The 50,650-nt window shown below is 45.7% G+C and overlaps 2 protein-coding genes across 6 annotated transcripts; one reads left to right on the forward strand and one right to left on the reverse strand.

Annotated features, from left to right (window-relative positions):
- Positions 1-5,783: 5,783 nt before the first annotated feature.
- Positions 5,784-13,800, forward strand: Pars2 (prolyl-tRNA synthetase 2, mitochondrial). 3 transcript variants are annotated; one of them, XM_074080028.1, is made up of 2 exons: positions 5,784-5,884; positions 11,577-13,800. In XM_074080028.1, exons 1-2 carry the CDS (start codon positions 5,863-5,865, stop codon positions 13,031-13,033), a joined length of 1,479 nt encoding a protein of 492 aa, XP_073936129.1. In that variant the 5' UTR covers positions 5,784-5,862; the 3' UTR covers positions 13,034-13,800. The 3 variants fall into 3 exon arrangements, with proteins under 3 accessions (XP_073936129.1, XP_073936130.1, XP_020030967.1); XM_074080029.1 differs by lacking the exon at positions 5,784-5,884 and adding an exon at positions 5,907-6,057; XM_020175378.2 differs by lacking the exon at positions 5,784-5,884 and adding an exon at positions 6,067-6,126.
- A 10,002-nt stretch (positions 13,801-23,802) lies between these two features.
- On the reverse strand, positions 23,803-49,488 carry Ttc4 (tetratricopeptide repeat domain 4). 3 transcript variants are annotated; one of them, XM_020175369.2, is made up of 10 exons: positions 49,261-49,486; positions 48,636-48,753; positions 46,851-47,012; positions 42,130-42,207; positions 39,897-40,021; positions 35,611-35,697; positions 35,103-35,320; positions 34,118-34,199; positions 30,433-30,515; positions 23,803-28,128 (listed from the first exon to the last, which is right to left on the reverse strand). In XM_020175369.2, the coding sequence occupies exons 1-10, from the start codon at positions 49,369-49,371 to the stop codon at positions 28,032-28,034; spliced, it is 1,161 nt and encodes a 386-aa protein (XP_020030958.1). In that variant the 5' UTR covers positions 49,372-49,486; the 3' UTR covers positions 23,803-28,031. The 3 variants fall into 3 exon arrangements, with proteins under 3 accessions (XP_020030958.1, XP_073936133.1, XP_073936131.1); XM_074080032.1 differs by having other exon boundaries at positions 48,636-48,776; positions 49,261-49,387; XM_074080030.1 differs by lacking the exon at positions 30,433-30,515 and having other exon boundaries at positions 49,261-49,488.
- Between the last annotated feature and the right edge of the window lie 1,162 nt (positions 49,489-50,650).

The raw sequence follows: 50,650 nt of genomic DNA on the forward strand, positions 1-50,650 counted from the left end.
TCAGCAGTAAAATGAGCAGATGGAAACAGATCCCAGCGTTGCCGGCATACTTTCAGGGAGAAGGCCTTCCCAGCTCCATGGGGTCTTGCTGATGGGAATAGAGACAAGGTGTTCCCTAAGTTCCTCCCCACCCCCAGTCATCCTAGGCTTGGCACCAGCTCTACACCAGTCCTCCCTCCCCCACTACCAGCTCCTTGCTTCTGCTCCTGCCATCCCGCTACCTAGAGGTACTGTCCTCTTCCCAGGTATGGCCAGAACGCAACCTCTCTATTTGTTAGAAGAGGAGGTGCTCTGTTAAGAGAGTGGCCAGCAGACTCCTGTGGAGCTGTGGGAAAGCTCCAGGTGGCCATGGAGGGACAATTAAGACTGAACAGGAAAGGTCCCCACAGGGAAGACATAGAAAAATAATTGTTTATCATCACCATCAAAATGATTTACTGAACACCTGCCATGGCCAGTCACTGCGTATGGTGCACACGCCCAACCCTATGTAATGCTCACAAGCCCATAAGCTATGCATCAGCATTGCTCCCATTTTTACAGATGAGGCAACTGAGGCCCAGAAAAGTTATGTAGCTTTCCTGAAGTTCCTTCATGCCACACTGAATGGCAGGACGGCTAACCAGCCCTAATGAATGGCTTTTTAACTGTTTGGGTTTAGATTACTTTCTCTTCCATCGCATATGTTGCTCTATAAACTGAACACATAAAATTCGGACGGATTTTTCATGTTTATATTTCGTAGCCAGTCAATAGCTCCGTGGTGGGGCTTGTTCTATTTGGCATGATTATAGTTGCATTAAACTGCAGCTCTTCTTTGGATTTTATTTGCCATCCACAGAATAAAAGAAACAAGCACAGCAACTCCTACTGATCCTAAAGATGCATGGTTTCATCTGCCCCACACTCCTCCCTGATGGGAATAGCATACCACTTTGGAGGTGGGCTTCTGATTGCTCCTCCCCTTACTATAAGTGGTGGGGTGTCAATCATAATGCCCCGCCCCCTGACAACAGACACAGGCATGTGACCCAAGTTCAACCAATCGGAGTTCTTCCCAGAATTTTCTAGCTTGGCAGAAGAGAAGATTGCTCCCTGCCTTCTGGTGGCACAGCTATTAGTGGTGGTCCCAGTTAGAATTAGGCTGAGCTTGAGCATCAGAGACCTGAAAAGCAGTATTTTAAACAAGGTAGTGGTTTATCAGGCAAGACTGCTCCATATTACCTTGGTGCCAGCCTACATTCTCTCTGCCCTCATCCACCAGGCACATCCCCTGGTCATCCTGGGCAAACACTGCCAGTATCTACAGAAGCCTCAAGCTCAGCCAAGCATGTGGCAATCTACAAGCACCGATGGTGATGCCACCAGGAGCAGCCTTTGACCAATGACGAATGAAATCTGGAGGGTGGCACCTCAGCTGCCTGAGCCCTGGGAAGAGAACAATTCTGAGACATGTTCCACACTGTCTCCAGACGTCCTCAGGAAGACTGAGGCTCAGTGGCCCACAGCAACAAACCACTCATTGTCACCTCCTGAACTCATTTTCCTCCCTTCTGGTCTCACTTGCCCTGTCCCCTACTGTGCTTCCTGGGATCATTTCCCAAAAGAACTGCTTCCTTCGCTGGGTGCCAATGGCTCACGCCTGTAATTCTAACTACTCAGAAGGCAGAGATCAGGAGGATCGTGGCTTGAGGCTAGATCAGGCAAATAGTTCAGGAGACCCTATCTCAAAAAAACCCATCATAAAAAAGGGGGTTGGGCTGGTGGAGTTATTCAAGGTGTAGGCCCTGAGTTCAAGCCCCAGTACTGGAGGTGGGGGGAACTGCTTGCTTCAAACCTGGTCAGGATCTGTTTCTTGGGGAAGCACCTTAACACCCTGTGATAGTTAATTTATGCGTCAACTTGGCTGCACCACTGCTATAGTTTGAATGTGTGTGTCCCTTCAAAACTCCTATGATGCAGTAAACCTCAAAGGGGAAGGCATTGAGATATGGGGCCTCACCTGAATGAATTAGTGTCCTTATGAAAGAGGCTTCAGGGCTTTCTGCCCTTACACCTCTTGCCACGTGAGGACACAGTGTCCATCCCTTTTTGCCCCCTTGCACCATGTAAGGATGCGCCAAGAAGGTGCCGTTTTGAGAGTAGAGAGTAGCTCTCCCCATGATCAAATTCTGGTGTCTTGATGCTGGACCTCCCAACTTCCAGAACTGTAAGACATACATTTCTATTCTTTAAAAATTATCCAGCCCAGAGTTCTGCAGAGCCAACCCCAAGCAGGTGCTCAAAAAGTTGTTACTGCTCAACTAACTACTGCTTGCTTTTGCTTTGTTGCATTAGTAGCAAGCCCTTCTTATGACCTGATGGAATTGTGTAGAAATACATTAATTCAGTCAATATATATTGAGATTCAAAACTTGGCACCTAGTAGAAATGAAGACAGGAACTCCACTATCTCATTACCCAACATTTTATAATACCAATATAGACTTTCCATGGCCATTGTAAGGAAAATGCGTCTCTCTGCACACAAGCGTCCCCTGATGCCTACCCCTCTACTCACTTCACACCATGTTGCATGGTGCAAGGGTGCACAGCTTCTCACAATAAGGCACTATGCTCTCCGCTTTGAGAGGCAGCCTCTCCAGGGAGCCCTGGACTTCACAGCCAACTTTAATCATGAACTCCACCCACACACTCCAAGTCCCTGTTGGTGCCGGGCCATGAGTTCTGGATGAAGGGATGACTTGTGAGTCCTCAGAGGAGCAGGCCACCTGAGGGGAAGCCAACCATCCATCTATCCATCCATTGATTGGTATATTAAATCGTAAGCAAACACACAAAGCACCACCGTTTGCTGAGCCCCAGCGCAGGTCTGAGGAAACAGAAAAGAGTAAAACCAGGACTTCCCTCCAGGAGATCCCAGTGTGGCCAGGGACCACCACTAAGTGCATGGTGTGTCCCCAGGATGCTTGGGCACCAAGGCAGCTATGAGGCTCTTTTCTCTCATTTTTCTTTTGGATAACTAATAAATAAGTGATTTTTTTTCTGTGTGTGTGTGTGTGTGTGTGTGTGTGTTTTAACCACGAATAAGCTCTGTAAATTAAGTATCTAATAAATTACCCGTCCATTGAGTGATTGAAATGTCACACAGGAAGTTGCTAGCATCAACAGGGCCAGTTGCTAGGTCTCCACCACCTTGGACTGGCTAGGCAAGGAACAAATCTTCTCCTGACTTTGGCTGCCTGAGCCGACTCTGGGCTCCAGGCTGCAGACTCCTGTGAACTCACAGTACAATGCAGCATGCTTGGCCTGCCTCCCAAGGGGGTCGTGAGCATTAATTAGTTACCATTAGTAAGTGCTCTGAAGATGTCGGGGTGTATAAACACGGCAAGTCATTAGGCCTCTCCATACCACTATGCTCTACTCTACGGCCTGGGAACCGCTAATTGAGAAATAATTAACCCCCTCAGGGTGCAGAGGACTGCTGCCTGGCTTTTCCAGGATAGGAGGGGATGTAATTATGTACATGAGAACAGGGAAAATAAAAAGACTCATTTGGATACGTGGATCCTGAGAAATTCTGAAGATGGCATGTCTCTGCCCCGCCAAGAGTGGGGAATATTGCCCAAAGAAAACCCTGGGACTGCACTTCCTGGGGAAAGTCCCTCCCACAGTGCTGGTTCCCAGAGGTCCAGAGTGGTTTGTAGAGACAGAGCTCAGGTGCACCCAGCTCTGCCCGGCCTCCTCAAGGGTGGGCAGATGCTAGTCACGTGCTCCACCTGACCAGTATTTGTCTCAACGGTAAGACTGGGATGCTTCTGTGCATCTTTAGTGTCTTTTCTATAGAGCAGTTCATCTAACTCAGGCTGCACATTAGAATAGCTCTGGAGGAGACTGAAATAGCCACACAGGCTCACCCCAGATCAGCACCTCATGCGTGGCGGGGCACATGCTGATTCCAGTGAGGTCAAGGTAGGCCACTGCTCTGCCCTTCGTGTCAAGCACTGTGTCAGGAGCTGTGAGAATAAAGATGTAAACTCCACCACACCAGCTGCTACCTCAACATATCTGTACCTTTGAGTGGCCTGCTCCCTCTGCCAGACATTCCATCACCCCCACCATCATTCTTGTCCTGGCAAACCCCATTCATCTCTAAAGTGGGCTCAAAGTCTACCTCCTCAGTGAGCTCTCCTTTCCCACGTTCCCACAGGGAACGTCCCTGTGGATATGGTGACCACAGGGTGCACGTAGCATTATTCCTGGTAGCTCCTGGAAAACTGAGAGGTGCTTGAAGGGCTGGGAGTGTGGCTCAAGTAGTAGAATGCCTGCCTGCAAGCTTGAAGCCCTGAGTTCAAACCCCAGTACTGCCAAAAGAAAAAAAAAAGTAAAATTACTGCTTCCGCCCATATGACAGTCACCAGTGTTAGGCATTGGGCCTGGTACATTTTAGACACTCTATAAAACTGTAGTTGTTATTAAACAAAATATATGACATGCAGTCCCACTCAGGATATTTGCCCTCTGTTGTTCCCTGTGTCTAGAACATTCTTTCTCCAGATATCTGCAAGACTGTCTCTTACCTCCTTCAGGTCTTTGTTGAAATGTCACCTTCTCAACAAAGCAGTCCATGATCATCCAGTTTTTAAGATGCAGCTAGCCAAGGGGAGGTGGCATAAACAATGTATTCACATGTAAGTAAATGTAAAAACGATAAAATAAAAGGAGAAAAAAAAATGAAGCTAGCTGCCCCTACTCCATTCTAATTCCTTAGTTATCTTAATTCTAGAACATGTAACAGCCTCTGACAGATAGTACCTTTATCCAAAATTCTGTTTTGTTCGGTGTGCAATTTTGTTTTGTAATTTTGTTTTTTAAAACTTGTTTAAAAAAAGTAGTTGTATTGCCAGTAGTTGTAATACTGGTGTATTACATACACCAGTAATCCCAGCACGTGGAAGGTTGAGGCAGGAGGAGCTCAAGGCCAGCCTGGGATACAAGTGAGACTTTATCTTAAAAAATAAATAAATAAAAATGGTAAGGGGAGAAGGAGGGGGGGCGGGGGACATGGGGAAGAGATGGGCCAAACAATGTATGCACATATGAATAAATGAATAAATAAACCAAAAAAAAAATGGGGGGAAGTGGTGATTTATACCCGTGATCCCAGCCACAAGGGAGGCGAATGGTAGGTAGGAGGATCAAGGTCTGAGGTCTGCCTAGGGCAAAAACAGGAGACTCTACCTGAAGAATAACTAAAGCATAAAAGGCTTTAGAGCATCTGCCTAGAGAGGGCGGGGCCCTGAGTTCAAATTCCATAGCACAAAAAAAAGTATCGAAATCCAATTTGTCATAATTACTGAGTTCTGTGGTGCCCGCTTCCCTGCCCCGCTTAAATTCATATTGGTTTATTGACAGTCTTCTCTCTCTAGAATGTAAACTAACTGAATGCTGCGATTCCTGGTGTCTGCAACAGTGGCTTGTACAAGACTGCTCAAAAAATATTTTGTGCATGAAAATGTGAATTCATATCTTAAGGACTGGGCACTGGAATAAAGGTGCCTTTCTCCAACTCTTTCACAATTTTAAAGTTATTTAAATTGGGAGCATGAACAATCAGAGGACGGATTAGAAACGACAAGGGTTCTCATTTTTCCTGGTTACCCGGTAGCCAGCGGTCCTGCCATTCCAAGCGAGGGGCGGGGTCTGGCAGTGGGCGGGAACACCAGGCTCAAATCCTCGGAAGTTGTTATAGACCATAGAGTTACACCTCCCTAATTCCTAGAGAGCACTTCCGGAACGGGGATCGGGCTCTTTGCTGCTTATGCTAATCTATGATCATGGAGAAGAGCCGAATAAGGGGGAATGCTGGAGAGGGTGAATTCAAGTATGGTATATTTGATCTATTGTAAGAACTTTTGTAAATGTCACAATGTACGCGCATTCTGCTCTCCCTGCAAACCTCTCTGGCGCTTCGGGAGTGAAACGGGGCCAGGGCGCCGGTTGGACGCTTTGAGTGTGGCTTGGCGATTGGCTAGAGGGATAGGAGGCGGGCTGAAGGTGAGTTGGCGCAGGCGCGCTAGCCCCGTGTGGCGAACGAGCGGGTGTAGCTGGTCCCGACTGCCTTTGGTGAGCATGGAAGACCGGAGCACGTGAAGGGCAGATCGGGATGGCTCAGTATAGTGAGGGCCGGGTTCTGGGCGCCAGGGCGCAAGGAGCTATGTGTCCGTTTTCCCATGTGCATCCTGTCCTTGAGTTGGGGCACGGTTACCATCTCAGAGTCTTGGGTAGTGCTGGTCAGCTGATCTCAGGCTTCTGTGCTATAAACGTGAGGGCAGCACTTCCTCCCTTGTCGGCCTCGGGTGGTCTTTGAGAATTACCATATTCCTAGAAGGGCCAGCCTCGGAAGGGCGTCGGGGATCACCGGGTGGCTGAAACTAAACTACCTTCTCATTTTATGAATGGGAAAACAGGACAGGGAAGTAGAGTGGCTGGACCAGGGTCACCCCCGAGCCAGTTCTTAAGAGCCGGGCGTGGAGTCCCATTGCTGTTACGTGTCGCCCGTCCCCTGATGGAAACGTCGTGGGATTTGGAATTGGGTTTCTTGCCTTCCAGGGGAGATCCTGTCCCATTGCTCTAGCCTGACACGATTGACTTCACATTTCAGAGCCTATGAGTTGTGCACAATAATCATAGTAAACACTTTATGACACTTCTGGTACCAAGCACTGCTGTAAAAGCTTTGAGTACAGTTTTTCTGCTTGGATTTCGGGGCAGCTGTGGGTCCAAGCACCTTAGAAAAGGCCTTGGGAGAGCTGACTGCCTCACAGAGTAGGTACTCTGTAAGATGTTTTGGATGAGTGAATGACTCAGAGGCACTTTGCCCGAGTCTGAAGCACTGGACACGTTAGTTACTATATTAAAGGATAAACTTTAAAAATTAAGAATCCTAATTATTCTCCTGTTTGGCACATATCTAATAGAGGGAGAGTGCTTAAAGCTTTTAAGTTATCCAGCTAATTTTATCATTGCACCACTTTCGTCTTCGTTTATTAACATCTGATTAAGAAATATCAATAATAGCCTAAGTATTAGGCATTGTTTATACTAGACCCTGAAATGCAATAATGTGGAAAACTTCATGAACTTATAGTTTTTGTGTGTGGTACCCCCCCTCACCCTCCGCAGTACTGGGATTTGAACTCAGGGCCTACACCTGAGCCATTCCACCAGCCCTTTTTTGTGATGGGTTTTTTTCAAGATAGGGTCTCACAAACTATTTTCCCAGGATGGTTTCACACCGCAATCCTCCTGATCTGTGCCTCCTGAGTAGCTAGGATTACAGGTGTGAGCCACCAGTGTCTGGAATGAACTCATAGTTTAATGGAGGAATAGGACATGAAAGATCATTCACGCCAATGCCTGACACACATGTCTGGAAACATTTTTGGAAGTGATTCCAGTACAGTTTACTATAAGGAGGTGTGGGCAGATAGGGCACAGAGAAGGAAGTGACTTTCTGTTTGAAGGGGTAGGAGAAGCTGCTTGAAGGAAGTAAACCTGAATGATGACTTGGAGTTGCCAGGAGATGCGCAAGGTTGGCCTGTTCTGGTAATGGATGAATAATTTGGGGCATGTTAGAGAAAAGGTAGGATAACCCGAAGAGGTGTGTTCAGAGCAAAATATGAAAAGCTTTGATGGCATCCTGAGGAATCTATGATGGGGAGCCGTTAATGGATTATACAGTGGAGTGACTGAATCGGCCATCCTTTTAGCAGTAATATGACTCATTAATTTCATTGGTAGAACATTTATTGAATGTCCACTGTGTCCAGCACTATGATGGATGCTGCAGATAACACTTGGAATAAAATAGACATAATTATTGCCCTTAGGGGATTTATGGTGTAAATCAGCACAGGGGCACAGCAAGGCCCTTGCAGTGGCTCTCCCACTGTGACCCCTGGACTAGTAGCATCAGCAGCACCTGGGAATTGGTTAAAAATAAAGTTCTCTGCCCACACCTCAGATCTGCCAAATCAGAAACTCTGGGGAAGGGCCTAAAGGAGTGGTGTTTTGTTTATTTTGCAGTACCGGGGTTTGAACTCAGGGCCTTGCTAGGCAGGTTCTCTATCACTTGAGCCACGCCTCCCCACATTGGCGCTTTAACAAGCCCACGGTGATTCTGATGCTCGGTTAAGTTTCAGGCTCACTGGATTACTGTAATGTCGCAAGTGGTATTGAGAGGTTAACCTAAGGTTGAAGCAGTAAGTGGGCAAACTTGAGAAGAATCCATAGAGACATTCATTTGCTTTAGCAGAGTCAAGGGTGAAGGAGTTTTTGACTTGACCACTGGCAAAATGTCAGATTTCAAATAAGTGATGGAGCCAGGTGTGACTCCTCATGTGCCTTTCCTGGGCCACACTTCCATGAGAAAGCTCTGTGGTCGTGCCTCTCCCCACACCCCCGTCCCCACTTTAATATTTTTAGAGTGAACAGAGGAAATGGATGGGGCTGCTTGAGGGGACCATCTAGTGGAAATGAACCTGCTGAAGGTAACCACCAGGGGTTGCAGCCCCAGAGCTGAGAGACATCGGTAACCTGTTCTCAGCGTGCTGCCGGGGCTTTGCTCCATGGACTGCTAAAAAGTAGAGGTACTTACTAACTTTGACAATATAAATCAAGACACTTAAGAGTCAAGAAACTTTGACTCATTAATTCCATCGCGAAATGTTCCCCAAATATATAACAAAAAGAAAAAAGGCACCTGCTCGTTGAAGATTATGTACAACAGAAAACCAGCAGCTCTGGTGGCAGAAGAATCATTTTTTATACAGTCCGTCAGTGGAAGGTTTTACTTCCATTTGAAATGTGTGACTATCTTATAAAATCAGAGAGGAAAATACGTATTCATTGGCCAATGTCTAGGAAGCCCCTGCCCCACTCTAGGATACAGTGGTGATAGTTTATACGGGGCCTTGCCTGCACAGAGCTGAGGGTGTGGAGGGAATCAGGCAGCCATTGAACAGTCACCCTAGCCAGTGATTAGTGTTTGATAGGGGACCAGTGGGCTGTGCAGGAGAAGCCAGTCTTTTGAAATGTGGGGAGTGAAACAAGGAAGGCTTCCCAGAGGACAGGATGGCGATCCTGCAGCCTAGAGAAAAGGTAGATAATTGCTCTGAAAAAGGGGAAAGGGTGCTCTTTCTCACAGAGGGCATATGTGTTTAAGAGTGTGGTGCAGCTGGAACTGGGAGAGAGCAGTAGAGAGACAAGGCCGGAGAGGGCCAGCTCCTGGGGTTACGGTTGGTGGCCTGTACACACTCTGAAGGTTAGAAGCTTAGACCTTATTCTCTGGGCAGCAGGAAGCCATTCCAAGCAAGAAAATACATATTGCCCATCTGTGTATGGGAAGCCTCCCCCATGGCTGCAGCAAGGAGAATGGGTGGAAGGAGGCAGGAATGCAAGCCGGGAGACCAATGAGGAGGCTGCTGCCGCAGTGGGGGCGAGTAACGACAGTGGCCTAGACCAGGATGCAGCTGTGGAGAGAGGCAGCAGAGGGCTGGTGAATGTAGCCGAGCAAGGGGCAGGGTAGATGAACCCAGGTTTCTGGTTTGGTAGAGGGAGGCTTGTGGTGCCATGCAGAGTAATGGCAGCTCTGGGGGAGAATGGGTTTGGCAGGAGATGCTGGATTCATTTTGCAACTTGGAGTGTCAAATCGCTGTGCACTGTTCTCCAAGGGTCAGGTGGATAGTAGGTCTGAAGCCACACGGAGAGAGGAGATGAGGACTGAGCAGGGATTGTGTGCGGGGAGGAGAGCAGAGGCAGGTGGTACTGATACTTAAGTGGGAGGTAGGGAGACAGAGTTTGTAAAAGAGCCAAGGGATTGCAACAAAATGTCAGCAGCAGTCAGGGGAGGGATTATAGTTGACTTAATTGTTTCAGTTTCTTTCCCCAATTTCCTAAAATTATAACAAAAATAGCAAATATCTACCAAGCTATTAGTATGTGCCAGAAACTGTCCTAAGAGCTTTTCCTAACTCCCTAAATTCCCAAAGTAAACCTACACAGAATGTCCAGTTGTCATTACCACTTTACAGATGAACAAACTGACCACAGAGGGGCTAAGCCACATGTCCTAGGCTACATAGAGAGCAGCTGGGGGAAGCCTGTCTGGAGTCCAGGCTCCCGGGTTCCAAAGCCCTGCACACTCTACTCAGTGGTGTCTGCACAGTAGGTTGTTACGTCTTCATAATGAGGAAAATACTGATTAAAAAAAAACAAGTGGAAATGCTAAGAGAAGTAGTACTTTGATGTACAGGAATATGAGAAATGGGAGAATTTGCATCTGCACAGTCAATACCTGTTTTAGGAGCTTGCTAGAGCCCAGACCTGTTACTAGAATCTGTGGTGTTCCAGGGAAGTCTCCGAAAGGGAGGAGGCCTCCACCTGGCCCTTGGGTGCTGAGTTCATGATGTTGCAAACAAGAAATTTAGGATACCTCAACCAAGAAAGTTTGTTAGTAAAGCAAATATAGAAAGGTAGTATGGCAATGCTGGGTGCCGGTGGCTCACGCCTGGCTACCAGGAGGCAGAGATCAAGAGGACCTCAATTCGAAGCCAGCCTGGGAAAACAGTTTTTGAGACCCTATCTTGAAAATATTCAACACAAGAAAAGGGGTGGTGGAGTGGCTCAACTGGTAAAGCACCTGCCTGGCGAGCTTGAGGCCCTGTGTTCAAACTCCAATGCCGCCAGGAAAAAGAAAGATAGTGCATAACCCAGACATGGGTGTGGGCACATGTGATAACAGGGGCAATGAGTACTCTAATGTCAGGAGTATTTATGGTGAAAAAGTAGATTGGGGATTTGACTGAAATTCACCTTAGGATAACTGCTCACCTTTGTTCTGACACCTGGTATATTTAATCATTCTTGTTATTACACTGTCTTACCAATTGGCCCAAAGATTTTAAGATTGTATTGTTAATTAAATTTGGGTCATTATGACATAAATGTTTGAGCGTTCTTGTAAGCAGAGGCTGGGTCCTGCCAGATGCCCCCTTCATGACAGACGTCCATCCTTGTCATATTTTCCTTTGTAAACATTTTTTGTGACCAGAGGAGTCATTTTCCCCAGTGTTTTTTTTCTAGGATAAATGCTTTTCTTTACAATATTTTTGCTTAGTTTCCAGAGCACACTAATTATTTGGGCGAACTGGAAAGGTTAGAGGGAGAGGATTGTTGTTTTTTTTCCCCCTTCCTTTTTACTAAGTGTTGCAGCGTATTGAGGGAGTTAAGGCTTAAAGACAACAATGCCTGTGTGCTTTTATTTATTTATTTATTTTCATTTTTCTTTTATTATTCATATGTGCACACAAGGCTTGGTTCATTTCTCCCCCCTGCCCCCACCCCCTTGCCTGTGTGCTTTTAATGAAGCTGTTCATTAATAGTGTTTGTCTCTGAATGCCTGGCTGCTGTTTCCCATGTCTCATCCATCCTGTCTATCCTGCCTCAGCCTGAATGGCCACTCTTGGTGCCAGAATGCAGTCAACGCTCATCCCACACAACTCGTTTTTCTCCAGGTTTTTCTTCCCTGTACTGGAGTGTCATGGAAGGCCTGCTGACAAGATGCAGAGCATTGTCTGCCCTGGCCACCTGCAGCCGCCAGCTGTCTGAATATGTTCCCCACAGGTTTCACCCCTGTGGCCCAGGGAAAGGGCAGCGCTTGGTTCTGTCCCGCATGTTCCAGCCGCAGAACTTGAGGGAAGACCAGGTGCTGTCCTTGGATGGAAAATCTGACAGCTTGACCTGTAAGAGCCAGCGGCTGATGCTGCAGGTGGGCCTGGTCCTCCCAGCAAGTCCTGGCTGTTACCACCTCCTGCCCTATACTGTTCGTGCCATGGAGAAGCTCGTGCAGGTGATAGACCAGGAGATGCAGGCCATTGGGGGACAGAAAGTCAATATGCCCACCCTTGGCCCGGCAGAGCTCTGGCGAGCTTCCAGCCGCTGGGACCTGATGGGTAAGGAGCTTCTAAGACTTAGAGACAGGCATGGCAAGGAATACTGCTTAGGACCAACTCATGAAGAAGTCATTACAGCCCTGGTTGCGTCCCAGAAGAAACTGTCCTACAAGCAGCTTCCGTTCCTGTTGTACCAGGTGACAAGGAAGTTTCGGGATGAGCCCAGGCCCCGCTTTGGTCTTCTCCGTGGCCGGGAGTTTTACATGAAAGATATGTACACGTTCGACTCTTCCCCAGAGACTGCCCAGCAGACCTACTGCCTAGTGTGCGATGCCTACTGCCGCCTGTTTGACAGACTGGGGCTGAGATTTATCAAGGCCCAGGCAGATGTGGGCAGCATCGGGGGCAACATGTCTCACGAGTTCCAGCTACCAGTGGATATTGGAGAGGACCGGCTCGCAATCTGTCCCAGTTGCAACTTCTCAGCCAACATGGAGATACTAGACTTGTCACAAACAAACTGCCCTGCTTGTCAGGGACCGCTGACGGAAACCAAAGGCATTGAGGTGGGACACACGTTCTACCTGGGTACCAAGTACTCCTCCATTTTCAATGCTCAGTTTACCAATGCCCATGGCAAACCATCCCTGGCTGAAATGGGATGTTATGGCTTGGGGGTAACACGGATCTTGGCTGCTGCCATTGAAGTTCTCTCTACAGAAGACTGTGTCCGCTGGCCAAGCCTCCTGGCCCCTTACCAAGTCTGCCTCATCCCACCTAAGAAGGGTAGTAAGGAGGCAGAAACTTCAGAGCTCTCTGGGCACCTCTATGATCACATCACAGAGGCGGTGCCTCACCTCCATGGGGAGGTCGTGTTGGATGACAGGACCCATCTGAGTATTGGAAACAGATTGAAAGATGCCAACAAGCTTGGCTACCCCTTCGTGATAATTGTTGGCAAGAGGGCCCTGGAGGACCCTGCACACTTTGAGGTTTGGTGCCAGAACACTGGTGAGGTGGTCTTCCTCACCAAAGAAGGAGTCTTAGAATTACTGAGGACCCAAGTGCAGGTTGTCTGAATGCCACAATCCTGCTCCCACCTCAAAGCCTTTATGTCCACTCTAACTGCAGTTACCTCCATTCTCCCAGGTGCTCTCTCCAGAAACAGGGCAGTTCACAGAAGGTGACACCATTTAGGAAAACCAGTATTTACCCAGTCATTTTTTGGATCATTTGTATTCAAGGTCATTAACCTTATCCTCTTCTCTGAGCTGGCCATGCCACCATATGCCATTCCTTTTATAGTCCATTGTGGAAGCTTCTGTTAGGAGGCTAAGAGGCAAGAAGGAGACATAGTCTAATCTTGGCCCTTGGGTGAGTCACTTCCCTTCTCAGCTGACTTTCCCATACAGAGGATCGGAATGGCTGAAAGCTGAAGGTTGCCCTCCTCTCACCTCATTCCAAAGTCTGACCATGGGCCTCATGCTTCTTTTATTTCAGAGAGCAGGCCCACGAGACTCCACTAAGAAGGTAAGCTGAAAGTGGAGAGAAAGAATTCAGAGACCTGAACTTGACACATCCGTTTTCCTGCCAGGGCCTTGGTTTCCCCATCTGTAACATGACAAAACAGAGCTAGATCTGTAAGGTCCTTATAGCTGTCACTGTGTGGTACCATGAGAGGTTCATGATTGACAGATCTGGTTCCTCTGATCCTCATAGTCTAAAAACTTCTAGTAAAGCTGACATAATTGGCTGATGACCCAAAAACTACCTCCAGGGCTCTTGCCATAATGAGGTGACATAAGTCTGAAATCATTATTAAATAAAGTCAAACTATTAGAATGAACTTGTTTGTATTAATTTGACATGAAAATAACAGCTTCCATTTTAACAGCGCACCCAATAGTTTACTATGTCTTTTCATTTCCTGTTTCCACTAAAAAAAGAAAGGGATGGGGATGGTTGGCAAAATGTGTTTTAAGCCATTTCCACCCCCAGGTGTCAGGGGCCGGCTTCAGCCCCAATGGTGACCTTGTCTTGTGTGCAAAGTTGGATAGCAGAGCTATAACAGGTGACTGTGAAGAGCTGGTCTTTGCCTGGGTTTTGTGGGAAGCTGAGGGTGGCCCTGAGGCTACCACAGCCATGCTAGGTGAGGAACGTAACCAGGTTTCCATCCTTAGCCCCCAGCGCCTCCACATTTCTGAGTCCAACAAGGACCTGTCAAGGCTGAGCTCAAAGCCACCACTTCTGAAAACCTGCCCGAGAGCTCCTGGAGTGGTTCTCCTCTCTGCCTCCTGTGGAACCAATGACATTCATGACATTCCTTGTTTTGCACATACACACTTCACTGGACAGTGGTCCAGGTGGTCTCATCACTGATAGTGAGCTTCCTGACACCAGGCACCTAAGCTGGTGCACTGCAGTCCTTTTCTCGGTTAGTTGCCCTATCTCTTAACACAGTGGTCTGACAGCTTGTTACATCCACTGTCATTACTGTTAGCAACAACCCGATCAACACGCAGACACTAGCAGGTTTCCCAGCATGTGTGTCTGCCAGGCCCCAGGGACACAAGTGTCCCTTTGGGCTACTTTAGGTTTTCAGGCCAGCAGACTAGGATTCTGAGAGCAGACCTAGAAAGGATAGACTGGGGCTGGTGGAGTGGCTGAAGCATTAAGAGCACGTGCCTAGCAAGCCTGAGGCCCTGAGTTCAAACCACGCTGCTGCCAAAAGAAGAAGAAGGAAAAAAAAAAAAAAAAGGCCAGAGTGGCCTTGCAGGATTTTAACTTGCAGTACATTGGCATTGCCTGTGTTACCTGCAGAGGTTCTTGTTCCAGTCCAGAGGTTCCAGACCTGCATGCTTAGTTTCCCAGATGTTTCTAGTGTGTGATCAGAGGTAATGGAGAGCCGCTGGTGTTAGAGCCAACTCCTTGGGCCCACTTTGTAGGCGGGCATTTCTTGGAGTAATTTCAGTGGGGCATTACTAAATGATGATCTCTGTGCTTTTGATAGTCTAGTTTATCGGCCTGCCTTGTCCCACTGGCACTTTTACGTACTGTTTCCAGACCTTAAAACTGCACACTCAGAGCCATCAATCTCATTTTACAGATGAGGAAACCTGAGGCTCCACATAAGCAGCAGGTTCAGGTTGCATGGCTTAAGGGTCAGAGCTGGAATCCAGATTCTGGCTCCAAGCTATGTTTTTCCCACTATGCTGTTTGGCCTCTGCCTAGGCAAAGTGATTTTAATAACTAAAACTGAATTTGTGTCTGTCTAATCGAGTTAGCCTTAACTATGTAAGAAGTGGGTGTCTTCATTTTTTATTTTTTTCTTGCAGTGCTTGGGATCAAACTCAGGGCTTTGCACATGCTGGGTAAGCACTCTCCCACTGAGCTACAGCCTCAGCTTTTTTTTTTTTTGCGGTACTGGGGTTAGAACTCAGGGCCTCACACTTGAGCCACTCTGCCAGTCCTGTTTTGTGTTGGATATTTTTGAGATTGGGTACTTAAACTATTTGCCGGGACTGCTTCAAACCATGATCTCTGCCTCCTGAGTAGCTTGGATTACAGGCGCCCAACCCATTTTTGTTATTGTTTTTTTTAAGACGGTCTCTCACTATGTAGACCCAGCTGGCCCTCAAACTTGCAACCTTCCTATTTCGGCCTCCATAGTGCTGGGACTACAGGCATGCATCGCCATGCCTGACTTTTAAATAATCTTTTTAAATTTCAAATGTGTATTCCATAAGCTTGCTTTTTTTTTTTTTTTTTTTTTTTGGACTGGAGAACCATTTGAGCCACTGTGCCAGCTCTTTTTGCTTTTGTTATTTTTGAGATAGGATCTTGCTTTATTCCTGGGCTGGGATGGATTGCAATCCTCCTATTTGTACCTCCTCACATAGCCGGGACGACAGGCTTGCACCATGATATCCAGCCATGTGTCTCTTGAACTTTTTTTTTTTTGACCTGGGCCAGCCTTGGAACGTTGGTCCTTCTGATCTCCACCTTCTGAGTAGCAAGGATTACAGGTCTGAGCCACTGCGTGCAGCCTAAAATTGCTTATTTATGGAAGGCTAACCTAATGGCACTTTAAAACAGATTCTAGGAATAGAGAGCCAGTTAATTTTAAACTCCATAAATGTGCATGTCCTAGAGTAATCTGACGAAAATGTAGAATCCTGCAAGTTGAGAATGGAGAACTTCTCCAGCTCCCAGTGCACAGATGGGAAGCAGCCTGGAGCTGGAAGAAACTGATGCATGCCATCTAACTGCCAGGCCAGGCACCACTGCCCCTGTAGTCAGTCCTGTTGGGATAAGCAAAGTCAGGCTGAGTCAGCCTTTGAGCGGCCAAAGCCTCATAGGCTGCTGAAACAGGTACCATCTTCTATTACAACAGGAAGACAAGGAGCACAGTGATTAAAGTCAGGCTGAATGAAATCTGAGCCGTCCTAATCACTAAGTCAGGGTCTCTTCTGGTAACCGGAGGCAGTGTGATTTAGTGGAAAGATCAGAATCTTCAGAGACACAGTTCTAGACTCACCACGTACTAAGGATGCGACCTGAGACAGATTGCTTGCCCTTTGCACATACAATTCTTTATCAGTAAGATGCCCATGCTAATGGTACCCGCCTTGTGTAGTCTGGGGTGATCTGGGGCTGACAGATCACTCTTGTGAAATGCTTAACCCTTAGTCTGCACTTGAGAAACTCTTCCCTTACACCTGAGGATTTCCAAGGACTTAGGAACCCCCTCTACCCCTCCCCCCACCACCCCCAGGAGCTCAGGCTCTGTTGTTATCTCAAGACCTGGATCTTCTCTTGACACTGTGCTTTATAGCCTTCTGGGGAAAGCCAGGAGGAAAAACTGAGTAACACCTGCAGAATGATTTCATCTCAGAAATATTCAAATGGTGTACCTTACTCTCACTGCTGTACTTGCCAATTTTACCTCTTGCCATAAATTGATGAAATGGGGATGCTGGCAAAATAACAGGTCCAGGCTGTATTATCATTGCTCATTCCTCAGGAAATCTAGAGGCAACTGGCTGGGAAACAGTAGAATTAATACTTGGGGACAAAGACTGGTGCATAACAAACCCATTGTGTAAATCAAGCTTAGAACGTAAATCAAGGGCCCATTAATATTCTGTGTTTTATTGGAAGAAACACCTGCTGGGCCATCAATAAAGGAATTTTGCAGAAATCTGTTGAAATTGCCACCTCCTTAACTGCTTGAGTACCAAGCCTCTTCAGAGTTCCTGCAGTCTGTTTCTGTATTAAGATGTCAGGATGCTTTTTAGAATAGATTGTTGGCATCCAAGGGCATGTACGGCTTTTATTAGGAAAATGGGAAAATAATTTTATGATGTTATTGTAGACCTAAGTAACATTTGAAGAAAATCAAAGTACTCCACTTTTTTTTTTCAATCCCAAAGTACTTGGGATTGAACCCAGAGCCTCATGCATGCTAGGCAAACACTCAACCACTGAGCTACATCCCCAGCCCCACTTAATTTATCATAGTAAGACTCCAGACTGGAGACTGGAATAAGACTGCCTGGGCCACCTAACTGCTATATGCCTGTGAAAAACACTTCCCCAGAGTCTCTGCACCTCATCTTCCTTATCCATAAAATGGGAACAGTGGTGCCTGGCTCCTAGCAGGTTCATGGTAAGTGGCGGCCACCCTTATATTAAGTGAATTAATTACATAGTAGGTGCATTATGGGCCAACTGAAAGGGATCACATCCTGGTGCAGGGACAGTGTCTACTGATGTCAAGCTAATGAGCTCCTGTGGTTGAGCTTAACTGCCTTTGGTTTAATGAAAACCATAGAGCCAGGAGAGTGAGGAGGAGGCACCTGGTAACAACTGAGGAAGCCTAGCTTTTAAGGGTAGAGGCTTCTGCTGAGGCTCACCTAGAAGCCAGTGGGCTGCTGGGAGCCCCACTGATGGGAGTCTAGGTACCACTGGGATTTGCTGTTTTCTGTGGGGGAATGCAAACAGCAGATTCTTCTAGGTAGGCAAACAGGTTGGGGACATTGCATGACACTGTGAATGCCAAGACTTTACCATAAACTTGTAGTGAGGGAGGCAAGGGCAGCTGGGTCTACTGCAAACTCATAGGAAGCAGGGCCCAGTCTTGGTAATCTTGGTATCTCTGAAGGCTTAGGAGGGCCCCGCATTCAAGTTCTACCGTACTCTTCATTAGCTAGCTGACTTTGGCAGGTTACTTAACCAGTAACTATCTGCTTCTTAGAGTGTGGGGAGCATTAGGCAAGCCAATGCTTATAAAGCACCAGGAATGCCACCCAGCCTAGCACCCCTGTGGGGAGTCCCAGGCCTGGGCATGGTGCCAGGGATGCACCAGACAAGGGTGAGACCCACATCTGCAGCAGCTGCTGTTGCTGCTGAGCCAGGCCAGCCTACTGCTGCCCCTGGCATATGTCTTTCATGGCTTCTCACCTTTGCTTGAAGGCCCCAATAATTCCTTCTTTGACTTCATGGCCCAAGTCCCCCAGTCACATGTGATGACTTCTGCCTCTGATCTGTTCAGCTAGTAATTGCTGTGTGCCTGCAAGGTGCTGAGCAGGTGCAGTGTTAGGCCCTGGCAGTATAAAAGTACAGGCCAGGGTCATCGACTCAGTTTACAGAGAAGTAGGGAAAGCCATCAAGTAAACAGTTACAGTGCAGTATGCAAAGAGTAGTGAAGGGGCAGATCCATGGGACACATGGGTATGGAACCAAAGGAGGGTTTCCTGAAGGAGGCAATGGGACCTGATTAGAGGCTGGGTATTAAATAGTGATGGGAGGGACAGCTGGAAGTTGACAATAGGGAGCAAGTAGGAGGAAGAGTGTTCTGGGCATAGGGAACAGGGTGTACAGAGGCCCAAAGCCAAGACCACCACCACGTTAGGGAGTAAATAACACTCACAGATTAGATGCCTGCTGTGGAGAATGCTCTGTTCCACATGCTTCATGTGGATTAACTCATTTAATCCTCACAGTACCTTCATGAGGGAGGTGCTCCCATCTTGCCGTGTTGCAGATGAGAAAATGAGGCTCAGAGAGCCTAAGCAAAGTGTCCAAGGCTGCAGCTAGGGAGTGTGGGGCTGGAACTGGAATCCAGAGCCAAGAACCTTGGCTGCTGTACCTGTGAACATCAGAGAGGATGCTGCAGCAGTGGCAAGGGCCCAGGTCCTGGAGGACCTGGAATGTCACACCAAGAGCACTGATGAGGGAGGGCAGCCACTAAGAGCTCAGACTAGGAACCAGGACAGGCTTGCTTGTGCTGTATTTCTTTTCCTTGGAGCAGTTCTCAGCCTAGGGTCAGATTTATTGTGTCTGTTGAACACTATGAGCTTGAAGGCAGAAGCTAAGTGGTGTACTTCGGCCTTGATGTGCTGCACATGCAAGTGCAGGAAAAATCTTTGTGAACAAAGGAAATGGGGGAACACAGGAGAGGAGGAAGGCAGGCCTGGAGGGAGGCTCTGATACTCCAGTGCCTGGTGGTATGACTGTCTCTGTCTCTGTGTTTATATGATGGGATCACAGGCTGAAGAGGGCAGTGTTAGGATTAAATAAGAGAATCCAGTTCAGTGGTCATCAGTGCCATAACTCAAGTCTTCACAGTGGCCTCCCTCACCAGCCTTTGTGCACCTACTAGAAGAGTTTCAGGGAGCTTCATTCCCCATCTCAGTTTCCCAGCTGCCACCTCACATCCACAAAGGTTGCCAGACAGAAGTTGTGTGCGTGTGTTGGGGGGGTGAGGGGTCCTACCTCCATCACTGACTCATGGCTCTGGGAAGGGCCCCTCTCCCAAGGTTGGGGTGGGGGAGGCTCTGCCCTTAAGTCAGGTATGCAGATGCCAGTGCACGTGCCTTGACCTCATCCCTTCTCCTCCCTAGTCCTCCATTTTCCCATCTTAAAAAGGGGCAGAGGAGGTCTGAGTCTTTGTGGGGGCCCTGCTGGAGGGCCCAGGATGGGCATGGTGGCCAGGAAGCACCACATGAGGGTGAGATCCACATCTCTAGCAGGAAGCATCTGCTTCACAGGCTGTCCTCCACTTGCTTGCAAAGAGAGGAGCTCAAGTGAATACCAAGTGTACCCACACCACCTGGAGTCCACTCCACTATCCTGGTGACCAAATGGGATAGCAGAGGTTGGAAGGAAGCAAGGAGCCTTTCTGGAGGTGAAGGTGGCCAGGTTGGGCTCGAGCCTGAGAATTCCAGTACCAATGCTTGTGCGTGAAAGTGGGAGTCTGGGAACAGATGCTAATTTATCTTATTCCTTCATGCATTTGTTTCTTCATTTATCCATGTGCGCAATCAGGGTAGCCATCAGCACACTCAGACTCACAGAGCTCGCCGTCAGGCACAGGGCACTCAGGCGAATTCCTGTCTGGCCCCTGCAAGTGAGTTCAACTGCTGGGAGGGGCGGTGGACACTCAGACACAGGGGCACTGCAGTGTTACAGGGGCTGGGACCGATGTCAGAGGGTGAGGATGCGGTACATGCTCTAAGTGCATCAGGGACGGGCAGCTCTACCAGCAGGCAGGGAACACTTCCGTGAAGGCATCCTTCGAACTTCTAAGATATGTAGGTTTTTGGCAGGTGGACCAGACAAGGAAAAGACAGTCCAAGTCAAGGGAACTGGAGCAAAGGTGTGTGAGGGGAATGTTAATCAGTTGGCGTGGGCCCTGGAGAGGACAGGCCATTTTGAGCCAGGCCAGGGTGTGTGGATGGATGCTTCAGGAGGCGGAGGAAGGCCCACTCCCATCGGGTAAGGAGTCTGCTCTGGACTTTGCGCTGTGCCCTTGAAGCAGCAGGAGGTGGCAGCACCATGCCCAAACAGAGAGAGCCCTTAAACCTGTCAAGACCCTACATCAAGTCTCCTTGCACCTTCTGGGGCTTGCACATCTGGGTGACATTTTATTTCAGGTGGGCTCAGGGACGGGACTTGTCCAGCCCATGACTTCTGCTGGTTCCTAGAGTTGTGAGCACCTACTCCTCACATGCTGGGCACCAAGCTACCACACCCAGCGTACCACAGCTCATGGAGGCGTCACAGCAGCCACGTATATGGGAGTATTTTGGCCCTAATTTACAGGTTATCAAATCGAGGCTCAGAGTGGCTAAATAACTGGCACAGCGCTATAGTAAACCCAGACTCCAAGTTCTCTCCTAGGTAAGTACCTATGCTACGTACTGTTCAGAAATAGGCCATAGGTTGGCAGTATGGCTCAAGTGGTGGAGGACGTGAAGGCCTGAGTTCAAAGCCCAGTACTGTCCAAAAAAAAAAAAATACAAAAGACTAAGCCTGTAGAGGGATGCAGTAGTTTCCAGTGTACTGTCCTCACTTTTTGGAGGGAAAATCCATGGCTCAGAGAGGGCAGAGACTCACTAGGATTAGGCAGTCCCTGGCATTAGCCCTACTGGCAGACCTTAGGCATCCTGGTTTCTATCCAGACTAAACCAGCAGGACCCTTCTCAATCTGGTTATACTTCTGGGACTCAAGGATCTCAGGACCGGAGGGATGAGTCCACTCATGCAAAGACCAAAGAGCCATGGCAGCCCCTCATCTGGGGGTCAAGTCAGAGGCCAATCAAAGGGCTGTCCTATAAAATGCCAGGTGGTAGCCACTCAATCCTACAAACAATCATCTGAGCAAACAGTATTATTAAGCCTCCTTCTAATACGCAAACTGCGGCTCAGTTAACTTGGCAGAGACACACGACTATTAAGTGCCAGTCCTGTTGGCAATAATGGCGCTGATAGGTTTCAGTTCTTACTGCACTCTTAAGCTCCTGTTTTCCTGGGTCACAGTCCTAACTCCCAGGATCACAGTCCAGCCTCAAGTCTAGCTTGAATCCTCCTTCTGCCCCAACCTCCAATCAGCATCTCTCTCTCTCTCTCTCTCTCTGCGCGCGCTCTCTCTCTGCTCTCTCTCTCTCTCTCTCTCTCTCTCTCTCTCTCTCTCTCTCTCTCTCTCTCTCTCTCTCGGCTCTCTCCCTCTCTCTCGGCTCTCTCCCTCTCCCACCAGGCAATAAGGAATCTCGGCCAGATCACTTCTCTCTCCACATGGTCATTTTGGGCCCACATTTCCTTACAGAACTGGGCTTTGATCCCTGGCACTCTGGCCTGAGAGTCTGTGCTCTTAACCATTCTGACTGCCTTGGAGTGTTAGCATCTAGACTTTGGATGCAGATGAGTCCTGCAGACACTCGGGGCCCAGCAGCCACTGCTAACACTGATGCTGCACCAGCCTGTCCCACAGGTTTCTGGAGGGCAGCAGTTTGCCTGGCAAATACATTCCCCACCACCACCACTTCCATCTCAGCTCTGCCTGAACCTTCTACCACACAAGACTTTTTGTCATGTACCACACAAGGAAGCACCTCAGAAGGAGGAGGCTGCCCTGATCCAGGCTACCATCCAGCATTGGGAAATCCTCTTTGCAAACCACTCCCAGCTCCAGTACAGCCAAAGTTGTTCTGGGTGAGCAGATGTAAGTCCCAACAGCTGGGCCCAATGGCCAAGGAAGGCTACTCACCCCCCACTATGGTCCCATTTTCTTTTCTCCAGCATTATCACACTCACTAGTTCTGACACGTGACAGGCACCACATTCTCTGAGCACGTCCTCTGCCCAGCTCTGCAGGACACTGGGTGTATAGGCACCACAGGGCTGGCCTGCAGGGAGCTCAGTCCAGTGAGGAAAAGCGGTAGTAAGTCCTGCAAGCAGGTGATGTGAAGCACAAGGATGAGGATGTGAGGAAGCACACCTCCATGGGGATCAGGAAAGGCCCCCATGCCTCTGTATGTGCTGGGAATGCTGAACTTGGACCTCTCCATCTCTTAAGACCTAGTTCACAAGCCATCTCTGGGAAGCTTTCCTAAGCTTCCCCTTGTCCTGCTTCATCAGGACTAATTGCTTCTACCTCTGTTCAGCCAGATCCATGCTGCTTGGGCTTTGGCATCCTCATTTCATCCTGGTTGGTTTCCACATCCTATCCTTGGCCTCCGGAGAGCAAGAACAGAGCCCAGGGAAGGGCCTGGGCATAAACCAGCCTCAGTGAAGATTGTGGTTGGAAACAGAAACAAACAGGTCTTGCCACAATCTTCCAAGCAACCTCTGCTAACACAGTGCAAATGGATGGGCTTTTAGCTCCAGAACACCCTCGGGACCCTACGGCCTGGGGGAGGGTCAGTGTCCTGGGTTCCATGCTAGGAATCCATCTCATAGGACCGGGCCCCGCAGACCTCACTGCCTAGGCTCTGAAAAAGCTTTCTTTTAATTTCTAATTTGTGGCTTTTAATGAATTAGCACACATTATTATTTGTGACAAATCCATTATATATACATACATATACATTATATATATATATATATATACACACACACACACACACACACAGTATACCTTGCACAAGTTCCCCTACTTTCTCCTCCTCACCTTTTCAAAGTGTTTGGTGGGTTCCGTTACGCTGTCTTCATATGTATATATGTGGCATACTTCCATCCTCTTCACCCCTCAGTATCCTAGCCTTCCCCCCTCCCCCTTATTCTCCCCTCTAGACAATCCCATCATCATTGTCATCTTAGGTCCAAGTTCCACAATGAGTGAGAACATGTGATATTTAGCCTTTTGAGCTTGGCTTAGCTCACTAGGCATGACCTCCGATTCCACCCATTTTCCTACAAATGACATATCTTCATCTTCCTTCATGGTGAGCAATATTCCATGGTATGATATGTGTGTATATAGATGTATTTTCTCTTTACCCATTCTTTGGTTGTTGGACACCTCACAGTTTGGCTATTGTGCAGAGTTGCAATAAACATGGGTATGTAGGGATCTCTTGTATATTTATTTACATCTTTCAGATATTATGCCCACATTTTTTTTTTTTAATGATAGAGTCTCACTATGTAGCCCAAGCTGGCCTTGACTGGCAATCCTCCTGCCTCAACCTCCTGAATGCTGGGACTATAGGCATGAGCCACCATGCCTGGCTTGGCAAAACCCTTTCACATGAAATGTCTTGAGGTGATGCTCTAACTACATTCCATCACTTAATGAGTTACTAATAGATGACTCTGAGGTTCCGAGAGGTAAAGGAACTTGCCCAAAGTGCCACAGACAGTAGAGTATAAACTTGAATCAGAATCCATCTCCATCTGAGCTCTCCAGCCACTGCTACAACCTGTAATGGTGGGAGAGGGCAGCAGAAGAGCTATGTCCTGACCTCCTCTCCCATTCTGCTTTAGCTGGTCATCTTGAACATCCAGTGTTTCATCCATCAGACAGCATGGGTGAAATGCTCCTCACTGAATATAGCCATGGCATGGGCTACCACATCAGCCTCCTCTCCAGGAAGTCCCATACTCACCTGCAGCCCACCAACCTCTGCTACCAAGCCCTCTGCAGCCACTCATCCCTGCCACCTGGACTGTGTGGCCCAAGCCTGCACTACCTGGCCATGCACCTCTTTAAACTCTAGCCTCCATTGACAAGGAGGTGTCACGTGGCTAAGAGCCCCCAAAATCCATATTCAGTGTTTCTAAATCTGGAATGTAGAACTACAAGAGGCCTTAAGGATCTTCTCTCCAACCTTCTCAAATAACTCAGGATAGAGGGCCATCATGGGATGGGGATTGTCCTATATCATAGAACTGGTATATCACAGAACTAGTCTGATCCTATTTAAGGCCAGTGAGGAGACTGACACTATCTTGTCCATTGATGGGTGCTTTTCTAGCCACAAAGGCTTCTCTCTGGTTGCAAACACCATAGGACCTGCATGTCCACCACACAGCAGGTCTCCAGGCCTCATTTGGAGCCCTGGCCTTTCTGCAAGGCTGCCCACTGAATCTTGACTGGAAGCGGCCAAGTTCTGCTTCCCCTGTCAGGGAGGGTATGAAAGTACTGCAGAACAGAGAACATGGCAAATGTCCATTCCTTCACTTCCGTTTCATCTGACAGTTCAGGAGTATCATGTGACCCACAGTGGGGCAGCACTGGATCCGTTTCCCATGTCCACAGTACTTGAACACAGGAGCCTGTCTCAGCAGGATCAGAGCCCTTCTTTGTCCATCTCTCAAGTGTTTTGTGACTTAAGGGCCTAATGATTAGGCCAATGAACATGGCTCCTCTATGCACCCCCTGCCATCTCACCTGGGAGAGGCTGAGAAAGTACTTTCTACAATTGTTACTGTAAAAAGGTTTCAACCTACATAGGCTGAAAAGCTCTTATTTTACCAGGCATGGTGGCACATGCCTGTATTCCCAGCACTCAAAAGGCTGAGGCATAAGGATCCTGAGAGTAAGGCCAACCTGAGCTACATAAAGAGACTGTATTTAAAAAAGAAAAGAAAAGACAAAGGGGCTGGCCACTGATGGCTCATTCCTATAATCCTAACTACTTGGGAGGATGAGATCAGGAGCACCACAGTTCGAGGCCAGCCCAGACAAATAGTTCTGGAGACCCCATCTCCAAAGTAAGCAGAGCAAAGTGGACTGGAGGTGTGGTTCAAGTGGTAGGATGTATGGTTTGCAAGTGTGAAGCTCCTGAGTTCAAACTGCAACTCCACCAAAAAAAAAAAAGAAAAAAAAAGCTGGATATGGTAGTGCATGCCTGTAATCTTAGCCATGAGAAGCAGAAATTGGGAGGACTGCAGTTCAAGGTCAGCCTGAGCAAAAAGAGAGACCCCACCTCAAAAAAAAAAAAAAAAACAAAAAAAACCTGACAGGCATAGGTAGAAGGATTACAATCTGAGGCCTGACCCACGTAAAAACATGAGACCTTATCTGAAAAATAACTAAAGCACAAGGTGTCAGGAAGTGTGGCTCAAGTGGTAAAACACCTGTTGAGTTCAAACCCCAGTACCATCAAAAAAAGTTTTGTTTTTTTTTTTAAAGAGCCTTATTTTATCTTTTTGGTTTAGTGCAGCATCTCCCCCTTCAGCACTGACAATTTAGGGTAGATAACTCCTTACTGTGGGGGGCCAACCCATGCACTGCAGGATATCTAGAGGCATCCTTGGCCTTAACCCACTTGATACCAGTGGCACCTACCAAGCTGTGATGTCTACCAAGGGCAAAACTAGCCCTGGTTGTGAATCACTAGCCCAAGGATACAGTCTGTATAGATCACCCCTTATCACAGTGTGCTTAAGTGAAAAGCTGTGCAGTAAGTCCATGCCAGGCATGGCTGGGTACCTGTGCACAGAAGTGCATGGATCAGCAGGTGTCAGCATCATTTCACAGACCAAGTAGGTTTCAAGCAGCAGTCCACAATCCTCAGGCTGCAAAGCAGCAGACACCAGGATCTCACCTCAGGTCTAACAGCTGTCATTCTAAGCTCTTTCTCCTCCCCCACCCCAGCCCTTGCCCTGCCCATCCAGTTGACAGTAGGGGCTGGGACTGGAAAGCAGAATAGAAGCTGGCTAACAACCCACCTGCCTTAGGAAAAGGGCTGGGTATGAGGATGAAGGTCACAGAAGAACCCTTGTCAGGTGCTTGTCAGTGTTCAACCTGCTCGTATCCAGTGCTTCATCTCCGTGTCATAGTGCCTGAGAGGGAGTCCTCCCTAACTAGAGATAAGTGGGAAGGCACAGGGGAGCCTGCTTTGTCCCGTGACAGGAAGATGGCTAGTAATGGCTGCTACAGGGAACCAGGCAGTGCCTGCTGGGGTTGTTGCTGACACAAAGCTCTGGGTCTTATGAAGGGAGACAGATGGGAAGTCTGTACCTGGGGAGTAAGAGAATTGCTCAAGTAGAGCCCCCGGAAGGAAAACTGCATGGGTCTTTGGAAGTACTCCCCAGAAACAAGGAAATATACAACACAAACCCCAGATCAGCCCAATCAAGGACAGCAGCTGTGTCTTCAGCTTTGCTACAGTAACAACCCTCAAATCTCAGTGCTATTACAACACTTGCCATTAGTGTTACAATCAATGGCTGCAGGCCAGCTGCTTCCATTCTGCTGCATGTCTTACCATACTGGTACCTAGGCTGAAGGGACAGCCCCTACTTGGGAAAGGGGATCTCATGGCAGAGGCAAAGAGCATAAGCCTGCCATGTAACCTACCACCCACCCTAGCTCCTCAGGCTTCTGTCAGAACAGGCTGTCACATGTGCTTACATCACTCTGCACGGGCAGCAGGAAGTATGCTCCCCCAGGATGGGATGGGCACTTCGGGAAGTCACACAGCTATAGGTAAGAATACAAAAAAATCTCTAGAAGCAGGGAACAAATACCTGAAACAAAAATACAACTTATGACAGTGACCCAGCATTCAAAAGTATTTTCCAGTGGAAAAGGCATAAAATCGTAGCCAGATGCGGTGGTGCTCGCCTGCAATCCTGACATTCACAAGGCTGAGGTGGGAGCATAATTTGAGCCCAAGAGTTGAGGAGGAAATTGGGTCACTGACCAAGTTTGTCACAGTTCTCACACTGCAAAGATTAAAGAAACTGGCAAACTTTTGAGGGGCACCAAGGATCCCAGTTGATACAGTCTTTGTAAATGCAGAAACACGGTGTGGCTTTCCTGACCCCATTCACCCCACAGTTATTCACAGCACCCTCTTCCAGCTCCCATCAGTGCTGGTGAAATAAATGGAGGCCAGAGTCTCTCAGACTTAAAATTCTAGGCAAAGTTGGTTTAGTGCCACAGAGGGATGTCTTCTCTATGGTGCCCAAGGCCATAAAGGTGCAGAACCATGTCACCAGATCCTGAGTCAGTCACTACTGGCCAGTGAATTACCAGAGCCAGTTGCTGTGGGAACTGCAGAAAGTCCCTTCAGAAAGTAACGCCAAGGACATGGTGACCAAGGCAGAGCTGAGAATCCACTGAGGAAAGTGATGACCAGCTGGTGTCCATACTTGGTCAGAGACCACAGTTCAGAGTCACAGAAGCTCCTCCAGCACTAGGCTAGAAAGTACTGTCCCCAGAGGGACCGGAAAAAAGTGCCAGACTTGACGTGTATATCCAGCAGATTCAAGTGTACAAGATTCCAGCAGAGGAAGGTGAGGGAAGAGATCCGGAGGCCTGGCTTATGCAGCCTGCTTGACACTTTACCTGTGCACCTTTCTCTCCCGGAGATAATTCCTGCAAAAAGGTGAGGATCCTACACAGATCAGAAATGCAGGTGTCAGGGCTTTTACAAAGTACCTGCAGGGAACACCACAAAGAGAGGGGTTAATTGAATTATAATCTTAATCATCCATAGACCTTCCCAACTGAAGGTGAACTTTTGATGTGGGTGAATATAAAATGCAAGTTCAGCACATTTATTTGTTTGATTGTTTTTAAGTATGGTAAAATTGGCATGACCTTCTTCCCCTTACAACCTAACAGAACCTCCAGGCCATGCCTGTGGCTACACATGAAACAAAACTATAAAACATGCTTTCATTCATTTATTCCATATTCTGTGAGTGACTAGGGCAAGATAGGCCCTGTGCTGAAAACACAGAGATTAAAAAATGAACACACAAAAACTATTGTCCTTGTTCTCAAGTTCAGACCTAGGAGAGGGAGATAAGGAACCAATTAGGAATAGCAAGTCACAACTGTGGAAGGGTTTGTGAGTTACAGCCTTAGCCTGAGGAGACCTGATTCCCTGTCAAAGAGGGGAATCAGGAAAGATGTCTGAGAAGATGCTATGTCGAACATGGCTTTAATTGGGGGAAGGATTGGAGGAGGGGAAGCCAGGAGGTGCAGATAACCAGAGCATTTGCTGTTGCTAGGGCATAAAGCAAACAGAGTGAGACAAGTCAGAGAGGAGGGAAAAGCCTTGGTCTCCCAGGTCTAAGAGTGATGGCATTACTTAGCGGGCCAGGTCTGAACAGAAGGGCCTGGTTCTTGGCTCCACCCAGTTCAGAGTCTAGTGCTGCCAGAAACCAGTCTTGAAGAGTTTCTTTCCTATGTTAGTAACTTAAAAAGTAATCACTTTCAATAGCACATACATGAGCTGAAAGTATGAAATTGGTTTTCCTCCACAGACTGCCTTCTGTTTAGAGTTCTCCTTTATTTTTTGGAGATAGGATAGGGTGGACCTCAGCCCTTTAAAGAATTCTGGGTAATTTGCTAACTACCAAGAAAATGAACAACTGAACATTTTTCCATAAACTAGGAAAAGGGTAATCTGGGACAAGAGAAAAAAACTCCACTAAGAGAAGTATTGAACTGATGTGAAGAAATCTTCCCTCTTTCCTCCCAAGTTAAACCAGAAGCATCAAGACCAGCTGAACACCCTACCTAGTTAGTCAGCACTTCACCAACTCCTGTCACTCTGTCCTAGGCCTCTCTCCAATCCATCTCCTCCTACTTCAGGCCTCACCATCAAACAGGACACTTCAGATGTGTATATTCCTCTGTGCATTTCACCTAAACAAACACCCTCTGCAACTCCACACCCCATGTCAGGATAAAGCTTATGCTCCTTAGCAAGATATTCAACACCATACTTCATTTGTGGTCCTAACTCAGATCTGCAGTCTCATTTCCTCTTACACCCCTCCTCCCTCCTTCTCCAATACGCTGGGCTCTTTTGGTCTGCGTACAAAAAAAGCACTTGCCTTTCTCTCATTTTGCTCAAAGCTAGAGAAAAGTAGTCCAAGGATAAGCTTGTTAATCCACTAAGGACACTGTCTTACAAAAGTTACTGGGAGAAACAGATGCTGAATCCTGCTTGCTACCATTGCTAATAACAAAGATGCCCTGCTGTAGTGAACTGTGCTATGCAGTGTACAAGGGCACCTTGACTTCTACCTGCTCACTAATTCTTAAGTGCCTGAGAAATGTGTAGGCAAGAGTCAGTACTCCCATCTAGAGGTGAAGGAATTGCCACAGAGAAGCAATTGTGCTCAGGGTCACATAGTCGGGCAATAAAAGTGTGTCTACTTCAAAAGCAAAAGCTCTAGCCGGGTGCCAGTGACTCACACCTATAATCCTAGCTACTCAGGAGGCAGAGATCAGGAAGATTGAGGTTCAAAGCCAGGCCAGGCAAATGGTTCATGAGACCCTATCTCAAAAATACCCATCACAAAAAAAGGCTGGCAGAGTGGTTCAAGGTGAAGGCCCTGAGTTCAAGCCCCAGCACCGCCAAAAAAAAAGCCAATTCTCTTTCCATATAACAGCATCAAGGGACACAAGTGCATTAGGAAAAGGAGGCCTTCCCTGATGCTTCCAGGTACAAAGGCCAGGCAGCTTTTCCCTTCTGAGAATAGCCCCACTCACCTCCCCGCCCCCTTTGTCTGGGGTATCTCAGCTGTGATGCAATGGGCTCTCATCACACTACAACCTGTTTAGCCAAGGGCGGGCCCAGGCCCTGTGACTGTCACATCAGCCAAATTTGTTTTTAGAGAAAGGAACGGGTGAGGCAATCACTGAGCAGAGAACTAAAAAGCTGGTTGTACTCTTAGGAAGGAGCCTGAGCATCCTCCCCATACTCAGCCCCACAGAGGTGCTCACCTGGGGTGCTGCACTGCCTGTAGCAGGGTGCTTGAGGGGGGCACCTGGTAGAGTTCTGCCCTGTCCTCATCCTCAAAGTAGACCTGCAAGATTAATCAGGAGTGAGAGTCAGAGACAATAAGGGCTGCACCAGTATCAGGCATGCTGAGGCCAAGCCCAGAGGAAAGCTAGAGATGGCAACTGTTGTGAGCTGAATGTCTCTTCACATAGCTATGGTCTAAAGTGCTTTGACACTGGGAAAAAGGTTTTCATCATCAACATTCTCTAAAGACAGAACCAAGGTTCAGAGAAGGGAACATCTTGTGAATGTCACCCTGCAAGAGAGAAGCGGACACTCAAGCCCATGCCTATGTAGCCTTCTCTTCCCTAGCAATTTAGTCCTTTACCCATTAGGTATGTAGGGCAGAAAGCCATGGTGGCCCAGAGGAAAGAAGAACCTGAGCAGGGAGAGAAGGATGTGTGTGCAGGGCATCAGAGCCCAAGCTGGGTGGAGGGTCTCAGAGCTGGACCAATAGACAAGGCATATGTGCTGGGAGTTGAGTGGTCTGAGCAGGGTAAGAAGGGCTTCTTCACACCACAGCTGCCCGGGGTGTCATGTCAGAGTCCAAATGGAGTGATGAAAATGTCCAAGTATGGGCCAACTAGAATGAGGTGTCAGGGCCCCAGCAGAATGAGTAGGGCCACTGGTTATGGCAAAGGATGGCATGTTATGTTGGAGATAGAACTCGAGCAAGGTGAGGAGGATGTTCACGCCAGATGGCTGAACAATGTGGGATGTTGGAGTCTGCAAAGGACAAGTATGGCACAAGTATGGCAGGGGCAACAGCCTAACATGGGCACCAAGAGTCACAGAAAGCTCAGGATTTCCATGCAGGAGAGGAGCCAGTGGTAGTGACAGAAGGGGGACTGCAAATAAATAAGCACATTAAAGATACTAAAGCCATTGGTACAAATAGAAAGGAAGAAAACAAGTCCCGTGGTGCTGAATTTAATTGGAAATCTCTCTCTCTCTACCTCTTCCCCGCTCCTCCTTCCCTTCCTCCCTTCCTCCCTCCTAGCTGTGAGGCACTGGAGCAGTGAGCCCCCTTCCCTGGTATTAACAGTATATCTATAGCACATATCATTCTCCACTTCAAAGAACCATGAAAAAATGGATGATTTCAGAGCTGGGACAAGGAAAGTACAATTTAAACCTGGAACATCTTGTTCCAGAGAGCAAGTGCTTAATGAAGAAAAGACAAAAGACACAGAAACAAATGTGAAGGGATTTTAGGACAATTTAAGCATGAAATAAACTATCACAGTGACAGATTATAATTCACTGAATTAAAGAAGAAACCATAAATCCACTGATATAAACAAATGTTGAAGGTTTGAAAGGCAATGAGATATTTACACCATTTCAAAGTACCCCCTATAAAATATTAATTATAAAGGATAAAGAGTAACTGGAGCTGCGTGTAGTGACACGTCTAAAATCTCAGTTATCAGGAGGTTGAAGTGGGAGGTAGAGGCAGGAGAATCTCAAGTTCCAGGTTAGCTTGGGCAAAGTTAGCGAAACTCTCAAAATCAAAATTTTTAAAAGTAACAACAAAAAGGGCTGAAGGCATAGCTTAAGTGGTTAGAGTGCTTACTTAACAAGTATGAGGCTCTGGGTCCAATTCCCAGTACCAAAAATCAACAGAAAAGAGTAATTATGGAGTAGAGAAAGAGGTTTCTCTCAATCAGGCAATCAGAGTGAACATCATCAGTAACGGGACAAATGGAAATCAGGCACCACCTGATAAGATGTCATGTCTGTAATGTTCCAGCCAAATATGTATAACCCAAACCTGCTCACAGGAAGCATGAGACAAACCATGCAAGCAGGCACTCCACAAAACACATGGTCTGTAATCTACACAGGTAACAATCAGAAAAGTGGAGGGAAGTCCATGGAACTCTTATTCAAGGAGACTAACAGACATCATCACCAAACACAGCAGGTGCTTCTAAAAAGGAGCACAGGGCTGAGAACACTCCTGGGGCAACCTGTGAAACCTGGATGGAGCCTGGGGCTAGATAACAATAATTTGTCCATGTTAATTTCCTGACTCTTATGGCTGTGTGGGGATTATGAAGAAAATACCCTCTGTTTTTAGAAAACATACACGAAAGTACTCAAGGTTATTGGGACATCAGCTGGCATCTTACTCTCAAATGATTAGAAGACTAATGTTTGTGGTTTTTGTTTGTTTGGGATTTTTGGTAGTACTAAAATTTGAACTCAGGGCCTTATGCTTGCTAGGCAGGCTCTTTACTAATTGAACCATTCCTCCAGTACTTTTTTGGTTCAGGTATTTTTCAGGTAGGATCTTGTGTTATTGACCAAGACCAGTCTCAGACTGCAACCCTCCTGTGGTCTCCCATATAGCTGAGATTACAGGTGTGAGCCACTGAACCTCGCTTTTTTTTTTTCCCTGCAGTACTGGGGTTTGAACTTAAGCTGGCTGAACTGCAATTCTCTGGATCTCCACCTCCTGAGTAGGTGAGATAAAAGGCAAGCCACCACACCCAACTGTCGTTTTATTTTTGAGACAAGGTCTCATTATGGCTTTCCATTCATGATCCTCCTGCCTCAGACTCCCAAGTGCCTAGGATTGCAGGCATGCATGAGCATACCCTAGCAGAAGATAAATTATTTTCCTCCTTTTTTTTCCCCCAGGCTGACCTCAAACTCACTATGTATTCTAGACTGGCCTTGAACTTGATTCTCCTGCCTGAGCCTCCCAAGTGTTGGGATTACAAGGCATGTGCCACCACATGAGGCAGAAGATATATTATTTAATTTGTTAAATCTGACTTTTTTTAAATCCTAAAATAAGTGGAGCCAGGTGCCAGTGGCTCACGCCTGTAATCCTAACTACTCAGGAGGCAGAGATCAGGAGGATCATGCTTTGAAGCCAACCTGGGCAAATAATTCTTACAAGACCCTAACTCAAAAAACCCTTCACAAAAAAGGGCTGGTGGAGTGGCTCAAGGTGTAGGCCCTGAGTTCAAGCCCCAGTACTACAAAAAAAAAAAAAAAAAAAAAGTGGACTATTTTTCAGCCTTGAAAGGGAAGACTGAGCCAGGCAAGGTGGCACATGGCTATAATTCCAACTACTCAGGAGGTAAAGGTAGGAGTACAGAAATTTTGAGGCCAGCCCGAGCAAAAGGTAACAGCGGGCCCCCTATCTCTAAAACAAAAAGGCTGGAAGCATAACTCAAGTGGTAGAGCACTTACTGCAAGGCCCAGTGTTCAAGCTCCAGTACCACCAAAAAAGAAAAGAAGAAAAGGAAGGTGACACATGCTACAACATGGACAAACAGATACTGTATGACTCCACTTACATGTGGTATCCAGTGTAGTGACAGGCACAGAGACAAGCAGCAGGCATGGGCTGGGGCAGAAGGGGAAAACAGGGAGTTACTGTGTAATGAGTGCAGTCTTAGCTTGGAATGATGGAAAGTTAGGGAAAGGGATGGTGGTGATGGCTGCAAACAATGTGAATGTGCTTAATGCCTCTGAGCTGTGCTAAGAATGGTCAAAATGGTTATATTTTACCACAATCCCAAACCAAACCAAACCAAACCAAACCAGTTAATCTCTATTCCTGCCCCGCCCCCCAAAATCCCCAGAGGAACAAAATATAACTTCTCTTACCTCCAAATTATCAGGGTAGTATTTTTGCTCCAAGTCCCAAGAGGGTGTTTCACTGAACATCACCATCAGATGGTCAATAAACCTAAGGATGTAATATGTACTTTCTGGGCATCAACAACTCATGATCTGCTTTCCCACGTCAGTCCCTGGACACCAATCCACCCAGATAAAAAGAATGGATAAAGCACAAGACAGGCTTGACCCATTTTGACAGCAGTGACCAAAATGTGTACATGTAGCACTAGTCCTATGACATAATTTTCTTTAAGCAGACTCAGTTACAAACATTTCTTACAGCTGGGCACCCGGAGCTCATGCCTGTAATCTTAGCTACTTGGGAGGCTGAGCTCAAGAGGATGGCAGTTAGATGTCAGCTGGGCAAAAAGGTCATCAGACTGCCATCTCCAAAATAACCAGAGCAAAATGGACTGGAGGTGTGGCTCAAGCAGTAGAGTACCTGCTTTGCAAGTACAAAGCCCTGAGTTCAAACCCAAGTCCCACCAAAACAAAAAACAACCCATTTCTTACATTTAGCCACATTCTAAGCATTAACTCTATTAAATCTCAAGTTATTATTTTATATATTTTCTAGTAAACATACACTTAAATTTTTTTTGTGTACTACCTAAAACGATTTCATACTTCACCAGAGGTATTTACCACTCTTTGGTAAATACTATACTTGGTGTTAGGCATACTAGCCTAGACAGTACGAAGGTAAGACTTGCATCTGTCATTGCAAACTTAGTAAATGAGGTTCAGTCAGCTACAGGATAGAGGGGTTATATCAAAATAGACTGTATGAAAGTCTTTAAACTATTCTCTTCCTTCCTCAACCAAAAATCTACTTGCCAATACAACAGGGAAAGCTGGAGGCATGGCTCCAAGTGTGAGGTCCTGAGTTCAAATCACAGTACTACCAAAAAAAAAAAAAAGGTCAACAGAGAGAAGCATGCAAGTGAGAGCAGAGGGCTCAAGGAAGTACCTGGAGTCCTCGTGAAAAGCAGAAATGAAGTCGGATTGGGCGTACTCTGGATATAGAAAGAGTACAGGCCAACTCAGCCTGCCCTTGTCATCTAGACTCAGCCGGGCTCCATAGGGGTTCTCCAAGCTAAGCCCGTCCAGGAAAATCTCACCTAGACCATCTGAGGCTGAATCTTCATCCTCACCAGCAGCTTCAGAGATGAGCCTAATGTTCCTAGCCTGGATTAAAAACAGAAACAAACACACACCAAAAAAAATACTTCAGGTGGCTGCTGGGACCCAGAGCACACATTCAGTATGTCACTGACACTAGCACATACAAAGTGGGAGAGCTGACTCAATTCAGGTGGTCTGACTCCAGAACCTGGGCTCCTTTGTCACACTGCTTCACCAAAGCAGAAGGAAACAAACATGGTCACACAGGCAGAGTGTCCCAAGAAAGGGCCCCAGGAGGCTTCAGAGGACTAGTGGGTTTCACAGACTATAGGACCTGTTGTTTGAGAACTCACCTTGATGGCCTGGAGTAAAGCCTCATTCTGATTCTGCTCCTTCTTTTCTTTCAACTTTGCTTTCCTTACATCCCTCTCTTCAGTTCGCTGGAAATGAAATTCAGATGCATCAACTCCAGGGAACTTGCTTCCTGCTCTTTTACTCCATGCTCCTGTGTCAAGGGGTGCCTGCCAGTGGCTGATTCAGCTCAATAAACATGCATGAAGCACATGCCTAGGTGTCAGATGAAGTGTCGGCAGAAAATTAAAATCTTGTTTCTATATCCAAGTAGCACCCAGTCTACTGAGAGGTCCAGACAAGAAAAAGGGCCAAGTGTTACAGGTACTACTCTGGTAGTGTCAACTGAGTGTAATGACACAGAGGGAGTGACTAAGTCTGCCCCACTGAGGTGGGCTTAGACAGACCAGGAAGATGCCACCAATAAAGGAGAAAGGGCATCTCCATACAGTAACCAACACTGGGGAAGACAAGTGCCCTATAGGGAATTTCAGCTTCTCTAGCATGGCTAGAGAACTCAGGTCAAGAATTTATCAGAAGTTATGCCTTTTGCAGTAATTATAATTCATGAAAGAAAAACACCACCATTCTACTCAATCTAGCAAAAACATAATTCAGATTTCCTTTTCCTGCCAATCTACCCAACACCAACAGATCCCACTTTCACCCTAAGGATTGCAGATTTCCTGGAATTTGCCAACCTTTTTGCAAAGCACAATGCAGCAGATATTTTAGGTTTGGCAGACAATTTGTGGTCTCTGCCGCATGTTATCTGGTTTTGCTTATTTATAATACTGTTGAGAATGTGAAAAACATATTTAGTTCACATAATGTACAAAAACAGCTACAGGATGGATTAGGCCTATGGGTCAGATTGCTGACTCCTGCTCTAAAATAAAGCACCAATCACCCCTCACCTTCCCCACAAAGGCTAACACAGATCTTCTTTTTCTGGTGAACAAAGTCTATCCTTTCAGGGAGACAATAGCTCATAATTCTTGGCTGTTCCTTCTCCAATCCACTCTGCCAAGAGACAGTCATGAAACTTCTTTCTGCTGTCAAAATTTTGATCACACTTTAAAAGGTGTCCCACCCCCAGGACACATACTAAGACTACATCCACTTCTGCCTTCCCAGTTAGTTACACTGGTCTTATCCACATTATGATAGGGATGGTGAACTGGGTTGTTTTTACTCTGGTTTGCAGGAAGCAAGTAGGTAGGTGCGGCTTACTGCTATCTCTCCTGAAATGTGGGATCTCAACAGTCCGTATAAAGTGGGATGGCTACCCTTTCAGAAGAAGCTTGAACTGTGGGGTGTGCTGCCTTCCTTTTTTACAAAGGTTCTCACTATGTTGCCAGGCAGGCTGGTCTCCAACTCCTGGGCGCAAGTATCCTCCCACCTCAGCTTCCTGAGTACTGAGATTACAGGTGTGCACACCACACCTGGCTTACACTGACTTTTTTTCTTTTCTTTTTTTTTGCAGTGTTGGGCTTGAACTTGGGGCCTACACCTTGAGCCACTCCACCAGCCCTTTTGTGTGATGGGGTTTTTTTTGTGACAGAGTCTCATGGACTACTTGCCTGGGCTGACTTTGAACCATGATCCTCCTGATCTCTGCCTCTTGAGTACAGGGGTGAGCCACTGGCACCTGGCTTATGCTGCCTTTTAAAAAATCAACTTTGAAATGACCCAAGCCTTGTATGCACATATGAATAATAAAAAAAAATCAACTTTGTTGAAAATAATTTATGATTTTAAGAGCAAAGTTTGATGAATTTTTACAAATGTACATATCGGCAGCCCATCACCATTTCTACCCTGAGAAACTTCCCTCTGCCTCTTTGCAGTCAATCCTCCTTTCATTCCATCACTGATAAGGTTGTTTATTTTTATTATCAAATAATATTTCTTCACATGAACATATCACAATCTGCTTATCTATCCTGTTGATGGACACAAATCCTGTTTCTGAGTTGTTATAAACAGAATAGTCTAAGAACACGTTTTATGAACTAACTTCCCTTAAACACTAAGACATGAAATTGCTGGATAGGTGTTCAAAAAAAAAAAATTACACTGATCTCCAAAGTCACTGTACCATTCTATATCCACTGGCAACAGCTCAAACATCTAGTTACTCACATCTTCATCAATATTTGGTACTGTCATCATTTTAAAATTTTAACCATTCAGGCAGGTATAAATTGGAATCTCACTGAGATTTAATCTGCATTTCCCTGGTGACTGATTATGCTGAACACATTTTCATGTGTTCCCTGTAAATTTTTTGAGAAGTGTCCCTATTTTGCCACATTTTTAAAATTTTGGAGTTTTGTCCTTTTCAAAGAGATTTCTCTATGTATTCTGGATATAACTCCTTCATTGTATAGATATATTACAATCCTCCCATTTTATGGCTTTCCCTTTAATTTTCTTGATATCTTTTGCAGAACTAGAACTTTTTTGTTGACTAGGTTCCACTTAATAATTTGACTTATTCAGGATGTGATGGTACATGCCGATAACCCTAGCTACTCAAGAGGCAGACATCAGGAGGACAGATGTTTGAGGCCAGCCTAGGCAAAAAGTTAGCAAGATTCCATCTCAACCAACAAGCCTAGCATGGTGGTGCAAACCTGTAGTCCCGGCTACTCAGATTGCAGACTGAGGTCAGTCCCAGGCAAAAAATGAAACCCTATCCAAAAGTTAACTAAAGCATAAAGAGCTGGAGGCTTGGCTCGAGTGGGAGAGCACCTGCCTAGCAAGTGCAAGGGGCTGAGTTAAAGCCTAGGTACCATCAAAAAATAAACATAAAATAAATAATTGTAATAATTTTGTCTTTTATGGCCAATTTTTTAAAACAGAGGTTTAATTCACTAACCTAAAATTAACTATGAACCATTGCAAAGTATGTAACTCAGTGACATTCAGTGTTGACATGCAACCAATGCTCTGTGAAATTTCCAATACCCTGGAAAGTAACCTCATATTCATTAAGCAATCACCTTGCATTCTACCCTTCCCACAATCCCATAACACTAATATGCTTTCTGTCTCCACAGATTTACCCAATTAGGATGTTTCATATAAATGGAATCACACTGTATGTGCTCTTGTGTGTCTGGCTTCTTTCACTTAGATTACTGTTTTTGAGGTTCACCTATGTTCTATAGCATGTATCAGTCCTTCATTTATTTTTAAGGCTGCATCATACTCCACTATATGGCTACATCACATTTCTTACCCACTCACATGCACATTTTCCCTCCTCATTTAATCCTCATGAAAACTTCTTTTCAAAGATGGGACTGAGCTTCACAAATATCAGGGGCTTTCCAGAGGCTGGTGGAGTGGCTCAAGTGGTAGAGCGCCTGCCTAGCAAGCATGAGGCCCTGAGTTCAAACCCTAGGGCTGCCAAAAAAAAAAGGGGGGGAGTTGTCTAAGGCCAAACACATCAGCAGTGGCAAATATGTTTAAGGCCAGGTGTGGTAGCTCACATCTTAACATCAGCTACTCGGGAAGCAGAGAGTGGGAAGATCTCAGCTAGAGGCCACCCCAAGCAAAAAGTTATCAAGACCACCATCTCAACAAACAAGCCAGGCATGGTGATACATGCCTGTCATCTGAGCGACACAAAGGATCATGGTCCAGGCTGGCTCCAGTATAAACTCAAAACCCTACCTTAAAGATAAACTAAAGCAAAAAGGGTTGCAGTATGGCTCGAGTGGTAGAGCACCTACCTAGCAAGCTTGAGGCCAAGTTCAAACCCAGTAGTACCACCAAAAAAAAAAAAAAAGTTAGTGTTTAAACTCAAATTTGCTGCACTATCCCCATAGTGTTCCTAATGTTCAATCTTCAAGAAATTAGGCTCAAGCATCACTTCTCTCAGCAAACCTTCTACTATATCCTACTATCACACACATTACCGTATGTACTTGCTGACCTCTATTTGCTGGTTTGTTTACTTGTGTCCTCCACAGAGTTCCAAGGGTAAGATTGATTTTGGTGGATTTTTTTGTTTGTTTTTTGCAGTGCTGGGGACTGAACCCAGGGCCTCATGCACGCAAAGCACACATTCTGCCATTGAACTACATACATTCCCAGTGCCTAGGTTTTGGGTTGTTTTTTTTTTTTTTGCAGTACTAGGGACTGAACCTAGGGCCTTGTACATGCTAGGCAAACACTTACCACTGAGCTATATCCCAAGCCCTAGGTTTTGTTTTTAACGAGGAAAAACTTCAATGCCTTGAGAAAGACAATCTGGGGGATGGTGTCTATAACCAACCTTCAGCTTGTCTGCTTTGGCCCTTGTCTCCAGAAGTTTCTTCTCCTTGGCATCTATTTGCAGCCCCTCATCACACCATTTCACAGCCTCAGCAAAGTGTTTCAGTTCCAGATGGCACAGGGCACCTATAGAAACCACAGCCCTTAGGATCTAGGAACAGTATTTACAGAAAGCACCTACTTTGAGCAAATCCTCTCACCAGCCAGATCTATGAAGGGGAAAAAGACGCTGTTGTCCCCTCTACTTCAGTTCTCAAATAAGGGGAAGTATTTTTTGTATCCAAGATCAAAAACACCCCTAGTGCCCATTCAGTTCAAAACTCCTATACATTTCCCTGTTTTTAAGGAATCTAAAAGTAAGGAATGCTACAGTTTAGTAACAAAGAGCACAGGCTTTGAAATCAGAAAGATCTGGGCTGGAAAACTGGGCTCTATCATTTACTCCCAAGACCTTTGACAAAGGACTGAGCATCTCTGAGCTTCAGGATCCTCATCTGCAAATGGAAAAAATAAAGCCCATCTCAGATGACATTCATCAAGATAATAGCAACACCAAAGGCCAAAGACATTAGGTGTCTCCAAATTCTGTTCTTTATTCTTTATGGTCATCAGTTTAAGTTGTCTCTTTTTTGTTGCTGTTGTTGTTTTGTGATCCTGGGGTTTGAACTCAGGGCCTACACCTTGAGCCACTCCAATAGCCCTTTTTTGCAAAAGGTTTTTCAAGATAGGGTCTGGCGAACTACCTGCCCAGGCTGCCTTTAAACTGCAATCCTCCTGATCTCTGCCTCCTGAGTAGCTAGGATTATAGGTGTGAGCCACCAGCACCCAGCTGTCATTTTTTTTTAAAGTGCTAGTATAGAGCCCAGGGCTGTATGCATGCTAGACAAATTAACTATATCCTTCCTTTCTGTTAAACAAAATGTTTTAATGCAATCATGTTCATTTTTCTTTAGGTAGCCTCTTTTAAACTTCTCATAGAATTTCAAAATACCAAAACTGTAAAGGCCTACATGTCAAAAGAATCTAACCCACCTTCCAGAGATGAGCAAACTGTTACTCAGAGTGGATGTCTTATTAAGATCACATTATAAGGTAAAACTGACAATTGAAACAAGGACTATAGACTTCTAGCCTGAGAGGCTAGTTCCACAGGCCTACACTGTATGTGTCAGGCTTTATCCAGTGCCTTCCTTTCTCTACACCTGAGGAGCACGGACCTAGCTGTGAACATATAACGAGGCATAACTCTGATAAAGAATTTTAAGTGGTTCATGGGAATGAAGGGAAGACTCACGTATGATGAATAAATCAAAGTCTGCAAAGCACTTACAAGCTTCTCAAAGAAAGGTGAAGTATAAAAGCAATAAAAACTCTATATAGAATGGTCAGACTACAAGAGAAAAAAACATAATCTGGGACCATCTCAGCATCAGAGTTATTAGCAAAGGTCCCATAACTTATCTTTTAATTAATATTAACATGGTATTTGAAGATCTTGCTTTTTAATCAAACTAATTTGGAAAAAAATCAGAATGTAGCTTTTGGAACTCCTTTGTTTTAATTAATTTTATTCTTTATTAATTTAAAATGTGGAGTTTCAATTTCATACAAAATTTTAAAGCACAAAAGGTAAGAGTACTCTCTATGGAATTCTTTCAAAAGTGGCATGCTGGCTGGACGCCGGTGGCTCACACCTGTAATCCTAGCTACTCAGGAGGCAGAGATCAAGAGGATCATGGTTCAAAGCCAGCTCAGGCAAAGAGTTCATGAGACTTTATCTTGAAAAAACCCTTCACAAAAAAAGAGTGACTTGCCCAGTGTTGGTGGTTCATGCCTGTCATCCTAGCTACTCAGGAGGCAGAGATCAGAAGAACAGCGGTTCGAAGCCAGCCTGGGTAAATAGTTCACGAGACCCTATCTCAAAAAACCCTTCACAAAAATAGGGCTGGTGGAGTGGCTCAAAGTGAAGGCCCTGAGTTCAAGCCCCAGTACCTCAAAAAAACAAAACAAGGAGTGACTCAAGGTATAGACCCTGAGTTCAAATCCCAGGACTGGGGGAAAAAAAGTGTCATGCTGCTGTTGATATGGAACAGGAACTTGAAATATCAAGACTGCAGAATAAGATGACCTCACTGGTACCCTAGTGCCTAATATCGAAGACTTAAATGTCAATTTTTGGAGCAGTGAGTGCCTGTTTTCCCATAATAATCACAGTGAAGTTCTACAAGACTCACCTCTAACTATGGCTTTGAGGTGACCGGGTTTTAGCTTTCTGGCAGCCATCACATCATTGAGAGCAGAACGAAAATTGCCTAAGTTAGTAAAAAAAAGAACAAGTTTTTATATTAAAATGATTCCAAACTTTTGTGTGCAATGACAAAGACACTCTCGTATAATCTTGGAGAAATATAAATTGAAGCAACTGTTTTTCAGAAAAACATAGTTGCCCTTATCAAGCCTTAGAAACGTTTTTATCAAGCATTCCACTAAAGAACTATAAATGGCCCTGAATAAGCCCTTCATTGGCTCTTCACCAGTGACTTAGAGTTCAAACTCCTCAATGTGAAGACTGAGTGTCCATGACCTGGTGATACCCATTTCTCAAGCCTCTCACCAAGCCCTGCCTTGCACTCATTGACAACACTGATTTTCCTGAATTTCTCTTGTTCTCCCCTTTGCTAGAATTCTCTTGTTCTCTCCCTCTCACCTTCCACCTGATTAATGCTTACTCTTACTCACAGTCCCATTTCAGAAGGCAATTTTTTTTTTTTTGGTGGTACTGGGGTTTGAACTCAGGGCTTCACACTTGCTAGGCAGACATTCTACCACTTAAGCCACTCCACCAGCCCTATTATGCGTTGGGTATTTTCAAAAATAGGGTCTCACCCTCATAAAACTAAAAAGCTTCTGTTCATCAAAAGAAATGGTCTCTAAACTGAAGAGAACACCCACAGAGTGGGAGAAAATATTTGCCAGCTACACATCAGACAAAGGACTGATAACCAGAATATATAGGGAACTTAAAAAACTAAATTCTCCCAAAACTAATGAACCAATAAAGAAATGGGCACGTGAACTAAACAGAACTTTCTCAAAAGAAGAAATTCAAATGGCCAGAAAACACATGAAAAAATGCTCACCATCTCTAGCAATAAAGGAAGTGCAAATTAAAACCACGCTAAGATTCCACCTCACCCCTGTTAGAATAGCCATCATCAGGCAACACCACCAACAACAGGTGTTGGCGAGGATGCGGGGAAAAAGGAACCCTCTTACACTGTTGGTGGGAATGTAGACTAGTACAACCACTCTGGAAAAAAATTTGGAGGCTACTTAAAAAGCTGGACATCGATCGACCATTTGATCCAGCAATACCACTCTTGGGGATATACCCAAAAGACTGTTACTCCAGAGGCACCTGCACATCCATGTTTATTGCGGCACTATTCACAATAGCCAAGTTATGGAAACAGCCAAGATGCCCCAGCACTGATGAATGGATTAAGAAAATGTGGTATCTATACACAATGGAATTTTATGCAGCCATGAAGAAGAACGAAATGTTATCATTTGCTGGTAAATGGATGGAATTGGAGAACATCATTCTGAGTGAGGTTAGCCTGGCCCAAAAGACCAAAAATCGTATGTTCTCCCTCATATGTGGACATTAGATCAAGGGCAAACACAACAAGGGGATTGGACTATGAGCACATGATAAAAGCGAGAGCACACAAGGGAGGGGTGAGGATAGGGAAGACACCTAAAAAACTAGCTAGCATTTGTTGCCCTTAACGCAGAGAAACTAAAGCAGATACCTTAAAGCAACTGAGGCCAATAGGAAAAGGGAAACAGGTACTAGAGAAAAGGTTAGATCAAAAAGAATTAACCTAGAAGGTAACACCCTCGCACAGGAAATCAATGTGAGTCAATGCCCTGTCTAGCTATCCTTATCTCAACCAGCAAAAACCCTTGTTCCTTCCTATTATTGCTTATACTCTCTTGACAACAAAATTAGAAAGAAGGGCAAAATAGTTTCTGCTGGGTATTGAGGGGGTGGGGGGAGAGGGAGGGGGCGGAGTGGGTGGTAAGGGAGGGGGTGGGGGCAGGGGGGAGAAATGACCCAAGCCTTGTATGCACATATGAATAATAAAAGAAAAATGAAAAAAAAAAAAAAAGAACACAATTTGACCAAGACTGCTTAGTTATGCAGACCTCTCACCACTACCACCATCACCACCACCATCAATTTTTCCTCTGTTTAGAACAGTACTCTGAAGATGGATTGAAATACTTTAATTCCATCTCTCCAAAATGGCAAGTTTGACTTAAATCCTTTCCTGCCATTTTATCATTACTTTTCCTTGCTTTCTTTGGGGTGAGTGGCTGGACCTCCTGACATGTTAGAAGCCCTAGTCAGGCCCTTGACAAGGACTCTGGTCACTTGTCAATTGAAAGTAATTATGGAAAAAAGGTGAATTGTGATCATTTCCTAACAACAAATTGCAAAAGCTAATTCCCATTTTCCCACTGACATGCAGATCACAATGTAAAACACTAGAGCTTCTAGGGAAGAAAATGAGAGTATCTTCATGATATTAGGATAAGAAGCAGAGATTTATTAAACAGAACAGAAAACAATGTAAAATTAGAGAACTGTAAGTTAAATTATATCAAAATTTATAACTTATATATCATGTGCTAGCACATAGACAGTGAAAAGTCAAGCCACCAGCAGGAGAAAACATTCACCATACATACATATAACAAAGAATCCATATTCAGATTTTTTTTTTGTAAAAATGAAAAGAAGCCTTTACATCAAGGAAAAAAAAAGGCAGAAAACCAATAGGCATTTCACAAAAGAAGATAGCCAAGTGACCAAAAATCATATGAAATGGTACTCAACTTCAGTAGGCAGTAGAAAAATGCAAATTAAAATAATAGGGTCTCACAAACTATTTGTCTGAGCTGGCCTCAAACATGATCCTCCTGTACTTTGCCTTCCAAGTAGCTAGAATTATAGGCATGAGCCACCAGCACTCAGTAGCACTTTCTTCAGGACACCTAATTAGTCCACTAAGTCTCTACTCTAAAAACATTCACCACATTTCTCAGCCTCTGTGCTGTGCTCTCTATATTGTACCTGTCTTACACTCTGCACTTGGAATCAAACCTGACTTTGAATCCTGATCCCGGCACTGTGCACCCTCAGACAATTCAGTGTACTGCACTTACTACTTTTTACTACCATTTCTTAATCTGTTGACTAGGGATAAAGCTGCTAGCCTCAACTACCTTACACTGCTATTGTGAAGTCACATAACACAATAAACACCAAAGTGCTCTGTAAATGGTACCAGTGATGGCTTTGATTATTAGGCACCTGATACTCTAGTATTGCACCTATACATTTTGTTCTTGAAAGATTGTTTTGGTCTTACTGGCTCATATACCACATCCTTAAAGACTGGCAGACAGGAACTATGTTGCTCTTATTCATAGTGTAGTGCTTAACACAGTGTAAAAGTTTAATATATATTTCTTATTGAATAAATAAAAGTATAAAACTCCTTCAGGGAAAGGTTGGGTCTTACTTATCTCTATGATGACAGTGCCTAGCAAAGAAACACAACTCCTTTTGTCTGTTGAATCAGAAAACATATACTATGGTCTGGGCTCTGGCATTAATCAAAAAGGTCTCTTTGGGATTATGATATAAAATGAGGGGGTTTACTGGCTCATATAATCTCTAAGATTCTATGCCATTCTGTCTTTTTAAATTTTTCTGAGGGAGAAAATACTTCAAGCAGATCAAGCTGGAGAGAAACTGTTCAAAAGGAGATGTGTCCCAGCAGACTCACTCTGGCTAGATAAGACCTGTGCTCTGAGGCTCTTCAGAAATGCTTGCAGTCACTCCCAGGTTCTCTAAATTCTACAATAAGAAACAAGGGTGTAATATGGCCCAGAAGAGTCACAAGCAATACTGCTGCTTGGCATTTCCAAAAGCACCCCTGCAGAATGGCCCTGTCTGGTGCTAGGGAGACTTAACAAAACTTGAGAAACCCAGGAAAGATTCTTTGTTGTAGGGTTTCTGTGACTTTATCATGCGAATGTGTACTTCAAATCTCCAACAGAGTAGCAACATTTTCCAAACATCCTCATCCAAGAAATATTTTTTATTTTGAGAGTCTCACAAGCCAAGTACCAGTGGCTCACGCCTGTAATCCTAGCTACTTGGAAGGACCACAGTTCGAAGCCAGCCCTGAGCAAATAGTTCATGAGACCCTATCTCTAAAATACCCAACACAAAAAAGGCTGGGAGAGTGGCTCAAGTGTTAGAGCACCTATCTAGCAGGCATGAAGCCCTGAGTTCAAATCCCAGTGACACCAAAAAAAAGTTCCACAAAATACTCTTTGAGAAACCCCTTCCCCTTAGATTAATACGGCTCCTATCACTCAAAGATTTTGAGCCAGGGTCTTGCAATATAGCCCAGGCTGCTGGCCTCACAATCCTCCTTCCTCAGTTGGAGTGCTGGAATTACAGACATGAGCCACTGTAGCCAGCTTCATCCAACAATCTCCATTGCCTTAATTTTTCTAGCATCCTTGAGAAGAGGATAAAAGCCAGAAAAAAACATTTTTAAAAAAAGTAGAAACACCTGGGCTCAAAAATCACAGATTATACTGACTTATACATCAAATATCTTACCAAAATGACTAAGTCACTTTTTTGGTTCAGATAGTTAAAATTATACAATCCAATGTGTTTCCCTTCTCACCCTGCCTACCTGAAAGGTCAGAATACAATTAGAATTAGAATAAACTATCCTTAGTTCAGGTTTCTGGAATGAACAGCCCCTCTTTCTCTGACACTCTCAAACCCTCTACTAGCCACCATAAGGGCTTTTACAATAAGTTAGTTCTTTGGAAAACACTTAATAGTGAAATAAATTACCCAGATAGTACTGTGCTGCTGCCCTGTTGGTATAAAGGACAGCATTCAAATCAGGATCTGCACACTTCTTCTTTAATCCTTCAGTATATGAAACCACAGCTTTCTTATAGTCTTTCTCTTTAAAGTAGTCATTGCCCTCATCTTTATAGGTCTTGGCTTGCTCTGAAAGGAAGAGGAGAAAAAATCATTTAAAAGACTCTAAATAATGCAATAATGTAATATATGATAAACCAAAAAGAAGAACCAATAGATAAAGGAAACCCAAAATTAATGCTATGATAAAAATGAGTATCAAGGGCTGGAGGTATGGCTCAAGTGCTACAGTGCCTGCCTAGCAAGTGTGAGGTCCTGAGTTCAAACCCCAGAACTGCAAAAAAGAAATGGGTATCAATATGGAGAAACAATGTCATGAAAACCTAATGCTATAATCATACTACCAAATATCTTACAAGGTATGTTACTAAGTGCTTACAATGGAATTTTATGCAGCCATGAAGAAGAACGAAATGTTATCATTCGCTGGTAAATGGATGGAATTGGAGAACATCATTCTGAGTGAGGTTAGCCTGGCTCAAAAGACCAAAAATCGTATGTTCTCCCTCATATGTGGACATTAGATCAAGGGCAAACACAACAAGGGGATTGGACTATGAGCACATGATAAAAGCGAGAGCACACAAGGGAGGGGTGAGGATAGGTAAGACACCTAAAAAACTAGCTAGCATTTGTTGCCCTTAATGCAGAGAAACTAAAGCAGATACCTTAAAGCAACTGAGGCCAATAGGAAAAGGGGACCAGGAACTAGAGAAAAGGTTAGATCAAAAAGAATTAACCTAGAAGGTAACACCCACGCACAGGAAATCAATGTGAGTCAATGCCCTGTATAGCTATCCTTATCTCAACCAGCAAAACCCCTTGTTCCTTCCTATTATTGCTTATACTCTCTCTACAACAAAATTAGAGATAAGGGCAAAATAGTTTCTGCGGGGTATTGGGGGGGGGAGAGGGAGGGGGTGGAGTGGGTGGCAAGGGAGGGGGTGGGGGCAGGGGGGAGAAATGAACCAAGCCTTGTATGCACATATGAATAATAAAAGAAAAATGAAAAAAAAAGAAAAGAAAACGGCTGGCAGAGTGGCTCAAGTGGTAGAGTGCCTGCCTAGCAACCATCCTTGAGTTCAGACCCCAGTACCACACACACACAAAAAAAAAAAAAAAGAAAGAAAGGAAAAGCATAAAGGAAGAAAGTACACTTATCCTAGTTTTTGAAGGACTTTTTGTTTATAATTACTGAGGAAATGGGAAGAAATTATACTTCTGCTTTTGCTTATATTATTTCCTTGTTTGGAGTGTAAATTCTCACCACTATAGTAAGAGCCTAAAAAATTATTATGATTTAGCTCAAATTGCCAGTCTACCGAGAGCTCACTCCTGCATCTGCTACAGAGCCTGTGTTCTCTGTCTCACATATACATACACACACGTGTGTGTGTGTGTGTGTGTGTGTGTGTGTATATATATATATATATATATATGTATATTGGTGTGTGTTGGCACCTATATTCACTTAGATTTGCTCTGATTCTTCAGAACAATTTGGCTTCTCACTGGAGCCTACCTTTGAGGGGATTAACTGTATGCAGTAAGTAGTTATCTAAAGAAGTATGTGTGGAGTGAATATTGACAAGTTAGCACCAGGTAACTACTTGATACCAATCAGAACTGTCTGACTCACACTGTACCCCAACTCAATGGAGACACAACACAAATACTAGTAGTATAAAATACCTTCTGGAGATCGCTCCTCATCAAAAATAATTGACTGGAGGCAAGCCAAGTCAGGATTCTCCTTAGGATCAATTTCTGATGGTGCTTTCTTCATAAATAGGGGAATCCTGTCAAATTCCTGGATTTTAAGAGAAGAATGAACTACACGAATAAGATTTTCCATTGAGTAGATTCAATACCATGACTCATTATCAAAGTTTTCTTACTCATCATGTAGGATAATCTCTATTCTTTCAGCTCTCACGTTCTACAAGGACGTTAGTGCTTACCATTAATCGATCGTCCTTACAGTGCTGACACTTCACAATCTCATTTCATCTTTGCCACAGCCCTGAGTGGCTGGTGCTACAAAGGGGAGCAATTTTATAGTTGAAGGCTCAGAGAAGTTAAGAAACTGACCCAATATCCGAGCCAGTTGGAGCACAGGGCTAACTGCTAATCCTGTAGTCTGCAATGTACTGACAGTATAAGAACACTCTCAAAACCTCGAGGCCAACTGTTAACACCCAACTAGAAGCCATCCATCTGCTGGCAGCCAGAGACCGGCGCGTACGGGAGGAACCCTGGAGTCCCAGGTGTCGGGACGACACACACAAACACGTGCGGAGCCCCCGAGACCGCTCACCTCCTCCCACTGGTCCTCGTGGAAGCCGCCGCGGTAAGGGTGGCTCTGGAACTTCTCCAGGAAAGAGTCCATTAAGTCGTCGTTGGCAGCGTCCGGCTGAGACGGCTCCATGGCCGCTCGCAAATCCCCTGCTTTAGCCGGGAAATTCAAGCAGCTAGGGGCTCCTTCCGGCGCCGCGGTGCACTTCCCTCAACCCTCCCGGCGCTGCAGACCCGCGAGCCGGGCGTTCCGCAGGCCTAGGGGCGTGGTCGACTCTGGTTCCGCCGGCCTGGGGGCGTGGCCTGTTGGGTTCCGCCCTCTTTGGGGGCGTGGTCAACCCTTGAACCTCGGCCCCACCTCTCACAGAACAAGTGCCTCCCCTGCCCTGGCCCCTGCAGATGAGTCTCAGACCCACCTTTTGGGGTGGTGGATAATCCCAGGCCCCACAGAGTTCCTACTATTACTTCGTTCACTCATTTGTTAGTTAGCACCTATTCACTAAATTCCGTATTTTTCCCATTTGTTCTAGGCGTGGACTATACAGTGGTGGACAGAGAAAATAGAAGCCATGTTGTTTAGAAGCTGACAAGGTAGTGAGTGAGGAGACATAATGAACAGATAAGATGTGAGAGTTTGTCAGGTGGTTACTAGAGCTGCTGGAGAACTGAGCATGATGGTGCACATCTGTAATCCCAGCACTCGGGACCTTGAGGCAGGAGGATTGTGAGACTGGGCTACATAGCCCAGCTTCATTAAACAGGGCATTCACGCAAAGACAGTGAAGGCCTGGGAGAGACAAGGTTTTCTGGGAAGAGCATTCCCCAGAAAGGGTACAGCAGGACTAGTGAAGGCAGGTGAGGTGGACATTGTGTTTGCTGAACAGCAGGGTGACTGGAGCGGAGAGGAAGGGGAGAGCAGAAGATGAGGTGGGAAAGATAAAGGGACTGTGATTGTGAAGACTGAGCTTTTCCACAGGGTGAATTTTGAGGAAAGTAGTGACTGATCAGATACACCAGAGCTTAACCACACCCTCGCCCTCTCGGCTGAGGCGGACAGGGTCTCTGTTCTGACCTCCTTACCCAACTAATGTGGCTTCCGCCACCCAGTCACCCAGCAAGTAGCTACAGGATATTGTCCAGAGTGCTATGGCCTTGAGGAATTCCTAGCCTGGTCCAGACCAATCTAAACCAGCACTGGACTGCAAGTCTGGAGTGGAGCCACAGAGGGGTGGGGTCCAGGAAGGCTTTACATAGACGATGATACACTTCTGAGAGCAGAAATGGGGAAGGTCTCTGTACGTGGATAGAGACCTGGAGGGAAGCTGGGAAATTTAGGTGGTGCGAGCCCATGTGTGGAAAGGTGTGAAAGTATGCTGGGCACACAAGAGCTAAAGGTGAGGCCAGGTTGGCAG

Source organism: Castor canadensis, chromosome 7, assembly GCF_047511655.1.
Source record: "Castor canadensis chromosome 7, mCasCan1.hap1v2, whole genome shotgun sequence".
Classification (NCBI taxonomy): Eukaryota; Metazoa; Chordata; class Mammalia; order Rodentia; family Castoridae; genus Castor; species Castor canadensis.

Excerpts from the sequence above, each read along its gene's own strand:
- Pars2 (XM_074080028.1), top strand. The coding sequence starts at position 5,863 with ATGCTGGAGAGGGTGAATTCAA. Across the intron at positions 5,885-11,576 it reads GCTGGAGAGGGTGAATTCAA|GTTTTTCTTCCCTGTACTGG; the intron begins GTATGGTATATT and ends GTTTTTCTCCAG.
- Ttc4 (XM_020175369.2), bottom strand. The coding sequence starts at position 49,371 with ATGGAGCCGTCTCAGCCGGACGCTGCCAACGACGACTTAATGGACTCT. Across the intron at positions 48,754-49,260 it reads ACGAGGACCAGTGGGAGGAG|GAATTTGACAGGATTCCCCT; the intron begins GTGAGCGGTCTC and ends CTTAAAATCCAG. Across the intron at positions 35,698-39,896 it reads CCAAAGCAGACAAGCTGAAG|CGAACTGAAGAGAGGGATGT; the intron begins GTTGGTTATAGA and ends TTTCATTTCCAG.